Genomic DNA, 70,442 nt, shown 5'->3' with positions numbered 1-70,442 from the left:
CAAATGCTAATTTACTGGCAAGAGTGGAACTAGAACAGGGGTGGGCAAACTACGGCCCGTGGGCCGGATCTGGCCCATCAGGGCTTTGGATTTGGCCCATGGGATTGCCATTCCTATGGTGCCGTGTGCCCCGCACCGCTGCTGGAAGCGGCCGGCACCACATCTCTGTGTCCCCTGGGGGCTCTGTTCACTGCCCTCGCCTCCAGGTACTGTCCCCCGCAGCTCCCATTGGCCGGGAACAGGGAACCGCAGTGAATGGGAGCTTCGGGGGAGGTACCCGCATGTGAGGGAAGCGCGCAGCGGAGCCCTCTCTCCCCCATCCCCCCACCCGGGGCCGCAGGGGCGTGGTCCCGGCCACTTCTGGGAGCGGCGCGGGGCCAGGGCAGGCAGGGAGCCCGCCTTAGCCCCGCTGACACCCCGGAGCCACTCCATGTACGCAGCGTCAGGCCGGAGCCCATACTCCAAAACCCTCCTGCACCCCAAACCCCTGCTGCACCCCTCCCGCACCCTGTCTGCATCCCAACCCCCTGCTCTGAGCCCCCTTGTACACCCCACACCGCTCTTGCGCCCCAACCCCCTGCCTTGAGACCCTTCCTGCACACCGCACCCCCTCCCACACCCCTCAACCCAACCCCCAGCCCTAAATTCATGGCCCTGCATGCAATTTCCCCACCCAGATGTGGCCCTCGGACCAGAAAGTTTGCCCACCCCTGAACTAGAACCTAAGTGTTCTGATTCTCAGTTTCATACTATAGACTATAATGATTGCTGGACACCATTCTTGCTGTTAAGCGTTCAAGGCTGTTTGCGATGAGTCTGTTTCTGGGACAGCCTTTATACTCACCGAGCACATCCTGGGGCTGGCTGGAGTACTGCTTGTTAATCACTGTTTCCAGAGCATAGCTAAGGTCCATGCTGTGCCTGGTTATTTCCTCAGGAGTAGCACCATCAGGGTACATCTGCTTCGGCATCTCTGTGAACCGGATCTCAGTGCCAGCTTTCAGCTTCATTTTGGGCAGTCGGGCCAAGCCTTCTGCGTAGCTCTTACATTCTGTGTCATATCGGGGCAGGTTCTGTTCAGCTCTGTCTTTGGTGTGCTTCCCAGCCAGAACCGGCAGAACCTCTGAAAAGGCACAGATCTGTCCACTCTCTGGCTGCAGCTTCTTCATCACTGGTTCACTGATGAAGTTAGTGAGGGAGATCCATTTCTTGAGGGTCTCATATGGGTATGGCCCAAGAAACTTGTCCATCTCCTGGAGGTTTGACCTCATTATTTCAATCTCTTCTTCAGATGCTGGGGTGAGGTCCACTTCCTCATTCAATGAGTTCCAGTGCAGAATCTGCAAGTCTCGCTGCTGCAGGCTTAAGAAGAAGCCAGTACGGGGACCTGTCTCTTTGGTATTACACCTGTTGACAGAGCTATAGTGGAAGAAATGGATGCCTGGAGGGATCATCTTGACTCCCCGGAATCTGGGGCCCACATGCCAAGTGTTGTAATCAATGCCAAACTCTGTCCCCTCAGGCATGTTCAAAATGACAACTGTGGCACCCTCAAAAAAGAGTCTCTTGGCCAGGTCTGGATCTATCTGCATTTCTGCCATCTTGTCTGCTGGTCCTTCTGTTATGTCAGGCCTCTCCACCAGGAATCTAGGATAGGACAAGCACATTGAACTTGTATTACATAAATACACAGATGCTTCCATCCAGCATATTTTATTAAAACCTTGGCAAGTTAACATAGCCTGATGTTGTACTTCTGGACTGCACACTCCCTGAGGCAGGGCTGTTTTGATATCTCTGCCTTACATAGTAAAGAGAACAGTTAGTGCTTAATAAATAACAATACATAGGTGCCTAGGCATCCAGACATGCAGCCTTCTGACCCCAGCCCCTGAGCTCAGAGCAGCAATTCACTGCACTAGCCAAGGCGAGAGAAGGGAAAGCTATAGCAATACAATGATATTTAGCAGCTAGACAAAGTCAGTCCTAAAAACATACCAACGAAAGCACAATATCTACTCACAGCCCTTCCAGTGAGGATCATGAGAAACATCACAGATTATAGCCCCGCAATACACACCTCACAGTAGCGTGTCAGTAAATGAGAAAAGATTTTACAAGGTGTATTTATAAAAATACTCAGCAGATAACCCCCCTCAGGCTTCCCCATCCCGGTCTAATCTCCCAGACCCCGGTCTGCCCCCCTGGCCCCTGTGAACCCTCCTTTCCCAGGTACAAGCCCGCGGCACCCGTAACCCCTCCCGGGTACGGGCTTCCCCCTCCGGCACCCAGAACCCCTCCCGGGTACAAGTCCCCCCCCCCCCCCCCCGGCACCCGGAAACCCTCCCCCTCCCGGGTACAAGCTCTCCCCCCCCGGCACCCCTCCCGGGTACAAGCTCTCCCCCCCCCCCGGCACCCGGCACCCCTCCCGGGTACAAGCTCTCCCCCCACCCGGCACCCCTCCCGGGTACAAGCTCTCCCCCCACCCGGCACCCCTCCCGGGTACAAGCTCTCCCCCCCCCCGGCACCCGGCACCCCTCCCGGGTACAAGCTCTCCCCCCCCCCCCCGGCACCCGGCACCACTCCCGGGTACAAGCTCTTCCCCCCCCCCGGCACCCGGCACCCCTCCCGGGTACAAGCTCTCACCCCCCCGGCACCCGGCACCCCTCCCGGGTACAAGCTCTCCCCCCCGGCACCCGGAAACCCTTCCCCTCCCGGGTACAAGCTTCCCCCCCCCGGCACCCGTAACCCCTCCCGGGTACACCCCCCCCCCTGCCGGCACCACTCCCGGGTACAAACCTCCGTTGCTCAGTCAGGGGGTTAAATCCCCCCCACCCCGAGCGCTGGGGGCGTTTCAGCCCCCCTGCTCACCTGGGTCCCGCTCCCCGCCTCAGTCAGTGCGCGAGCGCCGGGCCCGGAAGCGCAGCTACTTCCGCCAGCCCAGCGGGTCCCACCGGGAAAACGGCCCGGGCAAGCCCCATTGCCCCCGCAGAAAGGGTCCTGGCCCCCTCCAGCCCTGAGAGACAGGGAACACCCCCAGGATGGCATTAGCGAGGCGACAGAGTGAGGAAGTCCTCACGTGTCAGAGATCCTGACTCCATCAGCCATGTTCTTAGCTCAGGTGTAGGGTAACTAGCTCATGACCTGGCCGCTGGCCTCATATGTTTCCACAGCAATGAAATCCACATCTGGTCCAGGGCCACTGGCCTGGGCTGGAGCTGGAGCCTGGGCCCCTCCCCGCTCACAGAGGCTTCTACCTGAAGGAGAGAATGAACCTCTGGCGGCCGTGCTCCTTGTGAGAGTGGTCCCTGGGGAGGGATGGGGGAAATAAATTTCCACAGCGCTTAGTACCCAGTGGTCTGAGGAGATCCGGGCCAAGCTCTGAGGAAGTGGGAAAGGTGGTTTGCAAATATGGGGAAAGTGGAATCTGGCATCCTGGGAACCCATCAAAAGGCCTGGTTAGCACCCCTAGGTGTCTAGATGGAGCAGGCATTGATGCAGAGGCAGGAGAAGGAGAAGGCCTCTGTAATCCCTACTCCTCTTTCTCTGCAGGTTCTGCTAAGGAGCCAGGGCAGAGTAACAGTGGGTCTGCTGTGGGCAGAAGTGCTTTCTGGATAGGGCTGGAGTGTACAACCCAGAGGACTTTAGAGTTGTCCTAGAGATCTTCAAAGCAATGGAGCTTGGAGTCAGTTTGCTCCAAAACTAGCAAAGACCCTTCAAAGAGCTGGTCTTGTAAAGTCTATTGCAGCCACCCCAACAGGTACCACTGAGGGAAAAATTTCCAACAACTGTGCACGGGGCGCATCCCATGCACACCAACGGTGGAATCAACATGTACACTCACTTGAAGAACTACCTTGAACAAAGACCGTAGCTTGTAAAGTTAGATCTGAGCCATTAAAAAGAAAATTTTAACTTTTGTTTGCTTGTTAGCCTCGTACTGGTCTGGGTTGGACTCCAAAACCTCACATCCCCACAGCAGTAAAAATACAACCTGACCATGGAACAGCTCCAAAATAATGTTTCAACATAAATAGTGTTAATAATTGCATGTCTTTGACTTGACTAGTAGAAATCCGCTTGTGGTTTTCCATCATGCCCTCCATCCTACTCCAGGGAAGAAATGAAGACAAAATTTGCCCTTCTCTTACAAAGAAACCCTTCAGGGACAGGATTTGCCTTCCAGCCCACTCCTAATTCCCAAATGGATGGCAATTTTACCCACCTTGCTCTAAGTTTCGATCTACCTACTACACCCATCCAACCTCTTGGTCCCAGCTTGTCCCCATCTCCAGGCTTGGATTCAGTTGGTACGCAACGGTTCGGTGTACTGGCACCTCTCTCAAACTGCTACCTCATTCTCCAGAATCTCAGCTTTCAGAAAACTATTTTATTCCTCATGTAAGAAAGGAGGTTCACAGATCTACACAATTTACTGTATTGTCTCATTTTGGTGCCACAAATGGCTGGTATTTGTTATTATAACCCCCATAGGCCCCCCTTCCAACCCAATCAAGTAGGAGCCTGACCCAAGAAGCCAACAAAGCCCATGGACATATTCAAGCCCCACCAAGGGGGAACCATCAGCCCAATGGAGCTCAGAGAGCACACACCTTCATATTTTGAACATCGTAGAATGTACTGTGAGCAGGATCTCATTCTGGTGACTTGTGTGGATGGAGCTTATTTTGTGGGTGAAACTTGGAAGAAAATTAGGAAACCCCCCCCCCATTTAACCTCTGCATTAAATAGACCCCTGAATTGTCCCCATTCTGCCCAGTCCTGTATCAAGGCTAACTAGGGAAGGTCCAATCTCTTTCCTGCTCTCACTCAATGCTGCCTCCAGGCATACTTTCAACCTGTAAAGCACCTGGGTCTAAAGCTCCTCCTCTAATTCTCTACTGTCCAGATCAGAGAAAAGTCAGTTTCAGGCCACAAGCTGGTTGAGCATCAAACACATTTATTTCACTTTTATTGAATACAAGAACAGTGAGCACACACGCATACACCACCAAGCACTGAAAAAGAATATGATTGAAAGGGGTGAGGGGGAGAAGAGGAACAGGGGAAGAGGAAAGGGGAGTTAGTGAAGGAACGACAGAGCATTGCAGTTGGTTGGTAAGGTGCTTTTCAAATAAAAATCCTGTTTATTATTATTATCACTCATGCAATTGCAGGCCAGTTTTGAAATGAACTTGCAGATTTAGGGACAAACAGGCACTCGTGTCTCCCACCCACTTCAACGGAAAGGCCCCCAGAAAAAAGAAAAATAGTTAAAAGAAAAATCTGAAATGTCAGCGACAGTGACGAAGAAGGTGGGAGGAAGCCAAGGCCTTAGAGTGATGCACGGCTTCAACACCATCACAAACAATATAGATATATAAAAAATATATTAAAAAAAAGCTTGTGTCTATTGCTCACCTGGCAAGGTGTGGATTATATATATATATATATATATATATATATATATATATATATATATATATATATATATATATATATATATATATATATAAAAAAAACCACATCTTGCCAGGTGAGCAAAAGACTGATGCTCCTCCCCCCATTGTCACTCACTGTGAGGAATCCAGAGAAATAGGTCCACTGTTTTTTAGCTCTGAACATGCAGGGGCTGTTTCTAATCTCACTTCCACCGATTTTGCAGCAGTGCAACTCCACTGTTTTTAATGGAGTGACTCCAGATTTTACACTAGCATGAGCGAGATCAGAATCAGGCTCCTGGAGTTTCAAAGTAGCCTCTAATTCAATTTCAGTAGCATCAAGTTTCTACCAGCTTTTTTTTTGTTTGTTTGAAATTCAAAATGTGTCAAACAGCCAGTGTGATGCATGGGGGAATGTACCCCCTCTGATAGCAGAACAGACAGGCTTAATGCCTTGCACAGCTCTTGGGAACAGGTCCTCTGAGTTGGGCTTCTCTTCCTGAAAGCACGTGTGTTTTTTACAGCTGACTTGGGTGTTTTTAAAAAAAAGTCTTTGTGTAATTGCTGTCACTCCTTTTGGTTTTGGTGAGTGTTGTCCCTAAAGCAGCAGCAGGTTATGGGTGGCTGTGAACTTTCAGGTAGAATCCAGGGAGAACACCACACATTTGGATTCATCAGAAGCCTGAAATGACCCTCACTGGCACTAGCACATGAATCAGTGCTATTGTCAGGGAGCCAGTGCTCACCCCTTTAATGCTTACAGGAGAAACCCATGTGCCAAAAGGAGAACAGACTTCATGGAGACACAGTATCTTAGAATATCAGGGTTGGAAGGGACCTCAGGAGGTCATCTAGTCTCACCCCCTGCTCAAAGCAGGATCAATCCCCAGACAGATTTTTGCCCCAGATCCCTAAATGGCCCCCTCAAGAATTGAGCTCACAACCCTGGGTTTAGCAGGCCAATGCGCAAACCACTGAGCTATCCCTCCCCCCCAGAAGCCAACTGCAAAGACCAAGGCCCACCAGAGACTCAGGAATCCCTGCTATGGTAGGAAATTGATCATATGGGGTATGCCCACCTGATTCTAAATATTCAAGTTGTCCATTTTCAGTAGGATTCCCAGATCCTATCATGGGGACTAGTTAGATGTGCTTCCTCTCCAGGCATTAAGTGTGGGGTGGTGGTGGTGGGGAAATAAAGACAAAGATAGTGCAATGTTTGTGGACCCTTCTGTAGTTTCAGGAGCTCGTGACAATTCCATTTGGAAATCAGTTCATTTCCTTTTCTTTTTTTGGTTCTAAGTTTGCCCTAACTGCCTGTCTCACACAGTGCCTCAGGTCCCAGACTGGGCCCAAAATCTCCACTCCATAGGCAGCAGCAGAGGAAAACTTTATCTAAGTGCCAAGTTCTGACCAGTCATGGGGAAAGCAGCCTCTCTGCCTTCCCGCTGCCTCATCAGCATCTGCCCTCTAAGTTCTGGATGACTGGGCAATGCTATACAGCCCTGTAAACCTGCTATTCCCTGCAGGTTTGTCACATGGTATCTTCCTCATCAACTGTCGACGGACAGGAGTCAACCCTAAGCCAGAGTATCGGTAGACAGTACCATGGGGGAGCTGCCATTCGCCTGTTCCTGCCAGGGCAGCTGTCGCACAGCCTACAGCCACCCTGGCAAAATGCAAACATACAGTTTGCTGTGGAGAGGTACTTGCTCTCAAGCTGGGGCTGAGGTTCAGATATGAAGCTAGAAACAAGTGTTTAGACCAGTGGGTTAGGGGGGATCACTGTATGCATCCCTAACTCAGCCCAGGTGCCTGGTTTTCAAGAACCTGCTGACAAGTGTGATATGATACCTCTACTGCTGGTAGGGCTCCAGACCTGAGGAGTCAAAGACTCCTAGAGGCGGGAAGCATGGGAATCAAACAGTCTAACCTCGAGTCTCCAAACAACCTCAACATCTTTGGATTGGGGGCATGGGAAGACATTTCTGTCTGGCACATTTTGGTAATGGTAAATGGATGCAGTCCATTCCTTCTTTCCCAGTTCCCCACCCCTCCATGTTGCTGAGCCCTCCCTTATCACCAACCAACCAATTACAAACACCATACACTGTGTCACTACACCAACCCCTCCTGCCGCAGTGCATCAACTCAGTGGCAAACGTCCCATCCCACCCCCCCAAAGAGCAGCAGCTAATGAAATGTTCCCTGTTCTCCTCTTGTGGGATATCAGTGTGAGCTAAGATTCTCATAGTATATCAACCACAGTCAACCAAACAATTATAATTTAAAAATGTCATCAGCAAACTTACCAGCACTGTTTAATTATTTTAATATTGTTTCCCACCCCCCACTCCACACCCCCAGTTATATATAATATACATAACTTAAAAGCACATTCATATGAAACCCCTACAGACTGCATTTTTATAAATGAGAAACCATATACATATAGGTTTTGTTTTGTTTTAAATGAGATCTGTTCTTATTACCTTCAGCAGAACAAGAGACCGGACAAGGGGACAGAGGAAAGAGAAGGAAGGACAAGTGGGGGGGTAAGAACAGAACCAAAAAATGATGTAACAGAACTAGCATGGAATGGGGAAGAGGGATGATCACCACACATCCTGAAGCAGAAAATAATTACAAAGTAATCAAACAATTCAATGGTTCTCTCTCTTCTTTCCTTAGGTGGGGAATAGTTTTGCATCTGCTTGTGGGTTGTTGGAGTTTTTTTGTTTGCTGCTTTGTTGCAAAGCACGTTTCCTTTCCATTCAGTGTGCAACAAATGAACCCATGAGTTGTGTGTCCTTTAAATGTAACATGCAAAATGGCGGTTTATTGTATGTTAATAATATTATTGTTATTATCATGATTTTTTGTTTGTTTTTCTGATGAATCCAGTCAATTCTTCAATTTGTTTGCAAAGGCTAAAGTAGGCGGTTGGTTTTGTGTGTTATTGTTGATGTTGCTGTTTGCAATTCACCTCCAGCATATAGCAGCAGTGCAAGGATGCATTTTGTTTCCTGTGTATATATATATATAATATATATATATATATATATTATATATTTGCTATTCCTTTTTTAAAAAATTTGTCTCTCGCCATTAACGTTGCAGCCAGGACGTCTAGGTCTCATTGAGGAATCCATCAGGAAGGCCCCTTCTTCATTGTTCTCCGAGTTGGGTTTGAATAGAGATGCCAACTTCTGTGAACACGGCGGTCAAGATTCCTGCACAGGGCAGACGGAAATGATTGATCATGGAGCATTTCCTTTCTCATTTGGTTAATATTATTTATTGGTTTATAAAGAGCTTTTTTCTTGTATTAAGGCACCAGACAATCAAGCTGCAAACACAAGGGGATATATTCTACTCTCATGACGCTGGTGCAGTGCAACTGATTTAAATGTGGTTGCCCTGTTGTAAGGGTCCAATCCTGCGAGGTCTCATTGAAGTCATTGGTAGAGTCCCCATTACTTGAAGTCATTACATAAAGACTGGATATCTTTCTAAAAGATGTACAAATTACCGGGTGATTCTCTGGTATTGTCTGTTATGCAGGATCAAATAATCATAGTCTCCTAGTTTTCAGCCTTATAATCTATTAAAGTAATTGGAATTGATGGCAAACAGCACCTTGCAGGATTGGGCCATGACTAAGGCTACGTTTTAGTCACGGGTATTTTTAGTAAAAGTCATGGACAGGACATGGGCAGTAAACAAAAATTCATGGCCCGTGACCTATCCATGAGTTGTACTATATACCCCTGACTAAATCGGGGGGGAGGGGCATGACCGGGGGGCACCGCGGGTGCTCCAGGGGAAAAGGGCACCCCAGGGGGCACCGCCAGTGCAGCCCAGGACCCTCGCTGGTGCTGGGGGAGGGGAGGTTGGCGGGGCTGGCAGGCTCCCTACCTGGCTCTGCGCCTCCCTGGAAGCGGCAACATCCCTCAGCTCCTAGGCAGAGGCGTGGCTAGACATCTCTGCATGCTGCCTCCACCCCAAGCGCCGGCTCCGCAGCTCCCATTGGCCGGGAACCACGGCCAATGGGAGCTGCGGGGGTTGTGCCTGCAGGCGGAGGCAGGGCTTAGAGTCCCCTAGCCATGCCACGCTTCCACCTAGGAGCGGAGGGATGTCGCCGTTTCCAGGGTACCCCCGAGGTAAACGCCGCCCAGAGCCTTCACTCCCTCCCGCGCCCCAACCCCCCCCCCCCCCACCCAAACTCCTGCTGCTGCTGGGGAAGGGGGGCGCAGTGGCCTGAGACTGCCTCAGCAGCAGGCAGTGCAACTGGCCCAGGGGCTGCCTGAGCTGCTCAGGTGGCCCCCAGGCCAGGCGCATCGGCCGCTGCAGAAGTCACGGAGGTCATGGAAAGTCACTGTGACTTCCATGTCCTCCATGACAAACTCGTAGCCTTAGCCATGACTGAGGAGATTTTAGCCCCATATTTTACTGCAGTGACCAAGCTTTCACAGTCTTCCTTTATTTTAGACTCCCTTTTGCCTTTCTTTGTTGTCGATATAATGGTGATGCATCCCCTTGCTATTTTTTTCCCTTGTTTGAGGTTCCTGTGCTGCCTTATTAGCTCATTGTTGCCTTTTCCTTACTATTTCTATTGTGATGAAAGCTTACGAGCTGCTTAGGTGCAAAAACAAACAAAACCCAAACATTTTAAACCTGACAGATCTTGGTTCCAGCTATCTCTGGTATCTGTGCCAATGTCTCTGGACATCTGGCCAAATTCATCTCAGATACATGTCCTCTGAAGCTGACAGGGTCACATCAGGGTTGCATTTGGCCCATTGCGTCTATTTACAATAGAGTCTGTCTGTTTCATTTATGAGCTCAGGATGCCTGTTTAACGGATGACTAACACATGAAATGGGATACTACGAACATCCATTTTTCAAAATTCCAACCTCCAGCCCTGAAATTTAAAGCAAGATTATTTAGATCAATCAGAAATAGAAAGAAAAACAAAAAGCAGAGCCATGTTTTCAGGAGGGCTCCAGAAATGCCTGGAGTTTGTGAGAGTGCACCGGCCTGCGCATGCAAAATACATGCTTTAGCACTGGCATATGGACATTTAGAAGGAGGCAACTTGGGGAACTGGGCAGGTTTTAAAAAAAGCAATTAAAAAAAATTATTCCTGATGAACGTAGTGCTGGTGAGTGGTAGCAGGCTGGCAGAACCTGAAGACTAAAGTCCTCACTTTACCCACAGAACGGGCACTTGCAATACAGCGCTCAGTCAGTCCATGCTGAGCCCGATAACAAGGAGGACAATGGTAGTGGTGGGTTTGGTGATGTGGTCACAGGTCTTCTCACAGCAATCAGATGGTAAAAGCTCTCTGGGCCATTCCCAGGCCTCTGGACAGGACAGTCCAGTCTCCTGGAGCATACACAGATATCCCTCTCCAGTTGCAAATGTGGGTTCTTAGAATATGCAAATGGGCTCGGTCACAAACATGGCCATTTTTGGAAGCCCTTTGCAAACCTATCCCATAGTGTTTAAGACGGAAGATGAGTGAAACACCACACACCGGGGAAACGATTAAGAGAACTGACAAAGGGTTCTTAGGAAGGAAATCTGAGGGTACTTGGAAGTAAGGAGGGGCTGTGCAAGAAGAAATGGGATAAACCCTGGGCCCCGAGATAAGGCCTTTGGAACAGTCATTGTGACAACCCTAGATAAAGAACACTGAACACATGGTGCTGCTCACAGAACTGCTTTGCAAGTAGCCAGGATAATTGGGCAGCAAAGCAGTCCCCGTAGCCCGTCTCAGAGGCTGCTCTAGGAGCAGCCTTTTAAAAAGTTGTTCGTGGCTCTGATCTACACTATTTCCTACTGTAACTACAATATGAGAGAGGCTCTGCCTGTATCATCACTTACGCATCATAGCTGTGAGGGGTTCCCTGCCTGTATTGTTGTCAATGAATTACATCTGTGAAGGACTTCCTGCTTGTACCATTTATCAATTCTAGCATATTGCACCTATGGAGGATGCCCTGCCTGCACTGTAACCTATATATATTGTACCCATGAGAGAGGCTCTACCTTGTAACTTCTATACATACCTGAGGTTTCTTGTCCCTTTCCTCTGGAGATGGTTCTGTTTCTCTATATACCACAGCTTTGGTTACCAGCATGTCAGGGTGCTGTAGTTTTGCCTCTTTGATTGCCAAAGCTAATGCCTGTAAACCAGAACAATGTCAGAGTATTTACCACAATGTCAGTTACATCTTTTGTTAATAGCCAAGATTAGCATTACTTCTGGAGCAAGCCACAAGCATGTCAGAAAATGGGCCCAGGGCATTTGAAACTACTCATGGCTAAGGTTGGGCACGTAAGGAACTGGGTTTGGATTGAATTCTCAAGAAGCTTAACCATCCCTGCGAACCCAAAGACAGAGATTCAAAGCTGAATCTGTGGGTAATGACCTGCCAGCACATCTTGCCTACTAGCTGACCAAGGATTTGTAAAACCCTAGGATGTCCTATTCATCATTCTTTGCTGGACTTATTTTCTGTAGAATCATAGTGATAGAAGGGACCAAGGGTCATCTAGTCTAACTCTCTGCCAAGATGCAGGATTTGTCGTGTCTAAATCATCCAAGACAGATGGTGATCCAGCCTCCTTTTGAAAACCTCCAGTGAAAGAGTTTCCACAACCTCCCTAGACAGTCTGTTCCACTGTCCCACTGTTCTTACAGTTAGGAAGGTTTTCCTGAAATTTAATCTAAGTCTACTACGCTGTAGTTTGAACCCATTGCATCTTGTCCTGCTCTCTGTGGTAAGAAAAAACAACTTTTCTCCATCTTTTTTATGGCAGCCTTTCAAGTATTTGAAGACCGATACCATGTCCCCCCTTAATCTCTTTTCCAAACTAAACATACCCAGTTCCTTCAGCCTTTGCTCATATAGCTGCATTCCATCCCTTTGATCATCTTTGTTGCTCACCTCTGGATCCTTCCCAGTTTCTCTACATCCTTTTTATACACTGATGACCAAAACTGGACACAGTACTCCAGCCGAGGCCTAATCAGCACTGAGCAAAGTGGTACCATCACCTCCCCTGACTTGCATGCTATGCCTCAGTTAATACAACCTACAACTGCATCCCATTGCTGACTCACGTTGAGGTTGTGATCCACCACAACTCCCAGATCCTTCTCAGCAGTGCTGCTGCCAAGCCAGTTATCCCCCATTCTGTATTTGTGCGTTTGGTTTTTCTTCCCTAAGTGTAGCACCTTACACTTGTCTTTGTTGGATTCATTTTGTTGTCTATAGCTCAGTTCTCCAATTTATCAAGATCCCTCTGAATTTTAGCTCAATCCTCTAAAGTGTTGACAACCCCTTTAGCTTTGTGTCATCTGCAAATTTCATCAGGATGTTCTCTATTCCTACATCCAGGTCATTCATAAAGATGTTAAACCAAACCAGACCCAGAAGAGATCCCTGTGGAACCCCACTTGAGATTTCCCTCCAATCTGACATGTTTCCATTAATAGTTACTCTTTGTTTGCAGTTGTTTAACTAATTATGTATCCACTTAATGGTAGTTCTGCCAAGCCTGCATTTCTCCAGAATGTCATGTGGGACTGTGTCAAAAGCCTTGCTGAAGTCCAGGTATATTATGTCCACCGCATTCCCCTTATCCACCAAACCAGTTACCCTGTTAAAGAAGGAAATCAAACTGGTTTGGCATGATTTGTTCTTGGTAAATCCATGCCGGCTGCTAGTAATCACCACTTCATCCTCCAGGTATTCGCAAATTGAATGTTTTATACATTACTCTAGTAGCTTCCAAGGTATTGAGGTCAGGCTGACTGGTCTATAGTTTCCCAGCTCCTCCTTTCCCTTTCCATGGGCACTATGTTAGCTATTCTCCAGTCTTCCAGGACCTCTCCTATCATCCATGAGTTTGCAAATATTATTGCCAGATTTCTTCAGCTAGAGATGCAGAACATCTGAGTCTTCATCACTGAACTCTTAGCAGAGGAACTTCAGCAATTCTTTGTGTTAAGCTAATATTTTAGATTCTGCTCCTTTTAAGAGAACTTTGTTTTTACATTTAGTTTTTTCTGTACTTTGTATTGTTGAGATTTTCTTAATGGTATTATAAAATAAAGTAAGGAAGCGTGTCCTGGACCAGTGCCTGGAACCCGGCTCTTCTGTCCAAGAGACTTGTGTCACCCTCTGCTACTCATTCACAAAGAGAGAGCGCTTCAACACGACGAATACATTCACTGGAAGCACTTGGAGTGTGATGGGCTACAGCGAAACTCCATAGAGAAGAAGATGGAAGGTCCAGGTTTGCTCTAGAGAGTGTTGCAATGCGCAAATGACAACTCCAGCTATAAGAACACTCTGCTTGTAAAAGAAAAAGAAAAGAAATCAAACCTATTTGACTCTAAGAGTGTCTACAGTGCAGCCGCAGGTATGCTTTATAGCTTGTGTAGACATACCCCTGCTCGCTGTACTCTAGCTAGCTTGCTAAACATAGCAGTGAGGATGCTGAGACGCGGGCTTCAGACTGGGCTGCACAAGCCCAACGGATCCCCCTGGGTACGTACTTGCTTGTACAGCCAGCACTGAAGCCTCTGCGGTCACATCCTCACTGCTATATTCAGTGATCTGGCTAGAGTACAGCTAGGGCACGTACCATTCGCACCCGCGGCTGCAGTGTGGACGTATCCTTCGAGGATTCCACAGTCTGGCTCCTTGTCTGAATTTAATCCTTGTTTTGGATTTCTTTTTTATTGTGCTTGGCTTACGCGTTCAATCCACTCCCTCCTTTGGTGGTTAGAGTGTAATCTCAATTACAGCTATGCCACCCCAGCGGCCAGCCTGTGTTCACTGTCCAAACAGCTAGCTACACCTGAGAAGAGCAAGCATGTGCTGTTTCCTCGTTACTTAAAGCAACACTGGTGGGAGACTCTAGACTGGAAGATGCTACTGGCCAGCATAAATCAAACGACCATGTTGTTTTGATTGTAGGCCCAAATGGGGTAGCACCTTTCACGTCACTTGCTCAGGGCACAGATAGGCTTTGCTGTGAGTGCAGAGCTTGCTGTACCCCTATATCACCTCCACCCCAGTTGATCCCCTCCTCCACACCCTGGTGTGAATGATCCATTCAGGGAAGCAAGCACTTCCCAGTGATAGCTGGGCTGTGGACGGACTTGCTTTCCCAGCAGAGTAGGAAACGAGTGCAGGAAAGAGTCACCATTGAAGGTCCCCTAACAGTACTGAATGGCCTCCCACAGGTTTCCCTCCTACCTGGTCTTGATCCACATCTTCATCTCCCGTAATAATGATCCGCTTCTCTATTCTGGTCTCTGCAAACCCTCCTTTCACAGTCTGAAATGGAAAAGGGGGCAGGATGAGTCCACAGACTGGATGATTCTCACGCACTAGACAGGTGGCTGCCTTGAAGGCTGCTCAAGCTTCAGCTAGTGGAGAACAGAGCAGTCTGATTGCTTGGTGGGTAGGGCCAAAGGGAACATATTGCGCCAGTGCTCCACAGACTGCACTGGCTTCCTGTTTACTTGGGGATGCAGTTCAAGGCATTGAAGTTGATCCTTAAAGCCTTCCATGGTTTGCGTCCTACGTTAGCTGCTGAATTTGAGATCCCACCTTCCCTGTGTGTCACTCCAAGAGCTGAGGTCAGCTGATGTGTTTTTGCCCCAGTATCGGGCACCTGTGTGGGTGGTTTTCCCTGGAGGGCTCTTGGGTTTGGAAATAGCTCTCTTCATTGGTTTGGCATTAGGTGTGGTAGGTGAGATTTTCAAAAGTGCTCAGCACCGACCTAACTCTGCTCCCAATTAAATCAGGGGGAGCTGGGGCAATGCCGAGCAATTTAGAAATCCAACCCAACTCAGAACATTTCTCTCTGCCTCACTGGTAAAATCCCCCCCTTTCCTAGTAGATCGGATTTGTCCCTGGTGTGTATAAATATATGACATGCACACTGCGAACTGCCTTCCTTCCTGAAATGTAGGACACAGTCACAAATGGCAGAAACACATTGGCCCAAATTCACCCCGATGCTACTGGCCCCAATGAAGTGGAACCCACTTATACCAATGCTGAAAGTGCCCCATTTACTTTAAATGGTAAAGGACTCTTGCATGTTCAGTTGCTATGTAAATGGCGTCAGTCATGGGCCACTATGGGATGATGCGTTTGCTGTTTCCAATTCGTGTACATTACAATTTGGTGTACAAGTCCTTCCTCTCCCAACGGAAGCTGTTTTCTTAAGGAACCCACAGCCTGCCCACAAGGTATTATGTTTTGATGATGTCCCACTCCTGACTTTGTACCTTTGTCATTCTTACCTTGGTAACGTGGGTAGTGGTGGAGGTGGAGAGGGTTTCTGCAGTGGCACCAAATATGCTGGTGAGAACTTCCTTCCCAGCAGAGCTGCTGGTGATCTACAGAACACGCAAGGAACATCCGTCAACAGGACCAACGGCAATGGAGCCCTTGTCAGTAATGCCACTTCCCCTAATGCTATCAGTGTGGGGCTTGGGAGGATGCCAGAAAGCTTACAACTTCACGGTTCTCAGGAGAGATCATTCAAACCTCCCTATTCTTTCTTCATTCCTTTTCTCTCTTTCACTGTCTTCCAGGCCTGCTCCTAGGTTGGCTCTGTGCTGTGCTGTGGAGGTTGGGAGTTAGGGCTTGGATCACCCACCACCATGGCCTTTGTGCTTCTCATAGTCCTTCCACAAGGAGAGAGTGCAACCAAAGGGAGAGCTGTGCTAGCAGGGGCTGGCTGAGTCCAGCCCTGCCCTCCCTGTATGAGACTGGGAGCCAGCCCATGATGGGAGAGGAAGATAAAAAAAAGGAATGAAGAGAGAGAAGTGGGGCTCAGAGAGACAAGGCTATTACTCAGCCTGTCAGCCCATGAATTGCTGCTTGGCTGCCCTGCAGAGGGGTGAAGAGTTTGCCAGGCAAGAGAGAGGCTTACAACCGGTCTGAGTGTTTTTGTGGGGACAGGCTGTCATCTCCGGAGCAACCACAACAGCTGATGGAGCAGCAGAGAGGGCCCCTCCCAATGGGGAACACAATTCCATTCTATTGCATTTCTTTGGGGTCCTTTGTTTTATATCCAACTCCAAACACAGAAGAGTTAAGGACAGATGCAATTTTCCTCTGAGTGTATGGGCTGGATGCGTGTACCCCCTTCTCTGCTGCAGGCACCCCAAGTGTCTGTGCTTCTTTGGGATGTAGGCTCTGGTAAGTGACTGACCTGGAACAGGGGGCAGCATCGGGCCGGGCTTTACCCCGCCTAGTAGTAATCAAAGGGGGAAAGCAGTAAAACAGAAAGTGCTGCTCTAAGGGCCTGATCCTGCAAGGTGCTGAGTGCGCCCCGCAAATTGCTGACCATGGACATCGATGGAAGCCGAGCATCACCCCACAGGATTGAGCCCGAGAAGAGGGATCTGCAGCTGGTGCATGACATTGACCTCTTGCGGCTCCAAAGCCTTAGTGATATTGGACCAACCCCTGCATGCCGCTGCTCAAGCAGAGCTCCCCTGGAGTCAATGAGACCTTTGCCTGAGCGAGGAGTGAGCCTAGGGAGCTCTCCGGTCCCAATCTGTGTTCAATGTGTGTGCTTGTTCTGGACAGTAGAGAGTCACCAGGTGGAAGATTCCAGGCCCTGCCTTGCCCTGCATTCCTTAGGCAAGTGGGATGGCCAGCCTGTCCTCCCCTCCCGCTCCACAGAAATCTCTCAGCAAGGAGATGGTGCACTCCGGCCCCATGCTGGAGGAGGGTGTCTGCGCCCAGGAAAAGATAATGCAGCAGGTGCGTGAGCTACCAACTGAGGACAGCCTAAACCCTGAGCCAAGGGCCAACTCCAAGGGGTGGCATTTCACAGCCAGACAGCATCCCTGCAGCACCCCCAGGGCCTCTGTCCAGCACAGAAACCTGGGAAGTGGAAGCACCTTCTCAACTCACCGGAGATATGGAGCGAAGTTCGGTAGCGGGGCTCATTCCCTTCCCAGGCTTGGTACTGTGATCCTGGAGGAACAACATTACATTGGAGCTTTGGCATGGACACACGCAGGACAAACAGCTGGGAGGGGAGCATCAGAAACACGGGAGGTCTGTAGGCCTCTCCCTTCGTTTGCTGGCATCTTCAAATGGCCAGGGACAGAGTGCCCTTCCGTCCCTGTCCCCAATGGAACAGCGCCCCCTGCCAAGCCCCCCACCCAGCTCAGGGCCGCTCCCTCTCACTCAGCACCCAGGAATCAATCAATGAGGGAGGACGCAATTAGACACCGCCACCTGGGGACCCCAGGAGAAGATGGCCTGGCTCCGCAGAGGCACATGCTTACTGAGGTCACTGATATGCTTTCTGTGGTGACGATGTGGGACGTGGCTGTTGTCTCTTTTCCGCCCGTGGTGCCTCTGTCGACCTGCCAAGGGAAGGGGAGACCTGGTGAGTCCGCGCGGATACAGCCGGGGAGTTAGCCAGCTGGAAAGGAGCGCTTGGTCTGCTTTGTCTGCACTTGCTGACAGAACGTTAGTGCCCTGGAGCAGTGACGCACTGGGGGTAGGGAAGCCGTAGACAGGTCTTGAAGCTGCAGATGGGCAGTAACTAGCCTGGTGCGATGTGTTTAATGAACAGGAATGCAAACCACAGGTCTCTGTTATTTGCTCCCCACCAAGGCAGCCTCCTGTGGGAGGGGCACAGCAGTCAGAGAGCAATGCGCAGCAATGCTGCACACCAATTTAGGAGAGGACGTGAATCCCGTATTCAAGTGACGCGTGCGGAGGGGGGTGCGTGTGAGAGAGAAGTGCTGTGAGAAAAGTGTGAGAGAAAAGTTCTTTAAGAGCCAGGAGTGGGGTGGGGCCTTGATTTGACGTCTCTAGATAAGAAGAGGGTTCGTCAGTCTTTGCTCCGTCTAGTCTGTGGTCTCTGCTGAGGAAGGCCTACCATTTTAAAGGATTAAAAAGAAACCCCACAAAACTGACCAGCACATTTTAAAAACCTCACCTGATCTAATGGTATGTCTATACTACCACGGCTAAGCTATGGCGCTGTAGCTGGGCCCATAGCATTGTAGTGTAGACGCTACATCACCAGAAGAGGTTTTTCCATTAATGTAGTGAATCCACCTCTCCGAAAGGTGGTAGCAAGGTCTAGCCATGTCTGTACCAGTGGTTAGGTTGACCTAACTACGTCCCACAGGGCATGACATTTTTCACAACCCTGAGCAATGTCGCTAGGGTTTTAGGTGTAGATCAGGCCCCAGAAATGAATCCTATATGTGTGGCCAGGGGTCTCCAACCCCCGAGGGGTGAGAGGAAGAACCTGTTTGGTTTGCTTTTATTTCCCCTGCAGTCTGGGGATTTTGTTAACTCCAGAATGAGGCTCCACAGAAAGCATGGTGGTGCCAAGCTGCTGGCTCTCGCACTTTTTGAATGGCAGTGCCGTGCTGCGGAGTAAAACTCAGCAAGTGCAAAGGAGCAAGTCACCTGTGTTGTTTCCGCCGTGGTGACTCTGTGGTGCACGGAGACCTCTGGTTCCGCCTTCTTCGTGCCAGTCACCGAGCTGACAGTCACAGCCTCTGTTTTCAGAACGGATGACTGCAGAGGGAACACAGCAAGTCAGCAACAGATTGCGTGAAACTGCGTTGGTTCCTGGGGTTCGGTTAAAAATGCAATAGCATCTTAGTGTGTATTGAATTGCACCTCTTTCCCTAAGCTGCACATGTTAGTACCCGCCTCCTGCAGTCCATGGACCAAGTAACACTGCTGGGAAGAGCTGTGGGTGCTAGGAGGCCCGGGCTGCATTTGCAAGGTCACTGTCTTGGGTAACTGTAGGCCTCTTTACACTGAGAAAAAAACAGCACAGACCAGCGTCGCCCATAATGCACACAGACACTGTGCAGGCTTCCCCACACAATTAGCCAGTGCACCCCAATCCCGAGCTGATGCTCATTCAGCAGGCCTTCTCCTGAGCAGGCTGCAAAGCGTCTCCTGGTTTGTGACAAACAGCCACTCGAGATTGGAATGAGACCCACCAAACTCATTGCACTGGTGGCCTAGGGAAGCTTTGTAATGATGGATTAGGTTCACCCATGTGGGTGCGTGGAGCCAGCCTGACCCTCAGGGAGGCAGGGCAGAGGAGGACTAACTCTGAGGGGCAGAAACATGTGACCAGCACCTGCCCATCCAGCTGGAACCCTGCTGGTGAAGGTTGCTCAGGGGATGTGCTGATCCAGCACTCACCCAGTTGCCCTGGCCATGCCCCTGAGCTCATTTTATGGGCTGTGCTGGTCTCTGCAGGCCATCCTGGCAGAGGGGAGGGTGCAGTCACTTCCCCACCTCTGCCAGCTGTATCCCGGTGCGGTACTGGGGTGAATTCGAGGCCCAGGTCTCTGGGATGTATTCTCTGAGCACAGGCTTCAGCTCAAACACCCTGAGGATGCCTGTGGGGATGTTGGTTTAATTTCTTGGCCTTGACCCTGCTTGAGTTTGGTCCTAACATTTGGCTCTGCAGGGACCTGGTGTGAATTTCCTCATGGGGAAGGGCTTGAGGGGGGCGCCACATGTCAGTTACACCAAATTGGAGCCTGGGCCCCGGTGGTGAAAAACAGCGACTCTATCAGGGTGCTATTCTAGGGGGACAAGGGCATTGGCCGAGGGGGCAGACCTCCCCTGATTTGAAAGGCAGGGAGTTTGGTTCTCTGGATAGCAGTGCCAATCTGCACAGAGTAAAATGTCCAACCTGCAGAAGACAGGAGGGACTTGGGAACACTGAAGGCCGGAAGACACAATCCATGGTAAGGAATTGAGGACTTGGACCCAGTTTCAGAATTGCAGAGAGCACAATGCTTCATTCACTGTGGTTCCGGCTCTGCCCTGTTCTCTTTGGCATTTGGACACCTTTAGTTTCTCCAGCAACTCCATGTGCAGTTTGTTTAGTGTGATCATATTATAACTACTCCCCTCACAGGAATCATCACAGACCTTTTTGCCATGTCCCACCAGCCCTTATGTAAGGTGCTTATCCCCCTTTATGACCACAGTACATGTTACTTCAACACGCATGCTATTTGTTAAATTCATGCAACACACAGGAACAGAGATTTGGGTTAAGAGAAACACACCACTCACCCGTGCATGCTGCTACAGTACAGGCATGGGGTAGCCAGCCAAACACAGTGAGTTAAGAGGACGACGGCTTTTTCAGCTAGATGCATGGACACACTTACACAATATAATCATGCACCTGGAGGAGTCGAAAACAGCATGCAAAACAGAGACAACATTCATTTGGGGAAAACAAACACTCCAGAGGATCTCTGGGTTGTCTGAAAGCTGGCATGCTCTTCCAAACAGATGCAAGGGGCATGCTGGTCAAGCAATGCCAGATGCCAAGACAGATAACACTGTGAGATGACGACACTGAAACACAAGTCTTGTGGCATGGCTCCCCATAGTACCTCAAAGTGGGACACTTCTGGGATATGGTGGGAGCCCTGCTCCCCTTCCTTGGCATCTTCTTCTTGGCCAGGAGCTGCTTTGTCAGTATCCTGGGAGGAAATCGCACCTTCAGCTTCCCTCTCACTCATGTCTTTATCGAGCTCAGGCAGACTTCTAGAGAAGTCTTCAAAGGCTGTGCTGTGGAAGTCGCCGATCATAGTGAAGTCTACCTCGGCTTCCAGGCTGGAGGTCGAGCTGACCGTGATGCTCGAGCACTTTCGCTCGATGGCCAGATGGTTGTCCTTCAGAAAGACTGAATCCCTCTCCTGGTCTTGCTCCTCATCCCCAGTGTCGCTCTCAGGAGCCCTGTGCCGAGGTGGCTTCGCTTTCTCCTCTGCGCCCTCCCTCGCTCCCGCTCTCTGAATGAGACACAATGGCGAAGAGAGGCTAAGACTGTAAATTCCAAAGGGCAGGCTAGGGCCAGCTAAGCCAACAGGAGAGAGGGAGGAGGCGGCTGGGAAAATGTCACAGAGGGGGATTCAAACACAACTCAAGCATGAAAACTGAAACTTTTGACAGCAGCAACTTTGCAGGGGAAATTTATTTGGTCTGATTTGCAGAGAGGAATTAGAAAAGAAATAATAATAATAATAATAATAATAATAATAAAGAAAAACAGTTCCAAAGAAATTCTCAGGCATGTCGTTGAACCTGATGGAAGCAGACGTGTGCAAAACAACAGGTATGTTAAGAGACATTTATAAACAGCTCAGACTGCAATTATGTGTCAGTAAGTTTGGCACCAAAACAAACAAGGAAGGGAAAGGGGGAGAGGATAGGATTTTGAATGAAAGAAAAGAAAAAAGCTCCATCAGCTGCATGTATTCAAGGAGAAGTGAAGGAGCTTGTCAATTTCACTGAGATCACCCTATAAGAGTTTTACACTCACTGTGTTGGGGCATCACTCTAGGTTTTTATGTGTTCATTTTAATCAGATGTATGGGAGGAATGGTCAGTGTTCACCCATGGAGGCCCCGTGAATGGGACAGGGCAGGGCATCACCCTGCAGGGGATCCTGCTGGAAGCTGAACAGAGCGCTTGTGTGAGAACGAGCCTGGACTCTGTAATGCTTCCCAAAAGCTTGCTGAACAACCGGAGCGGACCCAGTCAAGTTTAAACAGCTGCGTTTTTAATCAGTGTAATTGACAACGGGATCAGAGCAAAGAGATAGCCTTCCTCTGCTGACTCCTCTCGAACGACGTACATACCTCTCAACTGTCCCAGCACAGGGTAAATTTCACCCCACCTTGCTTGCCACCTGGTTACTGCTCAGGAATCAGAAATCGGGAATTATTCATTATTTTTGTTTTAAGATTTGCTTTTTGCTCAAGGAACGGTTTCACTCCTCTATAAAGGCTGAACCAAAGCCCACTGATGTCAATGGAAAGCCTTCCAGTGACCTCGACGTGCTCAGGATCAGGCCGTCACAAAGTCAGAGATATCCCCCACTTTGGTCGGACCGTTCCAACTCGGCTGCCTTTTGTCCAGATGACTGGTGGGTTGAGAGGTATGAGACATAGGGGTCTCCAACAAACTCGAGAGGAGCATATACATATACACACACACACACGTATATATATATATATATAGCAGCTCTGCAATAGGGGAAGGAGTCAAAAGCATACAGTCCTCAGCTGGTTAAGGTGAGCTTTCATACTACAGTAAGAAGCAGTTAGTAAAACAGCACTGAGACCTGGGAGACCACTGGAATAGCAGTCCTTAAACCCTCTTCTTTCGGGGCGGCTTTTACTGATGGGTCAGATAAATCCTTTTCTTCCCAAATTGGTTCCTGAGATTTGCTCTGGATTAGAGAAACGGGTTAGTCTTTAGCAATGAACTCCAAAAGGAACTGAGCCAGTGCCTTACAAGAGCAGCAGAAAGCTATTTCACCCTCCAGGCACCAGCTTGCCAAAGGGGGTGGGGAGGAGGTGAGAGGGACTCACAAGCCAAGCAAGAGGGGACAACAAATTAAGAAGTGCAAGGAACAAGCTGGAAGCGTGGGAATTTTGCTGCTAGGTGTGCATGTGTGTGTGTGGGAATATAAAAGCTCTCTGATCCGCACCCCCACGCCCCCTTCTTGCTCCTGGGCATGAAGCTCGTGTGCCCAGTTGGCATTCTCCAGGTAGCCAAACCGTCAGGAGTTCACAAAACAAAAGCTGATGGACCGACTGGCCAGCGGGTCTGCATTCAGCTTAGGAGCCAGGCCACATACACATACATAAAGGACAGGGAATGCAAAGCGGCCGTTCTCAGTCAATGGATGTGTGAGGTGCCATTGAACATGATCATAAATAAAAGAGCCACGCAACATGCTTATGAACTTTCCATTGGGACAGTTCATGGGAGGAGTTACCACAGCTTCTGTTAGGGTGATTTCACAGCCGGAATCGGGGGAAGCAAGCCCGGTGCCTTCTCCTCTGTGCTCTGAATCGGTGGAAACACCTTCCTTCAAAGACGGAGGCTGGGAAGACTCTCTTGTGGCTGCCCGTTGCGCAGTGGTTAGGCATCCAACACCAGACACTTCCCCAACATGCCTTGCTCTGTCATCTGAGGCGACCGAGGGTGTGGGAGACATGGCTAGACCCGTGGCCCGTGGTGGCTCTATCTGCACCTCTGTTGGTTTAGATGGTCTCTTGGCTTCACTCTCTCGGGGCCGCTCTTGGGCTGCTCTTTTTCGCTCATCAGAGACTGGGCCGCAAGCGCCACCTTGTTCAAACAGCTTAATTTTAGAAGCCACAGAGGTTTTTTCATACATCTCGCAGTCATGCCCCAGTGAGCCCTGCCAGCCAGTGGTGAGGGAGGGTGAAGCCAGCTCCACAGGTGCCTTCTCAGGCTCCTGAGACGTGACTTCCACCCCACCTGCAATGGACTTCAAAGGCCCAGACTCTGGCTTTTGTTTCCTATTGGGAGGTTTCTCGCCTTCAGCCGTGGCAACAACAGGCCCAGACTCTGGCTTTTGTTTCCTATTGGTAGGTTTCCTGCCTTCAGCCATGGCAACAACAGGCCCAGACTCTGGCTTTTGTTTCCTATTGGGAGGTTTCCTGCCTTCAGCCGTGGCAACAACAGGCCATGACAATTCCTTGTCCCCATGAGGTGATTCTCTTACAGGAGAGCCTGTAGAGACGGCTTCAGTTTCTTCTCCCGGAGGAGGTTTATCCTGCAGTTGCTTGCCCGTGGCAGGGCCTTTGTCCTGGGGCAGCTCATCTGCCTTGAAGCTTATGTCCTGGGGAGGCTCACCCACCTTGAAGCTTATGTCCTGGGGAGGCTCACCCACCTTGGAGCCTGTGTCCTGGGGTGGCTCGCCCACGGTGGGGCCTGTGCTCTGGGGCGGCTCGCCCGCCTTGGGGCCTGTGTCATGGGGCGGCTTGCTCATGGTGGGGCCTGTGTCCCGGGGCGGCTCGCCCTCGGCGGGGCCTGTGTCCCGGGGCGGCTCGCCTGCCTTGAGGCCTGTGTCCCGGGGCGGCTCGCCTGCCTTGAGGCCTGTGTCCCGGGGCGGCTCGCCTGCCTTGAGGCCTGTGTCCCGGGGCGGCTCGCCTGCCTTGGGGCCTGTGTCCTGGGGCGGCTCGCCTGCCTTGGGGCCTGTGTCCTGGGGCGGCTCGCCTGCCTTGGGGCCTGTGTCCTGGGGCGGCTCGCCTGCCTTGGGGCCTGTGTCCTGGGGCGGCTCGCCCTCGGCAGGGCCTGTGTCCTGGGGTGGCTCGCCTGCCTTGGGGCCTGCATCCTGGGATAGCTCACCTGCCTTGGGGCCTGTGTCCTGGGGCGACTCACCCTCAGCGGGGCCTGTGTCCTGGGGCGGCTCGCCCATGGTGGGGCCTGTGTCCTGGGGCGGCTCGCCCACAGTGGGGCCTGTGTCCTGGGGCGGCTCGCCCACGGTGGGGCCTGTGTCCTGGGGTGGCTCGCCCACGGTGGGGCCTGTGTCCTGGGGTGGCTCGCCCACGGTGGGCTGGCTTAGTTTCTCTTCCTCTGGACTTTCTGTTGTGCTGGGAGGATGCTGCCATGGGGGGCTCATGGGGGTTGGTTTAATCTCTATGGCTTCCATCTGAAGAACCATTTTTGACATTTCTTTTTCTCCCAGGTCAGTTGTTTCTCTTCCAGTCCCTGACACGTTGGAAGTTGCTTCCCCTTTCCATATGTCCTGTTTTTCTGACCCTTTCAGGCCTTCTGCCAGGATGGAGCTTTGTGCTGCATTGTACCTCTTGCCCCCCTGTTGAGAGAGCTCAGTCTCTCCACCTTCACTGGGGAGGGGACCAAGCTTTAATTCTGCCATCGGTTCTTGTGGGTCCTTGTCCCTCGATTCCTTTGTTGCAGAGCGTGACTCGGATTCAGTTCCACCTTTCGATTCACTGCCTATTGACCCAGCAGACTCCTCTTCCTCTGGTGCATATGCCCCCTTCTCTGCAGTACAATGTCCTAGGGGGCGTGTCTTTTTGCTAAGCTCTAGAACCTTCTCAGCTTGGTCTGATTCTATAACTGGTTCATCCAGCTCTGACTTTCCTTGGCCACCTGCTGAGGAAGTGGGTTGGAACTTGTCCTTTCCCCTTATAGCTGTTGGGTCAGATGCTGGTTCAAGCTCAGGGCTCTTCCATTTTTCATCTGAAAGGTCTGTTTTGGGCTCCAGGCCCTCTTTTTCAGCAGAACAAGGCTTTTCTTCCTCTTCAAGTCTGAGATGGATTTTACTCTCCTTTTTGTCTCCTTCTGTAGCTCCTAAGTAGAAGATCCTCTCTGCAGCAGAAGACATTGTCTCGTCATCACTAGACTCCACATTAGCTTTAACACCCTCAGAGGTTGGGCTAGGTATTATGGACTCTTCCTTATCTGAAGCTGGTGAGACAGACCCAGGCTCTTGCACGATAGCCTTGCTTTCTTTCTTTGGAGGTTCTGGCCCAGAAGGCTCAGACCTTAGTCTTTCATCTGCTTGGGAATCTTCAGGTTGTTGATTTTGCTCGGCTTGGCCTTCCAAAGAGCCAGCTAGTTGCTCAAGTTCATTAGTTATCACCTCTTCTTTTCCCTCCTTGGACTTCTGCTCTTTGCCATTCTCAGATGGCTGGCTTTCTGCCTCCAAAAGGGGGTCTTCTCTGATTTCGCTCTCAGACACTTCATCCTCCCACACAGACTCAAAATCCTCTGGACTAGCAATCATTTTGTCTCTTGCATGGGTATCCAGTTTCACACTTGCTGGTTCCTCTTGTGCTACTGCTTTTTGGGCTTTCCCTACTGCAATGTCCACTTTTGATAAGCTCACACTTATTTGCTCCTCTGAAGTACCTGCCCGTACGTCTTCTTTCTTGGTTCCAATAGCTTTCTCTAGAGCAAGCTCTTCCAGCCTAGAAGTTTCTCGCTCTACAAATACCCAATGCTCTGAACCCTGTATTGCAATTTGAGCAAGAAGAGTTAGCATCAAACATACTTTACCTAAATAGCTGATCACTGTTTAGTTAAGTAACAGAAGGCTGTATTGACTAAACCATTATTACTCATGCAACAACTGATTCAGATGTGTGTATAAAGGAGCTGGCAAGTAACCAACTGATAGCAGGTATTGAAATCTAGGGGCCTGATCCTGTGTAATTGGTGCTGAAGTCAATGGAAGAGAAGGTGCTTAGCTTTTCACTGAGTTGGACCCCTAGCCCTTTTCGAATGCTCAGGACCAAATTCTACTCTCGGCTACAGCTGATCAATTTTTTTTTTTACAAAATTCGCAATTTCACTGGGGCGGGGGGGGGAAATGGGTCTAACTTATCCGCTAATATATTAGTGAAACTATCACCATGTTTTTCGAACAGTTGTAGAACAGAACTAGTTGAAAGATGCTGAAATTTAGAATTTTTCACTGACATTTTGAATGAAAAACAGGATTAAATTTTCTAGAAATTGTTCATGAAAATTTGGCCCCATTTTTCAAGCAGCTGACCTACGCCCACACACTCTGACTGCAATGAAGCCATGTCATATTGACACAGGGGGTAAGCAAGGAGAGAATCTGACCCATACTCAACTCTATTAGCAATCTACAGCTCAGACTGGTTCCAAAGCCAATCAAAGCTTCATAGAACCTCACAGGAGATTTTCAAAGGAGAATTCTTTATGTATAGTGAGAATGTTTTTAACAATTCTAGAAATCTCTGATTTTGCCACAGCTGTTTGCTAGAAAGCATCACATCTGTTCAAGAGCATTTGTGTCTCTGCTAATTCATCTGTCTATAGAGCCCCTTCTCCTTTGAGATAGAGCCCACCACCCAGTTAGCACAGGTCTGCGACCCCGAGTCAGTTCCCAAATTGGTGGTCCCATGATATCACCACTTCCTAGACATCCTTGACGCCCATGGAGAGTTTGGCATTGGCACACCGAGTCACATGAGCATGGACTGCAGTTAGATCTTCCCCTAATTTCCCAGCTCTCCAGACAAACCTGATCAGAGGCAACAATTTATCTGAGTTTCCAGCAATTCAGAACGGGGCCCATCACAAAATACAATCTAGAAAAACAAGGATTCAGGTCACAACAGCTGTTATAGCCACAAACACTGCAGTAAGGACCAAGAAAAGCAGTACAACAAGCTACAGTATACTGCAAAAAGGCAGCATCCTGCAGCCGGAACGTGGAAAGATATTTGCTATTCAACACCGTGCATCTAGGCTGCAGAGATCTGTTGCTACACAGTGGAGTGGGCTGCCAGATCATTATTAATATCATTAGTATACAGGCACCACGTTTTACACTTTTCATGTCACAGGACAGCTAAAAACTTTACAAGCTGTATACACACAGCATTGCTGGAGTTTAGCCATTGCTGGGGTGGAAGGTGGGAAATCATAGAATCGTAGAACTGGAAGTAGGGTGACCAGATGTCCCAATTTTATAGGGACAGTCCCGATTTTTGGAGCTTTTTCTTACATAGGCACCTATTACCCCCCACCCCCTGTGCAGATTTTTCATACTTGCTGTCTGGTCACCCTAACTGGAAGGGACCTTGAGAGGTCATCTAGTCCAGTGCCCTGCACTCATGGCAGGACTAAATATTATCTAGACCATCCCTGACAGGTGTTTGTCTAACCTGCTCTTAAAAATAACCCACTGGAATGCAACAGCAAGAGGATGGGAATTTTCTTCAACAGGAAAGTCAAGCTAACGGTCTACTCCAGGGGTAGGCAACCTATGGCACGCGTTCCGAAGGCAGCACGCGAGCTGATTTTCAGTGGCACTCACACTGCCCGGGTCCTGGCCACTGGTCCGGGAGCTCTGCATTTTAACTTAATTTTAAATGAAGCTTCTTAAACATTTTAAAAACCTTATTTACTTTACATACAACAATAGTTTAATTATATATTATAGACTTCTAGAAAGAGACCTTCTAAAAACGTTCAAATGTATGACTGGCACGCGAAACCTTAAATCAGAGTGAATAAATGAAGACTCGGCACACCACTTCTGAAAGGTTGCCGACCCCTGGTCTACTCCAACGTCACGGGATTTGTACCATTCGCACAGAGCAGCCAGGACTTCAGGGTGTGTTTATTTAAAGCTCTCACTTGGTATGTAGTCGCTAATGACACTGCTTTGCTGGAGCACATCAGAACAGAGAGTGGATTGAGTTGCAACTGAATCAAAACTGCAGCATCTTCATGCAGCAACAGGTTTGTTATGCTCAGCGTAGTATGCTGCAGGGAGCCCGTGCTGGGATATGGATTGTACTGCAGTAGATTCCCAGCACAGTGTAGCGTGGGGCAGAGAGACGGCATACCCTAGTGTGGCCTGCTGTAGAAGACGGTGTCTCCTGAAGCGGACCATGCTGATTTTCTGCAGCGCAAAACAGCAGATTTCAGCACCAAAGGATTTGCAGTTGGCTACACTGCTCCTCTTCCAATAGAGAAAAGAGTGAGTTGGAAAGAGACCTGAGCTAAAATGAGCAGGAACTTCTGTATCCACCAAGGGCCTGGGTACCGGCGGGCATGGATGGGGGCGGGGGAGTTAGCACTGTGTGTTCGTGTTGAACTGTGTACAGCTGAGTCACGTTGTGTCATTCAGAGCAGAAGGTGGAAACCTAAGTCCCAAATACTAACTGCAGAGAGAGTGAAAGAGAGAGTGGAAGAAAGAGAGAAGAAAACTGGCAAAGGGGAGAGAAAAAAAAAGGCAGGAGAAAGGAAGAAAATGCTATAGAATGAAAAAGCTGCCATGGGGTGGGGCGTGGGGGAGGAGAGATAAGAGAGGACTGTTAAAATCAGGGATAATTGAAATGACCAGTGAAAACCCTCAATCCAATGTCCCAGCCCTCTCCCCCAACCTATAAATATAAATGGCAGCACCCCCCCCCCAAAAAAGGCCATGGGGATTTGGGCAGACAGAGTGAGCTCATTTCTCCCCCTTCATTTGCAACAGTTGGGGCAGTTACACCCCTAGTGAGCTGCCCCCGGAAGTGGGAAATGGTTTGTGCACTAGCACTCTCCCTCGGGTGTTCTGTCAGAGGAGGCCAGCTTTAAACAGTGGCCGGCCCTCACTAGGAGAACTGCCTACCTGGAGGATGCCCTGACTCAGCGTGTCTCCTGGGCACACCCTCCTGTGCCCTGGCTGGTGTTGGGACTTTCAGGAAGCTCCTCCTGCTGGCAGTCCAAGGCAGAGAAGTCAGGCTCGATTGGACCACGTAGCAGGAGGCAGCTGGGGCCAGACGTGGACTAGCTAGAAGGTCACTCAACTGGCTCATTAGGAGAGAAGCGCATGATGTTAGAGGAGACACCAGCAGCCAGGGGAGAGAGAACTGGAGCTGGCAAGTCCAAAGTGGCTTTAACAACGGATCTTCTTTCAGTGGCAGGTGCTGACACTCTTGGCATGAGTGGTGGAAGGATTTTGCAGCTGTGCTTTGGTCACCATGAATTTCTCAATGAAGACAGATCTGGCCAGAAAGGAGGTAAAACAACAACCCCAGGGGAGAGCCCTGGGTCCCATGAGCCAACCTGTGTGAAGACGATCAATGACTCCTCTCTGGCTACACATAAGGTTGTCAGATACCTCTGTGCCCCCCTTGTGTGGTGACTGAGAGGGTGGCATGAGAAGTGGAGGGATCTGGTCAGACCAGGTTGCACGACCTCACCAAATCAGTGCACAAAAGGACCCGCTTGTTCTTTTCCCCTCAGTCCTCTCGAGCGTGTCTGCCATCTGCCTAGGCCCAACTGGACTGAGAGAAAAAAACTAGGTTGACCGGAGCTCTGGAAAACTGAGGGGAGAACAAGTCGCTCGTTCTCATTCCTGAGGCAACCTGCGGTGTTGCTCTGCTGGCCCACTGGCATCCCCATTTAGCTGGAGATGGAGCCTTGCCAGTCAGACCACGTTTAGTTGCCTGGCTGTTGCCTCAGACCCCAGCACCACAGAGGAAGTGGCATCTGGGCCCCGAAGTGTTCCTTACAAACAGCATGAACCCCAAGAATCACATCCTGTAAAAGGGGACTGGGGATGGGGGGGGGGAATTGTGGGAGGAAGAGAATCTAGTTTCAACTGGCCTTAAAAACGAAGGCTCCAAATGATTTCCCCGCATACAAGGTGGACTTGGACATTTGACTCCATGGAGGGAAGGAGAGGGGGGCAGTATGCAGCGCCATGCGGGGGCAAGCGGGGGCCTCCATCCATTTCTTAAACACACTCCAAACTAAAGAACTCAGTGTTATCCATTAAGAGCCCGGGTTGCACAAGGACAAAGCTACAGCAGCCATACATCAAACCCTCAACTCACAGCCATAAACACTTGGAATTAAACAGAAAACAAAACCTGAAATCAATCCAGCTCTGCGCTGGAGTGTTTTGAATCACCAAATGCCTCCAACAAGCAGAGGGAAAGATGCCAGTGCTAAATGCACTCCGTGCTTTTATGGGCCCCCCCCAGTGGTGTTGGGTTTTTTATTTTTTTCAAAATAAACTCTATGACGGAGGCTTTTTGTCCAAGCTCCATTTCCATCCTAGGAGTGCACAAAGCTAGCAAGAGCGGACACATTTAATAAAAAATCATCCCACAACATCGGGATGCAGAGGGACCCACCACAGATGGGGGGAAGCTGCTGTGCAGCCTGTATCATACCGAGCCTACCAGCCTCTCCTGGGGTGATCAGACCATTTCACTGCAAACCTGCTTGAACGATAACGATTCTGGGCCTGATTCCCCGTGGTGCGACGCCACTGTTATGCTGGTAACGCCGCTGAAATCAAAGGTGCCAAACTGGAGTAAGGCAGTGGCGGATCAGGTCCTTTTGCTAATAAAAACCACTGGCCCGCTGCGTTCCAACAGCTATCTATTAGCTAGCTATTGTTCGAACAGCCACCAAATCCAGACGTGAGGCCCACGTTTTCAAAGGACTGTGCTTGCCTCTTTGCCAGTGCATCCTTTTGGCAGATGCAAGCCCTTGCACTTGCACGGATGGAGCTACCTGCTTTGCACCAATTCAGCATGTACAGTTAGCAGGGTCTTTGGAAGGTATTGCCCCTGTCGTTTACTGGACAGCTATTGCCAGGATTTTAAGGAGCTGTTTCCAGTGAGCAGTTGTGATGAGTCCTATACACAGACCTCTGCCTTGGTGTGCTGTTCTGAGTGAGAAGGGATGGGGGAAACTCTTGGCTTAAATGCTTTTGCTGGATACAGACACAATTATGTACACGTTTGGGGAGCAGGGTGGGGGAAAATCCAGAGCATTGTTCGGATAATCAGATGCAGAACTAACTGGAGTGAGGCATCCGACTGTCCTATCAAAGAGCCCCCAGGGCTCCTGACAGCACCAGAAACTCAGCTCCTTTCCTCTCCAAAACAGGGCTGTTTAATTGCAGCATCTTCCATCCTGCCCTTCTGGGCACCTCTGCAACTGCACTTTGTTACATCAGACTCTGCTTTAGGCTCTGTCCTCACTATGGCTCGAACTGCGCTAGAAACAATCCAATTTAGAAAGAGCTGGCAAGCATTGGGCTCCCAACATATTCTTCCAACACAGTTGTTCACAGAGGATAGGACGTTTTACCAGCCGTGCTGCCCATGAGGGGGCTAACCTAGGGTGCACTTTCTCAGCAGGGCGATTGGTAACCACGCTGGGGGTGGATGCAAAGCAGGCTGCAACTGTGCTAGGTTGTAGTAGGGTTTGGAAACAATCCCCAAAGCAGTTACAAGCTACCAGGTCCGCCAGGAGTTAACTGAGTTGAGGGATAGCGTCCCAAGGCTCACCATCGCACAGCCATATCTTAACAGGGTGCAAAGGCCCCATACGCCCCTCTCCCTCTCCTGGCTCCAAACTCTGACAGCCTCACATCTTCCCCCCTCATTGAGGTAGGTTAATCAGAACATGTCTCTCAGGTCCCCTTGGGATCTGTCTAGGTGGCAGAAATCACCACGTTCAAGCACGGATCTGCCCCGACCAAGCTAGAATCTGATTCACTCTCCCCTGTGTGGACAGAGCAAACTCACATTAGGGGAACCATGTTGTAGCCTAGTTTTCTTCCGCCTAGTGGAAAGTTCCACGGTAATATTCCCCTCACGCACACCCCACCTCACCATACCAAGAAATCGATACCACATGAGAAACATAAAGAGCAATGACACCGACAGACTCATTTCCCTCCCAGAAGGGCAAACACCTGAGAGTGAGGGCATACTGGATACCACAGGGGCGGTCACTCCACTGCGTGTGTGTGTGGGGGGGTGGGGGCTCTTTTATGAGGGTTTAGTATGGGTATAAACCAAATTTTCAGAAGCATCCATTGATTTGGGGGTGCCTGACTTGAAAGGCCAATGGCTTGATTGTGCGCCGGGCTGAGAGGCAGCAGCTCCATTTAAGGTGAAGAGGCAGGAGCTCTGCTCCTCTGGAATTCAGGCCCCAACATGGGGTAGTAGCAGTGCTCTACCTCGCAGGGGTGTTGTGAGGGTAACTACGTTAAAGATGGTGAGGTGCTCACGCACTGTGCTGATGGGGGCCATCTAACTACCTAAGACAGACAGTAATTGCTCCGAGTTGTACTCTGTTCTATACCACGCCCATCACCATGGTATCTGAGCTCCTAAAATGTGAGGCACTCCAAATTAATGGACTCTTGGAGAATGATGGGCATGGCCCCATATGTTCCTATAGCGCCCTTCATCCAGAAGGGTCCCGCTGTGCTTCACAAATGGTGGGCCAAACCCTAGGGTCCTTGCTCAGATTTTACTCAGGCAAACCCCCTTTTCTGGAACGGAAGCTTTGCCTGAGTGAGGACTGCGAAAAAACAGAGTCTGCAGGTGTCAGCCCAATATACATCACTTCCCTCATCACCCAACTGGACCCATCTCCAGGGAGCAGGGCAGCATCTGGTTAAAAGCACATAGCAACAACACTACCCAACCATTTAGGATAGGAGGTGAAGAAAGTCACCACAACCAAATGCAGGGGAGCTTTAAGTGGGTAGAATGTCCCATAATTACCCAAAATGGACTTTGGCCAGCACACCAGGGTTAGCACCTCCTCTATTGAGAAAAACACTCAGGGATCATCAGGGAATAGCGGTCTGCACCTCAGATTTACATCTCTGAGGAGACAGAGCAGCTCCAGCACAGCACCTAGCTCTATTCTGGGTCACTGACTTAAAGAGAACCATCTCCTGACTGAATTACAAGCACTACCTCCTGCTGCACCTTGGTTTTCCTTGGAGGGCTCGGCTCCCACCCAAGAACTGACTAGACCCAACCCTGCTTAGATTACCAGCTTCAACACCATAGCTCTAGGTGGTATGATGGAAGAAGTGCTCAGCCTCGATGCTTGGTTTCTCTCACCAACACTGCAGCCAAGCCAGTATTCTCTAAGACAACGTAAAGAGGCTGCCAGGTCAGTATTGATTACTAACCCTGCTCCAGAGATCAGTGCAGGACTTGTCTATGCCTCCACACACACCCCCTTATCACTGGGTTACGATGGGAGAACCAGCTCAGAATATGCCTCATTAGCAGCTGACTGGCTGCCCACGCGTGGCTGGTGCATTGGCAGGAAATCTTCCCAGGGGCCCTGAGGTGGATTACACAAGGGGCTACAAACAGAGACAGCCTGGCAATGGCTGTCCAGTAAACAAACAGAGACAAAGAGGGGGTGGGGGAAAGAGAGAGAAATGGAAAGGCTGATGATAACCTCAGGAGAAGAGGCAAGGCTTTTCTGGGTGAAAGACTCCATGGATAAGGCAGCTCCGTGCTCAGCTGAAAACTCCTCTAGGGAATCCTCTTCAATCCTCTGTTTCAGCAAGGGAAGCCCGAGCACCCACAGCCGGAGGAGGGGGGGGGGGGGAAGAGAGAGAAAGAGAGAGAGAGAGAACGAGAACGAATGAATAAATGAACGAATAAATGAATGAATGAGGGTCATGAATATTCCAGCTCCCCAGCTGGGGCTTCATGCTTTATCCATTTGTTTAAAAATCTCATCCCCGCCCACCGCCAGTGACTGCAGACCAGTGGCCCACTGCCAGTGACTGCAGACCTGCTGAGCTGTGCACTCCTTTCTGCTGACCTCAGCTCCCCCGCGGCCTGCTCACCAGCATGAGCCCGGGCACAGAGCGATCTAGCCCAGCAACCACCAGGCAGTGTCAAGGCTGAGCGCCAGAGGGGCTGATCTGCAGGTAGTTACTCCCCCAGCAGTCACAAGCACCCCCACCCAGAACCCTCTCCCCGACAGGTACAATGGACCAGGGTGCCTGCCCCTCTGAAGGCCAGAAGCCTGAGGCTAGGCAGCCCTCCTCACTCCTCCGATCCAGCTGAGAAGGGGATGGGGTTTCCCTTAAAGAGCTGCAGGAAACTGCTGGGAGAAGGGGGCTGTAGGAGAAGCCAGGCTTCTGCGGTACCCCCCAAGGAAGGGATATACCAGGTAGAAGCTGTGGGTAGAAGGCCCCACTTGGAAGTTTTGCTTTCTGTTAGTGGTGATTTGGAGGCAAGGGCTAACGACTGGGTATGGCTGATAGTTCCCCAGGCTATTGCCCCCATCTTCTCAGCCACCCTCATTGCTGAGCCACCCCTACTAGGTACCAAAACCTGCCCCCACACACCCCAGTGCCAGCATCAGCCGGAGATCAGCACTCGGTTCGAGGAGCCCACGTCAGAGGGATCTCAGGCCATAAAACCTCCTTAGCCTGGGTTAAACGCCTGTGTCCCTTACCCCACTGCTGCTCTACAGCCTCAATCAGCTGAGAGACAGCAATGGGCCTGCCTCACGGTCCTGGCAACTGCAGTATGAGGCTTGCCCAGGCTACTTGCTCAGAGAACCCTTCCCCGTCTCCAGGTCAAAGGGCTGGGGACCACCCGCACCATTATGGCTACGAGCAGTACTGATACAGCTCCACAGGTGTGCACGGCACTGTACAGACAAAGCACAAATCTGGCAGCCAATCCAAGATAAAGCTGGCCCTGCAGCTGGGGCAGGGAGGGGGGACAGAGAGAGGACCTTGTCATTTAGATGCTGCTCAGGTCTTCTGTCCTCAGCCAGGAATTGAGGGAGTCAATGCTCGAAGCTAACGGCAGGTGGCGCCCTTTACCAGCAAAGCCCAGACGCCTGCTGCAGCTTTTCACCCGTGTCTTAATTGAAACAGCCAGTCTCCCGCTCTCAAACCACCTCAAGCTGCTTCTCCACAGGTCAATGTCCAAGCCATTGCCTAGCAGAGCACAGTGCTCGCTGATTTCACCTGCCCTTCCTCATTTCTGGGTCACAGCCCCAGTGGGGGTTAGCTCAACATGCCGCGGTATCTGCTGCCCCGTTCCCCTTACGCCGCAAAGGGCTGCGCACAAGATCCCAGCACTACAGAGCCATCAGCCGAGCTACCCTGCAGACAGAACGGAGCATCAGCTGGCAAGCACAGTGCCTGTGAGGCCTACCACACCCTTCTCCCAGCACTTTTGGAGCAGTGAGGGCTGGAAACCCTCAACATCAGCCAGAAGCAGCCAGCCTCTCCCCCGCCTACCCCAGCGAGCCCAGAGCCCAGTGGACCCGCTTCTCAGCTCCACGTCACGCATGGAGGACATATGCAGAATCTAGCACAGAGGTGCGCGCTGGCACCAGAGACAGCTCAGCCGGCATTATGCGCTCACTTCCCTCCATACTGCAAGCACGGGGAGATCGGCCATGGAGAGTCCTCAGGCCTGACTCCTCCGTAGGCATCCCCGAAGCAAGCAGAGAAGCCATCACGATAGGAAGGAAGAGGCAAGACACCCAATGGGGGTTCCAGATAGGAGCACTGGCTCCATCCACGGGGTGGGCTACACAACCTGCTCCCCTGGCTGGAGCAATGGAGCCATGTTGGCCAATCCCTGCATGAGATGGAGGTTGGGCTTAGTCCTCACTCAGATGCCTGGGTGTGGCACTTCCTGTGGTGTCAGGGGGTAAGCAATGCCAAAGGCTAGGGAAGAGGTCAAATCCGGAGGCCAACCCCGGGCTGCTGCCATATGCACACCCTTTACTCAGGTTCCACTCAACTCTTTCCTGGGTAGCGCAGAGCACAGGGCACCAACTATACTCGCCTCCCACCAAACCACAGACACAAATCAACAGAAAACCCCCTTCACAAGACAGGACAGAACGAACCTCACTGGCCTTCTCCGGGGTCCCCTTTGGTGTCTCATCCTCATTCTTGGGTGAGGAAGAGGCTGGTGATGAAGGCAGCCTCCTGTCCCGGTCCCTGTGAACCAGCTTGCTGTTGGGCTCCTTCAGTGTCCTCTTCAGCTCATTGATGCTGGCCTGGTGCTTTAGCAAAACGTCTTCTGGTTTGTCTAAAAACTTTGGGAGGGAGACGGGAAGGTAACTAGCGAGGCAGAGATCGGATCGCTGCGGGGAAGGGAGGGCCTGCTTCATGGTGAGCCTGAATTTGGGATCTCAAGAGCCAAATGTGCTGGGAATCACCCTGCAGACTAGGACAGCTCCAGGGAACAGCTGAAAGTGACCAGCAGAACTTACACGTACTTCCTGGTACTTATCAATGTGCCCCTTTCCCATCCTAAAGCCCAGCTCCCTGGGATCCAAATGTCAGGCCAGGGTGAGGCCGATCCTAGCCGATTCTCAGTAATAGTAGAACGGTGGGACTCAAAGGGGAGTCACCTCCATTCCAGTCATCTCTAGTCTCTACTAGGTTCCACTGGCCTCTGTTAATTTCTGCTGGAGGGTCATCATGCCCCAACACCCCTGAAGCCAGTAGGCCAGATCTGTTCCAATCGATTGTACAGAGTTGCCAGCTGGAACCAGTTGAAAATGTTCTACTGGACTTTCCATAAGGCTTCCCTGGAACTGGATTCTGGCGATTGGTCCAAACTTGGATATGGGCCTCCCCCGAGTGCTACGGTGTCTAGAGGTTTGGGTTTGGCCCATTATAAAGATAACAATTCAGGGATGTTCAGGTCCATGCAGTGATTCAGGCCCTATCTCTATAGCAGAGCCAATCCTTTCCATAACATGTGAGGATTGTGAGACCCCCTATTTCTGCACTAAGGATGGGCGAACCCATTCAAAAAGAAGAGCCAACCCCAATTTTTGCCCCGAATCAAACCTGTTTGGAGGTTCAAAAAGGTTCAGATAAACTTCTTCCCTGCCCTTATTTTGAGTTCCTGTAGCGGCCTGTCCATTTCTGGGTCCTGTGCAGGACTGCAGGAGCCAAGAGGCCTGAGAAAGGCCCTTCTCATGAGAAGTCCAGCTAACTTTGCAGACCCAAGAGGCTCAGAGAAGTTTAGGATAAGAATCCAAAATGTTATCTGCATCCTAGAACCAGCTGTTCTGAGGTTCGCCGATCACTAGCACAAGGTGTTACTGGGGTGCACATGACAAGTGATGGAGAATGGCACATGCAGAAAGGAATGAGGGATGAGACACACTATGGAGGGAACAGGACCGGGCACCTACAGGAGCTGGGAATATAAATCAACCAGCTGGGGCTGAACAGCAGATCGCTCACCGAAGGGGCTTGCCCTTGTGCTGGATGCAATGGCAGGGATTTTAGCTAGAGCATCTCTTTGGGAAAGACTCCCCGTCTTGATTTAAAGGCCACCAAATCCCCATGTAAATTGTGCCAAGGGTTAATTACCCTCACAGACCTCTAGCGAAGACTAGGCAATAGCAGCCTGGTTCTGAGCTGACAATGAACCATGCAATAACCCTCCCTAGCAAGACCCATCTTCCAAGAGCATTATGCACTAGCCCTCATGCTCCCTATTAACCGACAGGTGAAACAGACAGAGGAAGATCTTAAGTGACTTCCCCAAGGCCAGTGCTGGAGCTGGTCCTGGAACTCAGCAGGCCAGGCCACCTGGCCAAAGCTCTCGCTAGGAGAGGAACCCTAGGAACGGTTCAGTGGGCACGAGGGTTTGTATCTGAAATAACACCTAACTGTGGGGCAGCATCTCTCCATGCCGCCCCACGCCTCGCCAACGGAATTACCGAGCCTAGGTAGGAGCCGCCATGTGGAGTTCTGAGCCAGGCTGGCATGGAGATAACGCTGCGAACTGGAAGACATGGGGCTGGGGGATGTGAGTCTTGTTCTGCTCCGTTAGAGGGAGCCAGAACCCGCAGGAGAGGGTTGGACACAGAAGAGACACGAGGAGAAGACGTAGAGGAGTCAGTAAAGAGCGCAGTAGCCAGGACATCCCAATGGCATGGTGACCCATCTGTAGCGCCATGGGAGGGCTCTTGCTCACACACATGAGACGAGGAGAGCTGCCTTACTTAGTGGGATAGAAGATGCTGCTTGTGCTTCGGGGAAAGCTTCCGTGTGCTTGGCTACTACGTTTATCTGACAGTTCTCCGGAGCGGGAGGCTCCCCAGAGACGCTTGGGTGCATCTTGTATTCCAGTAAATAGGGTGACACATAGTATGTGGGGGAAGGGATGGGGTGCTTGTTGTTTTAAAGAAGATGGACAATACAATGCACCAATGGGCAGTAAGATGCTCCAGAGACAGAATACCTCCTGCTTGTGCCTGGGGGTGGTTTCCTGCTCCGGCTGGCAGCAAAGAGAGGGTGAAAGGAACCGGCACAGTCAGTCAAGGTAAGTTATCACATACATCACAGTTCAGTTTACCACAGGACCCTGGGCAATGCCAGGGGCAAAATCAGCAACATGAGCTTCCCCACAGCAGTGCCCTAGCACTTCCAGTCGGGACTCCTGCAGTATGAGCTTCCCCACCGCAGTGCCCTAGCACTTCCACTCGGGACTCCTGCAGTGTGAGCTTCCCCACAGCGGTGCCCTAGCAGTGCCAGCCGGGACTCCTGCAGTGTGAGCTTCCCCACAGCAGTGCCCTAGCAGTGCCAGATGGGACTCCTGCAATGTGAGCTTCCCCACAGCAGTGCCCTAGCAGTGCCAGCCGGAACTCCTGCAGTGTGAGCTTCCCCACAGCGGTGCCCTAGCAGTGCCAGTCGGGACTCCTGCAGTGTGAACTTCTCCACAGTGGTGCCCTAGCAGTGCCAGCCAGGACTCCTGCAGTGTGAGCTTCTCCACAGCGGTGCCCTAGCACTTCCAGCCAGGACTCCTGCAGTGTGAGCTTCCCCGCAGCGGTGCCCTAGCAGTGCCAGACAGGACTCCTGCAGTGTGAGCTTCTCCACAGCGGTGCCCTAGCACTTCCAGCCAGGACTCCTGCAGTGTGAGCTTCCCCACAGCGGTGCCCTAGCAGTGCCAGACAGGACCCCTGCAGCGTGAGCTTCCCCAAAGCAGTGCCCTTCTGATGCCACTAGATTTCTAGTCACAAACTGATGTGAAACTTCAGAAAACCCACCTCCCCGTTCGGGACGCCGAGGGCCTGGCCCCTGAGAAGTGGAGATAGAAAGGAGAGGCCACAGGCCTGGATGCCTCCCCTAAGACTCAACTGGCATCACTAGGATAGCGTATTCCAGTGTGTGTGTGTCTGTGACAGCAGGTGTATTTGTAGGTGAGTATCTGGTGTCAATGGCCATCTGTGGGGATGTCTGTGTGTGCAGTGGGAGTGTCTTTGAGTGCAGTGCGAGTGTCTTTGAGTGTCTGCGCGTGCAGGGGGAGTGTCTGCATGTGCCTGTGTGTGCAGTGCAAGTGCCGGCATGTGCAGTGAGCATGCCTGGGTATGCAATGTGAGTGTCTGCGTGTGTGGTGAGAGTGCCTGCGTGTGCAGTGAGAGTATTTGCGTGTGCCGGCATGTGCGGTGAGCGTGCCGGCGTGTGCGGTGAGCGTGCCGGCGTGTGCGGTGAGCGTGCCGGCGTGTGCCGGCATCTGCAGTGTGTGTGCCTGCGTGTGCAGTGTGTGTGCCTGCGTGTGCCCGCGTATGCAGCATGAGTGCCTGTGTGTCCAGTGCGAGTGTCTGTGTGGGGAGGGGAGGAGGACTGGGAGAGCGGACAGTGCCCTGTTCCTTGGTCAGGGCTACATGCCGCTCCCGCATGGGCCAGGCGGGGAGCTCAGAGTGTAGCTGCCGTTCCCTGACCCAGACAGTCCTCTGCTCAGACAGTGGCTAACTCCGAAATGCTCTGCCTCTCCCCAAAGGCAGCTGCAAGGTGCGCCGCGCTCTCCAGCTACATCCCAATAGGAGCTGCTCCCTGGCCCAGCTTGAGCAGTGCAGCCATGAGGCCAGCAGAACTGCTATGGAGATACCTAGGGATGGGTCTCCTTCCCTGCTGCCACCAAGGAGTCAAGCAGTGCCGGCCCTGGCAGATTCCCTGTGAGACCCCCTGGGAATCCCGCTGGGAAAGCCCTCCCTGGCCAGCTGTATGGGAGACATCTCATGGGTGAGCCCAAGGTGGATTAACAAAGGCATGAGGCTCCCCGTGCCACTGGGCAAGGAAAGGAGGAGAGTCTCCCTCTCTGACAAAGACGGGCAAGCTCGTACCTTGGAGTGCAGAGGATCGGGAGCAGGTATCTCAGGCCAGTGCCAGCACCAGAGCCTTGCAGGGAGGTCTTGGCATCTCCCAGCAGGGAAGGGCACCGCTGTGTGGCAGACACAGATTGTGGGAGGCAGCTCCTCCCCTCTAGCATCCTGGGCTCCTTCTCTCTCCAGGTGCAGGCTGGGGGTTGCCCTGGCCAATCCATATAGAGGGCACCTCTCCAAGCCAGCTCCCGACACCCTCATGGTCTCCGCCCAGCGGGCCCTGTACCTTCAGCTCCTTGATTTTCGTCGGGGTCGTCACTTCCTCAACCTCATCCTCTGCCTCGGAGCGTCGCCACCCGCCGTACTCGCTGTCCTCGTCCCGCCTCTCGGATTCCACCCCTCCGTCGTGGTTCTCGCTGACGGAGACCGGGCGCGAGAACTCTACAGGGTGCAGAGGGGAATGCACCGATCCCAGGGGTTAGAGGTGGAAGAGGACGAGACGGGCCCAGCAAGCCCCACCCCTCCCCCAGTCACAGCCAGCGCAGGCCTGGTCCTTACAGATATTCTCCTAGGGTTACGACCAGTCTCGCCTTAAACGTCCCAGGCAAGGCTTCCACCCTTCCCTTGGGAGACAAATTCCACAGCCCTCCATGGCAGGGATACTGCCCTGATGTCCAGCCTACATTTCCCCTCCCATTCCTCTCCCTCCTTGAGGTATAGACTCTTCACTGGTGCCCATTCTCACACCTCTCCGCAGGCCTTGCCTAGACCGTAATGGGGCTAGCTTAACCCATCAAGTGAGGTCTGCAAGCGAGGGGAGCGCGCTCAGCTGAAAAAAGCACCTTTCCCCCTAGTCGAGGCAAGGCTGTAGGGCCCGCTTTTGAAAGCTATTTTGGCACTGCTCCGCTCGATGCCGCCACGTCTAGCTGACTTCGCCTAGGTCTCACTGAAAGTCAGCCAAACTGAGGCACCTGAATGAGTTAGGCGTAGCAACACCGAGCAGAGCAATGCCTAAATACTATTAAAAATCTGAGCCCGAGCGGAGTCAGGCAAATTGGATGTGGGTCTGCTACACTTGCACCTCATGTCGTCACTTACACCCCTGTGAAATGAGTACAAAGTGGGTGCTCCCAAATCAGAGCAGGAGGGTTTTACATCCACGCTGCACTGGAGTAACTGACCAAGGGGCAGGGCAGAGGTGAATCCGGCCCATTTATCTCATTTATTCTTCCCTCTGAGTCCAGTCCCTCCAGCTCCCCGATCATCCTGCTTGTTCTTCCCTGATCTCTTTCCAGTGAGTCAGTATCTTGCCGGTAGCAGCGTGCCCAGCCTGGATGCAATCACTCAGGTGTGGTCAACCCAGAGCCTGCTCCATGTTGCGATGCCTCTCCACACACTGCCTAAAAGCGCATCAGCTTTTGCAAGCTCAGGTCTGTGCCTATCATCCCTGGAAGAAGCGATGTCCACTGGAAACAGCTCCGTGGATAAATCCCTGGTCAGCAGGTTCCCCTGCAAAGAGGGCTTTCCCCACTGCTTGTTGGCAGGTCACCTTCTGCAGGCTGGGAGGGGAACCTTTCCAAGACCCACAGGGGCCATTCCCCAAGCATGCAATACCCCCCGCCAGCTGAACACTGGGAGGGGTGCTCAGGAATCAGACTAGTCTAAGGGCACGTCTTCACTACCCGCCGGATCGGCGGGTAGCAATCGGTCTATCAGGGATCGACTTATCGCGTCTAGTGAAGACGCGATAAAATCGATCCCTGATGGCTCTGCCGTCGACTCCGGAAATCCACCGTGGCAAGAGGCGGCAGCGGAGTCGACGGCGGCGCGGCAGCGGTCGACTTGCCGCCGTCCTCACAGCCAGGTAAGTCGACCTAAAATACGCCACTTCAGCTACGCTATTCACGTAGCTGAAGTTGCGTATCTTAGGTCGACCCCCCGCTGTACTGTAGACCTAGCCTGAGAAGGAAAAGGCCTTTTTCAGACCTTGAGTCCATTCTCCAGCCATGAGCTTTAGCTAAGGAATTCCTGGTGCCCTCTGTTGACAGGTACTAAACAGCCTCTGGGACTTGCCTGGCTGGGGACATGGGCTGGAATAATAGGGGGGAGGGGGTTGGCGTGCACAGGCAGAGCTGGGGGAGGGGCAGCGGCTCAGAATTGGAGAGAACTGGCAGAGCTGGGGGAGGGAGCGTGGGTCAGGACTGGGAGAACTGGCAGAGCTGGGGGAGGGGCCGTGGGTCAGGACTGGGAAGAACTGGCAGAGCTGAGGGAGGGAGCGTGAGTCAGAACTGGGAAGAACTGGCAGCGCTGGGGGAGGGAGCGTGAGTCAGGACTGGGAAGAACTGGCAGCGCTGGGGGAGGGAGCGTGAGTCAGGACTGGGAAGAACTGGCAGCGCTGGGGGAGGGAGCGTGGGTCAGGACTGGGAGAACTGGCAGAGCTGGGGGAGGGGCCGTGGGTCAGGACTGGGAGAACTGGCAGAGCTGGGGGAGGGGCCGTGGGTCAGGACTGGGAGAACTGGCAGAGCTGGGGGAGGGGCCGTGGGTCAGGACTGGGAGAACTGTCAGAGCTGGGGGAGGGGCCGTGGGTCAGGACTGGGAGAACTGGCAGAGCTGGGGGAGGGAGCGTGGGTCAGGACTGGGAGAACTGGCAGAGCTGGGGGAGGGAGCGTGGGTCAGGACTGGGAGAACTGGCAGAGCTGGGGCAGGGTGTGTGTGTGTGTGCGTTAGGACTGGGAGAACTGGCAGAGCTGGGGGAGGGCGTATGTGTGTCAGGACTGGGAGAACTGGCAGAGCTGGGGGAGGGGCCGTGGGTCAGGACTGGGAGAACTGGCAGCTCGGTGGGGGTTACATTTGCATGCTGTGCCTGGCCAGTACCAATCTCCCAGCTTCCTGAGAGTTAACCCCCTGACGCCCAAGAGTCGAGGACAGCAGCCGTAAGAAGCTGTGAGCTTGCAGTGCCAGAGCCCAGCCGCCCCTCGCCCACACGGCCCCTTAGTGTCTAAGCCTGTCCTCCCGGCTCCCATCAGTGAACCAATCTCCCTCCCCCTCCCCAATTTGGGGCGTACCTCCATCGAGGCTGCGAGACATGGTGTACCGTTTGCTGGAGGAGCGCTCGAAGAAGGGCGCGGGCCGGTCGATCAGGGCACTGGCCTGGCGGGTCTGGGCCTGCGTCCGCCCGCTGTAGCGGAACTTAGAGCCCATCACCAGGAAGCCCTTTGGGGGCGGCTCTGGGGACACCAGCCTGCAGGTGGAGGGGGGAGGAAAGCAGAGTGTCACTGGCAGGCCAGCTCCATTCACACACGGGGCAGGGACCGATCAACATAGAGACTGGCGGTCAGTGGGGGGCACAACCAGGAAAAGGCCAAGAGGCATCGCCAAACATTGTCATTGTGGGGAGGTTGTTCACTCTGAATACTAATGATGGTCATTTCATTGTTCCACTGCAGATCATTTCAGCAGAAACATCCAGCTACCCTGGAGGCATGGATGGAAACTAAGGTTGTGGGTGGAGCTCAAATAAAGAGCCACTTTTCCCCCAACACCTGGGCTCTTAACCCTGCTTCCAGGAACTGCGCTATCCTGTTAGCAGAACTCTCCAGCCCTCTCCCTCCTCGCTGGTCTCTTTGCCTCCATCTCACTGGCTGTTCCCATCCACTCTACGTCTCCTGAATGGTGAAGGTGCAAATTGCCTCACCCCACATCTCAGTGACTTCAGGATCACAGACTCATAGACTTTAAGGTCAGAAGGGACCATTATGATCTTCTAGTCTGACCTCCTGCACAACGCAGGCCACAGAATCTCACCCACCCACTCCTGTAACAAACCCCTGACCTATGTCTGAGCTATTGAAGTCCTCAACTTGTGGTTTAAAGACTTCAAGGTGCAGAGAATCCGCCAGATGTAGAAGGTGAGGGACTGGATGGCGGGGGGAGTGAGAGCCGAAAAGGCATGTGCCTAAGTCAGATGATAACGCGGGAGGCAGGTGCGTATAAATGAGGGGTACTACTCTGCGTATGGGTGGGGGCAGCGGTGGGTAGGGGAGATATAGGGACTACAGTCGAGGGACATCTTTTCGGTGACACAAACATTTTGCGAATTGGTGTCGCTTTCGTTAGGTCCTTCCCGTCGAAACAAAAACAAAGAAAAATTCTGGAAAAAAAATCAAAACATTTCCATATTTTTCTTGCAAGCAACTTTTCGTTTAGAAATTTCCTTTCATATTATTTAGGAAATTTTTTTTTAAATGTTAAAAAATCCTCAAAACTGGACCAAACATTCCACTGCAGGGGGAGCAGAATGGTTCCTTCGCCTCAAACTGATTTTTTTTTTTTTCCAATTAGCCAAAAATTTTGGAAAAATTCATTTTCGGTTTGACCCCAAACTAATCTTTTTCCTCCCAGAACTGCCAGTGAACGGAACTGTTTCTACTAGAAGCAATCCAGAGCAGTGCGGAGACCATGTGCTGTGTGTGGGCAGGTTTTGGTGTTTTTTTGGGTCCATCTAAATAAGCAAAGCTCTAAAGCTGCTGTGCTGGCCTCTTGAGGGCTGGCACGGGGAATGTAGCAGGGCGAAGGATGGTGCCGTGTGTCTTGATGTATTAAACGCTGGCTTGTCAGCTCTGAAAGCGTGTCAGATGGAGATAAAAGCAGAGATCTGTGCAGCATGAGACCTGAGAAATCCAGCACTGGGATCTCAAGGCGGGGGCTCTCTTCCCCAATCCACGTGCCATCCTGCAAGCGAACTCCTCCCTGCACTGTCTGTGCAAGTATCAGGGGTCAAGAGTGGCCATGAATTCTGGGAGCCCAACTTGAGACCCCTGGGGCCAGGTTTGACCAGGCCTTGGGGTTCCTGTGGGTGCGCTTTCTCTGCCAACACCTGATTTGCTGGCACAATCAGGCACGGGCATGCCCAAGTGACATTGATTGGGGCCCACAATTTTTGTACTCACAACCTCAGGCGCAAACGCAGTGAAGAGCTGTAAATCTGGCCCCTGGAGCCTGGCTATTAGAGGTGCCGAGCGTCACTGACCCCAGCTTGATCTGCAGCTGCTCTGAAAATCAGGCCCCAAGGGTCTCAAGTTGGGCCTTCAAAATTGGTGGCCTGTTGAAAATCAAGACCTCAGTCTTCAGTGCAGCCACCTGCAGGGATCCTGCAGTTACTAGTCTGGAGCTAGAAGGCTTGTGGGGGGCAGAGGGTGAGGAATCCTGGCCCCGCTGAAGCCAATGGCAAAACTCCTGCAATGAGGCCTGGACCTTATGCGCAATGATTGCAAAGAACAGTCTGTAGGATGCGTTGTCTCTGTTTAGAATTCGAGCTCTGGAAACCATGCGGAGCACCAGCCAGGCACAGGCTGGCATGTACAAAATCAGAAGACTCCAGAGTGAGCGAAAGCATTGCCATGGCAGAGCAGAGCAAACAGCAAATACCTGGCCTGGAGGCAGCCATCCCAACCAGCAGAGGATACAACTTACTGCCACGGAGAAACTGAGCCCATCGGCAGATTCTTTTATATATTAGATCTGGGAAAACTCTCCATTAACGCAAGGGAAAGATGGCCTTGTGGGCGGGGCACCAGACTGCAATTCAGGACATCAGGGTTCTATTCCTGCTGCTGTTACAGACTCAGTGCGTGACCTTGGTCAAGTCACTTAACCTCCGTGTGTGCCCTGGTTTCCCCGTCTATGAACTAGAGATGCTGATGCTTCCCAACTGCATAGAGTTGCTGTGGTGATAGAATATAGGTAGCTAAACAAGACCACCACACATCAGGCAATGCAGAAGGTCAGGTCCCCACAGAGTTGGAATGGAGATACTCATCTCCAGGCGGCTTTTCTCTCTCCAAAACCCTTAGTGATGGCAGCGTTACGGTCACAGTGTGGTCCTCACGACAGTCTGCTTGGATTCCCCTTGTATGAAGCAGGGCGATTGGGACCCCGCTCTGCAGGGCACAGGGCTCTCCCTGATTGGGTTCAGCTGGAATATGCCACGGTTTGGTTGGGCAAAGCCCAGCCAGAGTGCAGTTTGTGTAGTGGGGCAGCTCCCAGGGATATCAGGTAGGGAAGGCCATGGAAGCAGGCCAGGGAGAGAGTGTTGGGAGGCCCAGAGACAACCCCTCCCCACATGGGGCAGAGAGGAGAGAGGTATCAATAGGGCAAAGGCAGCTGAGGGGGAGCACTAAGGAGACAGACCCCTGCCCTCCCTCCATGTGGATCCCCCGGGGGCATTAATGAAGAACATCTCCCCCAGTGAAAAGCACAAGGAGGGCAGGGACAAGCAGCACACGCAGCCTCCTCTCTGCGAGCCCTGCCCTGTCCTTGGCGGTTCTTTACAGGGACCTTCCTCCTCACCTGAAGAAGGTGTGGTGCTCAATGCAGACCTTCCAGAGCCTCTTGGCAGAGCGGTGGTTGGGCAGCTTGAAGCCAATGGTGCTCTCGAACTGCTCGTACTGGAAGTACAGGAGACAGACTCATGTTATAGCCGGGATTCTTGCTCGGGAGCCGCCTCAGCCCGCGGCCCTGTGGGATGGCTCAGGATGGCGACAGTCTCCTAGCCAAGGTCCCAACAGGAGAATGACAGAGCAAGTGTCTCTATAAACCCTTCCCAGCATGCTCTGGGGCCCAGGCTACAGTGGCTATTCTGTCAGGACTCGGCTGGCGGCAGGGCAGGGTCAGGGCTCACCCGGCAGCGGGATAGCCTTGGTGGGTGATCACGTTTTCGTTGGTACTAACCGGCTTTTGGGTGGGAGGAGAATTCTCTCGCGTAAGGAAAAGAAATTTCAAAATGTTCCATTTTCTTTGGGGCGGGGGGATAATCCCACTTTTGCTCCCTTTTTCAGACCCTTCCCCCCTTTCTGCCCCATTGGAAATAACAGATGAGACAGTGGGTTTGGTTTGTTCCCCGCTGAAATGAATTTGGGGGCCTCCCGGTCCTGGTGCAATGCAACAACGATGGACCTTTCCAGCACACAAGCACCCTTGGGAGAGAACAGACTTCCTGACATCCACCCGGGAGGTAAGGATGGACTCTCCCCCATGCCCCCCCACTCCCAAGGGACGGGCTCTCGTAAGAGACACCCACCTCGCCGGGGCGGATTTTGATGTAGAAGTTGCTCCTCTTGTAGGAAATCTTGAGGATCTTGGGCCAGGCAAAGCGGTTTATCCTCAGCCTGTCCCTGTAGATCAGCAGGCCGTTGGCACAGACGCCCAGCATGATGTCGATACCTTCTGAGTCCTGATGGAAGCCAGAGGGGAGGGTTAAGGACAAGGTAGGAGGGTTAGTGTTTGGCCAGCAAATAGCCCTCCAGCTACCGCCTGGCAGTGGGGTCTAGCAGGGTGTTCAGAGCCAGCACCACGCCAGGGGCCATAGCCTGGCTGGTAATTTGTATCTCCAGCCAACTGTAAAATGCTGCAACTGCATTCCCTCCAGAGCAGGCAGTGCCACTGGGCTGCTCCCACACATCCCATGGTACCCAGGTCCCCTGCTGGAGATGCCAATGGGGAGAGGCTGGTAGGAGGGGGATGTTCCCACTCAGGATGGGGCAGGAGGTTTGGAGAAACACTGTGGCTGCCGTTCACAGCTGCGAGACACCGGTGCTCTTTTGTGGGGGTTTCCCGCCCTTAAAAGGGCAATTCCATCTTCTCATGGCTTTGAGCTCTGGGGCAGCCTCTGGGGTGGAGAGACAGGACCACGCCCCCAGCAGCTCAGCCAGCACAATGGGGCCCTATCTACAACGTACTGACCAGGTGAGGTTTTCTGAAGCACCTAAATCACTAAGGAGCCCAAGGCCTTGCCTATGCGAGGTGTCCACTGTCACTCTCAGGGTGGAGGTGGGATCCTGGCTCAGATGGCATCAAGCTGGCCACAATAGGCGCAGGTCTTGGGGGCAGCTCTAGGCTGGAGGTTGCGCTCCTTCGTCTTCTGGTATGCCTGCCACAGCTCCTTCCCCTTTGCCTGGCATTGGCCCTTGACCCTGCTGAGCCTTAGGTTCTCCATGGCCTTTGCAAGGGCAGAGTATGTATCTGTAGTCCTGTGGGAATGCCACAGCTGTGCTCTGCATTCCTCCCCCCACAGGCCGAAGAAACCTTTGGACCTGGCTCCTGGACCATACAGCAACTGGAGCCGGAGCCAGGCTTGTCCAGGTGAGCTTGCAGAGATGGCAGGGAAAGAGTCCTTTCTAAAACACGCTGGGGATTTTAAATGGGGGTCAGGCTTCCCTGCACTGTGAGCCTCCCGGCAAGCCGAGCAGTCACTGCTGCAGCACCAGGTGCATTGTAGGCTTGTTGCTGGAGGACTGTTTATACCAGCTCAGGCACTTCGGTGTCCACACACGCCTTGCGCTGGTAGAACTGTACTTGGTGGCGGGAGCGAACGTTGCCCGGGGAGCTGGTTTCACTTTGCCGGCAGGAGCAGAGAGTGTGGTCAGCAGGACTCGTGGCTGAGTGCGCACGGAGACAAGGCCATGCCCACAGAGGGACAGTGGTAACGCTGGCCAGCGGCTGTCTGTGTAGTCAGACAGCACAGGGTGAGCTTCCCACGCCGCTCCGCCCTGGACCTCCCGCCTGCTCTGCAGGGGTCCAAGAGGAGCTAGTTCTGTCAGCGAGGCCTTGGCACCTCTGCTGAGGTACCTAACGAGGGGGTGTAATTAGCCCCAGTTGTGATGTGGGCACTTGTCAACTGTGAACTGGGCTGAGACCCACCCACTCCATTTTATAGGCTGGTAACCACTATCAGCCATTACCAGCCTGGGCTGGATACAAACACGTTACCCTGGGTGAAAACGACCATGCTGCCCCTTGTCTGTTGTGTTCTTGTGAGCAAGGCAGACGCTTCCCCGCCTCGCTCTTGGACAGGCCTAGCAGCTTGACATGGGACTGGCCTGCCAGCTGCTGCCTGTAGCGTGCACTGCAATAAACAGCTAAGGGCATCCCCAAACTGGCCAGCTTGCTCTGCACAGAGCTGTGCTGCTGGCTCAGAGGATCAGGGCGGGCAGGGAGTGAGCGCAGGCCCTGGCGGATGGGTCACATTTCAGGACTGACAGCGTCTCCTAGATGCGCTTCAGTCCCGGATGACAGGGCAGAGAGGCCCCACGCGAGTGCACCAGGGACATGGATGTCCCGGCTTGGATGAGACGAACGGCAAACTTCTCAGTGTCGTCACCTCCTGAGAATGGAAAGCCACTGGGATCCTTGGCACCGGGGGCACAGGGACATCACGTTGTCCAGAGACATCCGCAAAGGACAGCGGGGGAGAGACGGAGAGAGGAAATGAGGGACAGAGGGAGGTTCCCATTGCAATCGGGAGTGGGACTGCCGCACACCTAGGCACACCCCACGCTAGCGCTGATCTAGCTAGATCAAAGCTAGCTCCAGTAACAAGAGCAGTGAAGTCCTGGCAGCACGGGCAGCAGCACGGGGTAGCTGCTCAGGTGTGTATGGAGATTCCTGGGCGGGCGGGGCTAGCTAGACCAGCGCTAGCTTGGGTCTGTCTGCATGTGCAGCAATCGCATCTCCTGACTGCAGCATAGATACACCCAGAGAGTGTGTGTGAGACGGGGGAGAAAAGGAGCGAGGCAGAGGAGTGAGGAGCTCTGAGGAGAAGCGCAGAGAGGGCTCCTGTGCTCTGATTCCGGGGGCTCAGTACCTTGGCGTGGTGCAGGTCGACGCCGTACATGGAGAGCTTCTTGGCATTCTCCAGGAAGTGGATCTCCGCTTCGCCCGGCGTCATGCCCCTGGGAAGGAGACGGGGAGCAAAGAGAGGCTGATTAGAACCACCCCACTGCTGGCAGCTGCACCCTGCGGGCGTGGGGAGGTTCGGGGGTCTGGTCAGGGGGAATTGCTCGGGAGATGAGCACCGGGATGCTATTAGCAGGGAACCCAGGCCAGCACCATGGCTCCCTCGCAACGCCTGGCGGGGCACAGCCGTTTGGATCCCTGCCCACAAGAAGGGAGGAATGGCCGAGCTGGAGGGGAGCCCAACCTGTAGGTCTTGTGCAGCTCCATGATGCGCTCCTCCAGCTCTCTGGTCTGGTTGGGTGCGAAGTGCAGCTCGCTGACGTAGTTGCCGACGTGCTCCTCAGCGTCGTAGTCTCCCAGCTCAGCCTGCACGGCGTAGGAGCCCAGCAGGGCGTGCGTGACAAAGGAGCACGGCAAGCGGCCCGTGATGATGTCAGCCCGCAGCTGCAGACACAGGTAGTATCTGGGGAGGAAAGGAGGAGCCGCTGGTGAGATGGGGTGAGGACAAAGGGAAACGCCTTGGTGAGCTCTCCGGGGGGCCAGGCAGATTCTAAATGGCCCAGGGGTCCGCCCATCACAGGGAGATGGTCACTGGGGTGGGGTACATGGACATGGGGCGCACAGCCAACAACAGTTAAAGCCGTCACTGTGCCCCCGTGACCAGGAGCAACCCCCCGCCCCACACTCAGGACGAGCACACACCCCCCCGCCCCCCCGTCTAATGCCCCTGCACTCAGGACGGACTCCCTCGCCCTCTGCCAGGGATGGACCCTCCGCCCCATGCCCAGGATGGACCCCATTGCCCATGGCCCCAGACCTGGGTCAGACCCTCCCACCCAGTCCCCCCCACAACACACCCAGAGGAACACAGTCAGACCCTGCGCATGCACACACACCTCCTGCACTCTGCCACACTACACACTGGGCCAGTCCCCTCCCTGACCCACCCAACACACACAGGTGGCCACGTCCTACACACAGGTGGCCGTTAACACACACACAGTCCCATCCATCGTGCCGCTGGCTCTCTGGACAGATGCTGTCTGTCAGGGAGGGGAGGAAGAGCCCTGGGGTGTGGCAGCGTATCGAGTGCCCCATGGCCCCTCACCTTGTGATGTCCTCTGTGAGCTGGGCAGGGTCGGGTGGGTAGAATTTAACAGTGAAGGCAAAGTTCCAGGGGCCACCTAGGGAGAGGAAGAGAGAGAGAATAAGGGGGAGCATGTTCCCCATGTGCCTAGGACACATCCTCCCCGAGGGCACCCGCCCTCCAGCCTGGGCTCAGTGTAGGGAGCCCATGCCTGTGTCCCACCCCTTCCCAACGCCCAGGGCCCCTGGGGCAGGCAGAAGGATGAGGCGATTCCCCTGGGGTCGCTACCCGAGTGCCCAGAGAGATTAACCCGCCGACCATGGGTTGCTCAGGGGATCTGCAGACTGTGCTTCCTGCAGACCCTACCACCGTCTGTCCAGCCGAGAGCATCACTGGCCCAGCCGAGACCTGCCCAGCCTCCACCATGCAGGGACGCCACCTCTTCCTGTCGCCACAGCAACAAGCCCCGCATTTCCCAGCAAGGTTCCCTGAGGTCCACCATTGGTGAGGGCCCCCCCACACCCCACAACGTCTCTGCAAGCCACTGCCCAGCCCAGCTAACCAGCCTGCTGGCCTGCTTTGCCGCCCCCCACTCTCAGCCAGTCCAGGATCTCCTGCTCCTCCTCCAGCTGACCAGCCCCCACCCTGCTCTGTCAGCCCGGGAACCCACTCCGGCCAGCCCGGGTTCTCCTGATTGCCCAGTGGGGCAGAACCGGAGCTCCCTCTGGGGGTCACGTCAATCCAGCCCCTCCCCACCCATTCTCCGAGGGAGCAGGGACTGTCACAAGGACGTCTGTTAGCAGCTGGGTGGATCCTAAGGCACCTGCGTTGGATGCTGGGCAGGGTCACTGCTGTGGCTAAGGATGGGGATCCCCACCAGCTACAGAGGCTCTGCAGCCCCCCACTGTGGGTAAATCTAATGACTTGTGGGCATTTGATGGTAGCTGGGAATCCCGCCGCCAAGGAGCCCCAGGGCCTGCACACCTCAGCAGCAGAAGGCAGCCACACGCCCTCAGTAGAGGGAGCAGACATCACCCCCTTCATTCACTGCACCCTCTCCCAAGCCAAGGGGCATCGCCCCGACACAGCCGCAAGAGACGCAGACACGAGGTCTGATTCCCCATCTCACAACAGCTTCACGTCAGGACCACCCAGTGACTTCAGGGGAGCGGCTCCTGACGGACAACGGTGTGAGTGAGAGGAGAACGCGGCCTGCAGAGCTCCACAGAGATGCCCAGCTGTGTGTTCACTGCAGAGCGAAGGAGCAGCAAAGCCATCCAGCCAGTTGCCATAAGAAAGGTCCTTCACAGGAAAGGTGGCACGTGTGGTCCATCGGCTACCGGAGCCCTGCTCTGGATGCCAGCCTGCCCCTTCTGCGAATGGTGCACACAGCACCAGCCATGCATTCCCCAGCTGTCCCTGATCAGATGCCAGTGGCCCGGTTATCAGAGGAGCTGAGCAGCATCTGCAGCTCACATCCGCCTCCAGGGGAACTCCAGGCGCTTGGCATCTCTGCGAATCAGGCTCTTATTCCACCTTTCCCCTTGCTTCTCTTGCCCCCCTTGGGCTGCACCAAGGGGACGGAGTTCCCACCGGGGCAAGCAGAATGGGGAGGTAACAACTCAGAGCAGTGGCAGCTGCTGAATTCCTTTGAAAGCCTGGCCAGCACTGGGGGCAGCTCTGAGGAGGGCACGGCCCAGGCCTACCACATGGGGGGATGGCACCCCCAGCACACACACTGGGCGACTTACTGCGGATCTGCTTTTTGATTTCCTTGGAAGGGTCCAGCCAGTTCTGAAACAACAAGAAATAGCACAACCAGGGGTCACGGCTGTGGTCTGGCGGGCGGGGTGGGGTGGGGCTGGGGAGGGGGGCATCAAACGGGCCCAGCAAAGGGCTGGGTGCCCCAGCCTTACCTTCTGGCTGTCAGAGTCGCAGAACGTCAGGCCGAAGTAATCCTTCTCCAGGAGGTTGAGGTGCTCACACACCATGTCGAAGAGCACCTGGCCCCGGGCATGTTTCTGCAGGAGACACAGCCGGGCAGGGGAGTTGGAGCCAGGATCCCCCTCCCCCTTTCCAAGGCCAGTCATGCTGCAGCTGCCCATCAGAACACAGGCAAAAGCAGGACCCAGGGGATGCAGGAAGTCTTTGCCCCTTGCTTTCCCCTCCCAGCGACCAAGCATAATCACAGCCCATGCTTGCCTGGGCTCGGCACTCTGGGAGTGCCCCTGTGGGCACAAGTGTCACCCCAAAGGGGACAGGGAAGGCTGGGGAGAAGGGGAAGGCAATGGCTCCATCGAGGGTGTGGCTGTAGGCATGCTCCCCCTGGCTCAGAAGGACAATGTGCCTTCCAGACTGTCCCCTGGGATACCCCGAGTCAGTATCCAACACCCTGCACCCCCTCTCCGCTCTTCCTGGGCTTTGGCTTTACTGGGGACTCAAACAATAACAGCACAAAACTCAGCCTGAGCTCCCTCCCTGCGCTCAGCTGCCCCTAGGGTTTCCCTCCAGGACATTCCTGTCCCAGCTCCCTAATCCCCTATCCCCAGAGAGCCAGCACCACCTCCTATATATTCATGGGACAGATTCATTCGATGAACTGATCCTGCAACAACCAGTTTCAGCAGCTTGGTGCAGAGTTTTAACACCGGCAAATAGGGCGGATGCACATCCGAAGAAGTGGGTATTCACCCACGAAAGCTCATGCTCCAATACGTCTGTTAGTCTATAAGGTGCCACAGGACTCTTTGCAGCACCACATTATAGGGCAGTGTACGTGTTTACTGCTCTAATGTGGGATGTAGCCAGGATCTGGGTGATGGAGACCTACCCAGCTGCTGGCACATCTCCCACTTTAAAGCAACACAGGTGCAGAGTAGCTGCTATACTAGATCTGAGCAGTGGCCCAGCCAGCCCAGGAGCCTGTCTTTGCCCAGCACCAGATACCTGAGAGGAATGTGCAGGAAACATCACAGTGGGCAATTCTGCAATAGCCTGCCTGCAGGGGTAGTTCCTTCCTGACCCAGACAGTTAGTGGCTGGTTAATGCCCTGAAGCAGGAAGGTTTATACCGCTTATATTCCTATATTTATCCTGTCTAATTAATAGTGGGTGTTCTCATTATCCAGTTAAATGTTCCATCCTCATCTGAATCCTACCAAGCATTTGGCCTCTTGCTATTTTATGGCAGTGAGTTCCACAGGCTAATTATGTGGCTAGAAGAATAATTTCTGTTGATCAGTTTTACATGAGTTACCCTCCAATTTCACTGAGTGGTTCTTTGTCCCTGCAATATGAGACTGGATAATTGGGGCACCTGATCTCCCTTCTCTAGACCATCCATTCTTTTATATACCTTTATCATATCCCCTCTTTTTTACCTTGATTCTAAATTCAAGTCCCAATCTTTTCAATCTCTCCTGAGAAAGAAATCTTTTTATGCCTCTAATGGGTTTAGTCTCCCATCTCTGGACCCCTTCTGTTTCTTCCTATATCTTTTTTGATATAGGAGTACTACAGAGCAGAATTTGTTCAGGAAAGGGTATTGGATTTATGTGTTTGATCCCTGCTTGTTTTTAAGGGATATAAGTATTGTCTAGAATGCACAACTAAGGCAAAAATATACATACGGGGGGAGAGGGGGAAGGGAGGGAGGGATGAAAAGGGGAGAGAAAGAAACCATAAATACAGCACAAGCCCCCTTTTAATAAAGCAATTTCTTTTTTCCCCAAAGGACTTTTCTCTGAGCAGAGGTTCCTCACTAGCCAAAATTACCATTTGCACAGCACAAAAGATTGCAACAATCTAGGACTTTAACTTGACTCTACTGTAAATGGAATCTCATAAGATCAGAGTTCACCACCGACAGCTTCTACTATAAACAAAACAGTAGCGGAAACAAAGGTCAATAAGCTACCAGGAGACTACTGTTTCCTAAGCTACATACAGGAGTAGTATTCTGATAAGGAAACAGCAAGATATGGCTTATGTATCCGGTATGATGCAGATATTTGTGGGCGCACGCTTGTGTCTGTTGTTGGGTAAATATTAATCAGAGTCACCCGGGAAGGGTGACGAAATCCATGTGCTGTGTCAGGGCTCGGAAAAGCTCCTCTCTCCTGCTTTAAGAGATCATTTCAGTTGCTATAATGATTCATTCTATTTATTGCTTTGTGACAATCAGTGTTTCTGCAGTAAATAAAAACGCAGTTATTAAAAATGACAGTTAAAGCATGGGGCTGCTGGAGGGTTGAGATCAATGGAGCAAAGCTGACTCGGATTCCTTCACCCACTCAGTCCCAGCCACAGGCTTTAATGTTCCCATTCATCTATGGAAAACTCAAGGCCGTGGTTCTGACATTAATTTATGCAATAGAGACTTCTGAGACCCATGACCTAAACACAGACTGATGTCTTCTCTGTCTGCTGAGCTTCTAGACCACCAGCACCAGGGCTCAAAATATTCAGTCACAGCCTTCCAGATGAGCGTGGGGCACGGAGGATACAATTTCTGCAGAACCTCAGTTTCTATATTGTTAAAAATACATTTCCAGCCCTCATGGCAGTGTTAGACAGTGTTTCTCAAACTGAGGTCGCCGCTTGTGTAGGGAAAGCCCCTGGCGGGCCGGGCCGGTTTGTTTACCTGCCCCGTCCGCAGGTCTGGCCAATCGCGGCTCCCACTGGCCGCGGTTCGCCGCTGCAGGCCAATGGGAGCTGCTGGAAGCGGCGGCCAGTAAGTCCCTCGGCCCGTGCCGCTTCCAGCAGCTCCCATTGGCCTGGAGCAACGAACCGCGGCCAGTGGGAGCCACGATTGGCCGGACCTGCGGACGGGGCAGGTAAACAAACCGGCCCGGCCTGCCAGGGGCTTTCCCTACACAAGCGGCGACCCCAGTTTGAGAAACACTGCTCTTAGACAACCTTCCAGACACAAACAGAGTGTAACTCAATTAAGTGCCATCTTCCTGAGTCTGCAGACAGGCAGCTCCAGTGCCTCTGCTGCTGCTCAGAGCCTTGTGGAGCAGCAGCTGAATGACATTAACAAGAAGGGTCAATTTCATGACTGCTGTCCCAAACAGGTGAGGAGCAAGGAGGGCAGCAAAAAAGCACTCAGTTTTATGCCACAATTTATGTTGCTTGGGACAGCTCCAAACAGCAGTAGACGCTGTTTTGATTTGATATAAAATGGAAAAAAAAATCATTGTACAGATTTGGCGATTTCCCCCCTCTCCTTTTTTTCTTATTATCCCCTTTTTCCACAGGAGGGGGAAATGCAGAGGGTGGGGGACAAAAATAAAAACATTTGAAAATTTGTCATTTCAGTTCAAATCAAAATGATGATTTTTTTTCCTAATTGACATTTTTCGTTTTGTTTCATAAACTTCAGTGACAAATTTTCATTTCTTTCAAAAGGGCCCGGAGCAGAGCAGGGGTTGACCACCCTCCGGCATCTAAGAAAGATGGCACCTATGGCTTTGTCCCAGGGGTGAAAGTAACTTAAAGGACTTACCGGTACACTGGAGTCCTGAGCAGGGGCGTGACCTCAACCGGAAGAGGCGTGGCCTCAACTGGAAGAGGTGGGGCCTTTCATGGTTTAAAGGCCCTGGGGCTCCAGCTGTGGCTGGCAGCCCCAGGGCCTTTAAATCACCCCGGAGCTACCAGTTGCAGAGGTGGCTGGGAGCCCTGGGGCTCAGGGGCAAATTAAAGGGCCCGGGGCTCCGGTCGCCACGGAGCTCTGGGCCCCCCCAGGGGAGCCCTGCTGCCATCCCGCAGCGGCTGGAGCCCTGGGCCCTTTAAATCACCGCCGGGGAAGCCAGTCCAGTCCGGCATGGCGTACCGGCTCTTGCCGGTACGCCATACCAGACCGTACCGGCTTACTTTCACCTCTGCTTCGTCCACACCCTCTTCCCTCCCATTGGCTAATCCCACCCTGCAGCAGTGATACTCAGTCCTCAATGGTTCAGGAGCCAAATCAGTGGTCAACATTACCCAAAAGAACCACAGTAGTGAGAATTCATTGCTTCATTTACTATTTTGACGTATCTATCTACGGTATTATCCTCACAGCAAAATGACTGACCAAGTATTCTCCAATTGGTTAATAACAGAGTAAACGCATCGTGACTGGTTAATAACTTAGACTGGCTAATAATGAAATCACACTGTTTTAATTTCATGTGCTGCAAAGAGCTACAGGGGACACGTTAAAGAGCCGCTTGCGGCTCGCAAGCCTCAGTCTGAGTATCACTGCTCTGCCTGCTGCAAGAACTCCTTAGCTCTCTAGCGAGGCCAGCCGCTATCCCAGTGACACAGGCTCACTCTCTCACTCATTCTCTCTCTCTCACACACACGCGCCTACGCTTCATTTTTGCCATGCTACACAAATAGCAGGCAGCCCCCGTGCAGAAATGCATGAGTCAGACTTGCAGTCTCGCTCCATTCTTGTGCATGCGTATGTGTGGACGTGCGCACTTGGGGATTCGTCTGTGTCTACGTGAATGTGTATTTCTGTTATTGACCCAGACAGCTCACAGCGCCCTTGGTGCGCTAAGAGGCAGAAATGGCTTCCGGCAAGGGAGAGCTCTTCTCTGAAGGTGGGAACTCAGAGGATGGGGGATGAGACATGGAGCTACGCCACTGGCTTGTTCCCAAACCCGTGTGCTCATATCTGTGCATGCAGGTGTGCAAATATGTCCCTTGGCATGCCTCTCTGTGCACTCATGTCTCTGAAAGTGTGGGTCTGTGTGTGTCTATCTATGCCTACGTACACACATCTCTCTGGTTGCACATGCACGTGTCTGCCCGTCTCTGAGTGTAGGAGTGTGAACGTGCACATGTGAAAACGTGTGTCTCTATGTGTGTCTGTAAATGGGGGTGGAGGGAACACTGTGATTAGACAAGGAGCCTGGGGAGGGAGGCTGGGACTAGGAGTCAGTGAGGAAGGGAAATGTGGGCGGGGAGGGTGTGTGACTGGAGGCAAGGGGGAAGGACAGAGACATATCCCATGAGGCACTGGGAAGAGGGAAACTGGAGCTGGCTGGGCAAGGAGATTGGGGCTGGAATGAGAATCCTGAGGTGTGGGGAATAAGACTGGCTAGGTGAGGAGAATGTGACCGGGACGAGGAGCCAGGGATAGAGAAGAGACAAGACTGAGACAGGGACAGGTTGGAGGGGATGGGGCGGATGGGTCAAGCTTGGGGAGGTAGGGGAATGGGCAAAAGAGTATGTGCCCACCAGAGCACGTTTCCCACCAGAGCCTGGAATGGAACCCAAGATTCCTGAGTCTCACCATTCCTCTGCTTTCAGCAAATACAAGAGAAACCCACTGGCAAAGTGTGTGTCTCATCCCCCTCTAATGCTGGCTCACGTACAGGATAACAACCTACCACTGCTATCACTTACTCAAGTGGCTGAGGTCTCTGAGATGGATCTAAAGGTTCTATCCCTGCTGATGGACCCATGTGGGAGTCAATTCGATACCACATGAAGGAATTTCTGTTTTTTCCAGTTTGCCTTTTGTAAAACCTAGGAAATCTACATCCAAAAAAACTATGTTCAAGGAACATTCTTAAGGTTGCAAAGTCAAGTGCTCAGAAGTTAGGAAATGGCAGAATTAAGGTGGCCTGTGACATTGTGAGCATGCACTGTGATAGCCCTCAGTTACACAATCATATATTTTGGCCCCAGCATCCCTGCTCCATTCCATGGACCTGAATCAAGGTTATTAGTGAAGGAGATTGTCTGTAGGACCCATTTCGTTTGCTGCAGAAGTTGGAAGGCATGTAGTGAACAAGATAGGAGATTGTAGGAAGTGAAAGGATGGTCTCATAATTAAGGCAGTTGAATGCTTCCCTGGAGAACTGGATTCTATTACTGCCTCTGCCACAGAGTTCCTGGGTGATGCTGGCCAAGTCACTTAAACCAAACTTTTCACGGGTGAGCACTAATTGCATGTTCTTCATTTTCTGGATGCCTGATTGAGAGCCTGCAGTCTGATCTGCAGCAGTGTTGAGCATTCACAGCTGTCACAAGTTGATGGGAGCTGTGCTCTGAACACATGAAGTGCTTTATAAGAGAAAGTTCCTTATCTTACAATAACCGGCTACTACGACAAAGAACACCTTAGTGAAGGCCCTGCGGGTGGGAGCAATGCTGAAAGGGAGCACTCTGTACTGAAAGTGGATGGAGCGGACTATGAATCTGAAAAAGCGTTGATGAGCAGGGTGAATGTCTGCGTGAAAGTAGATGTCCTTCATGTCAAGAGCTGTAAACCACAGGCCTTTTTCCAGGGGTAGAATTACAGATGCCAACGTGACCTTACAAAACTTGGAGTTTGTGCACAAAGCGGTTGAGGTGGCGGAGGGCGAGAATGGGTCTCCAACCGCCTTTCTTTTTGGGGACTAGGAAATAGGTTGAGTAAACACCCCTCCGTTGGCACTGAAGAGAACCCGCTCTCTCGCTCCTCGCTGTAAGAGATTCTGCTTCTTGTTTGCGAATGTTCTCATGAGAGCGGCCCCCAAGGGAGGGTGGGCGAGGGGTTTTTGGAGAGGGTAGGGATGCAAACTCTATCACACAGCCAGAATGGATAATGCAGAGCACCTATCCGTCCATTGTTATGGTACTCCAGGTGTTGATAAAGAGTGCTAGACAACCACCACAGGGTGTGTAGTAGTCAGGAGGTGTTGGACTCAGTGGTTTGCAGTTCTCAAGCTCCCATCAAAAGTAACATTTAGCCAAGGGCTGGGACCACACTGCAGAGGTGTGAGGAAGGGGATCTTTTGAGCTCTCTGCCTCTTGTGGGATGGCTTATAAGGTCTCTGGTGGAAGAACTGTTGAGCCATCCGTCTAGGCTTGTATTATCGCTGGTGGAATTTTCTCTTTGGGGCAGGTGTATATTCCCAGGGAGCGGATGGTGGCCCTGGAGTCCTTTAAAGTGCGTAAGGACTCATCCATCTTTGGATTGAACAGATGAATCTCATCAAAGGGCAGGTCCACACTGGGGTTGTGAATCTCCCAGGGAAACCCCAAAGCATGGAGCCTGCAGATCATGATGACAGTAGCCGTTGCCCTGCAAGTTGTATCAGCTGTTGTTAGGGCAGACATGTGGACCAACGGACTCTGCTTTCAAAACACTCCATCTCCAGGTGCATGAAGCGCATGCATCCCCACAGAGGAATACAGGTAGGGACCAGCTCTAGAAGAAGAATGCTAAATACTCTGAAAAATCAGATCTCAGGTGTCTCAAATTGGACACCCAAATTGAGTGGATACCTTTGACTTTAATCTCTTTATGCCTCAGTTTCCCATCCATAAAACGGGGATAATCCCCCCTCATCTTAAAGGGGAGTTGTGAAGATACATTCATTAATGTTTGTGAAGCACTCAGATACTGTAGTAATGAGCAGCATAAAAAAGCCCATGTGCAAACTTAATTCTGGCTTCCGAGCAGGGTTGGAATAGCAGCAGTCAGTGAGGTCTGTGGCCCCACACTGAAGAACGAGGAGAAAACAAAACATGGAAGAGCTGCTCACTAAGGCTACGTCTACACTTTGGGCTCATCAAACTAGCATGAGCCTAAACAGCAGTGTAGCCGCAGTAGCACAGGTAACAGCAGTGGAGGCATGGCTGCCGTGCTGAGTACATACCCACCAGTTTTAGGTAGGTTTATATGTGGCTAAGCCATAGATTCATAGATTCATAGATTCTAGGACTGGAAGGGACCTCGAGAGGTCATCGAGTCCAGTCCCCTGCCCGCATGGCAGGACCAAATACTGTCTAGACCATCCCTGATAGACATTTATCTAACCTACTCTTAAATATCTCCAGAGATGGAGATTCCACAACCTCCCTAGGCAATTTATTCCAGTGTTTAACCACCCTGACAGTTAGGAACTTTTTCCTAATGTCCAACCTAGACCTCCCTTGCTGCAGTTTAAGCCCATTGCTTCTTGTTCTATCCTTAGAGGCTAAGGTGAACAAGTTTTCTCCCTCCTCCTTATGACACCCTTTTAGATACCTGAAAACTGCTATCATGTTCCCTCTCAGTCTTCTCTTTTCCAAACTAAACAAACCCAATTCTTTCAGCCTTCCTTCATAGGTCATGTTCTCAAGACCTTTAATCATTCTTGTTGCTCTTCTCTGGACCCTTTCCAATGCCTTGACTGCTGCTACCGATGCTACTGCAGGTACTGTTATTTATTCTCCCGCTAGCTCGATGAGAGGTAGCGCAACTCCGTGTACATGCGCAGGGAATCACACCCCTGGCTTGTAGTGCAGATGGTACCTAAGTGAGCATCAGCCATTCTGTGCACTTGATGAGGCAGGGGTCCTGTGGATGTGATCACGTCATTAAAGACTGTATTAGAATTCATCTGCGTGAAGGAGACAAATTAAGGCTGCACAGGTAACCTTAATTCTGGCAATTCCTAACTTCTGAATGTTTGACTCTGCAACCTTACTAATGTTCCTTTACTGTAGCTGTGTGTGTGTGTGTGTGTGTGTGTGCGCACGCGCGCACATATAGGCATGTCTGTCTACCAATGTGAGTGACTGTGAGCACGTGTCTGCATTCACCTGCCTGTCACACATTTCTCTTTCCCTCTTTCTCTGCTTAGTCCAGTCCATTTCTATTTTATACCAATCCTGACAGCCACATGAGCGCCATTAATTTGTGCATCTGACATTGCAGTGTTGTGAGAGGAAGGAGGCCCCTTTACTGTGCCCTGCTGCAGCTCAGCAGTCACCTCCTTCCCAGACCACGAAGGCTGCCATGCTGCAGTGCAAGGCCTGGTCCTGTTACACAGCCTGAGGAGTGGCTCCAAGCCAGGGCCTGTCTAGACCTCTCGCCCTGAGAACTGCTGCCATGTCGGAGGTGCAGGGCCCTGCATTCAGCCAGCTGCTGGCCGAAAGCAGGGAGCAGCCTCCCCATCCCGCGCAGCCTCTGGTCTCCTCTCACACAGCTACGGGGCGGGGATGTCCACACCTGATTCCCGCTGGGCTGCCAGACCCATTTCTCTGGTCCAAAGCAGGTTGGCCTCCCGCTATAAAACCAAGGGAGTCACAGATTACAAAGCCAAGAAGACCTGCTGGGATCTGCTAGCTCAGGGGTGGCCAAACTTACTGATCCACCGAGGTGCATCCAACGATCTTCAGAAGTTTGAGAGCCGAGGCGTACCTGTCGGGATTCAGCCCCTTGGGAGGCACCTGCCAGGGCTTGGGGTTTCAGCCCTGCTCCTGCTGAAGCCCCGAGCCCCAGCAGGCACACCCTGTAGGGCTGAAGCCCTGAGACCCACCTCCCCGCTGGGAAGAAGCGCGTACCTCACCACCCTACTGCAAGGCAGAGGTCCTGAGCTGCCCCCCACCCAGTCTGGTAGGTGGAGAATGGAGGAGGGGCGTGGGGGCATCCAAGAGCCGCACTTTAACTGTAAAAGAGCCGCATGTGGCTCCCGAGGTTTAGCCTGATCTCCTGTGTGACGCAGGCCCTAGGACTTCCCTGAATTCAATCCTGTGTGAACTAGTGCATCTCTTTGAGAAAAATGTCCAATCTTCGTTTAAAACTTGCCAGTGACAGAGAATCCCTCACAGCCCCAGGTAAGCTGGTCCAGTGGTTGGTTACCTCACTGTTAAGAGTGAGAAAGGGCACCATGGCTAAGCAGAGCCAGGCAGGGAGGCGAGATGGGGTGACACAGACAGACACATGGGGTTAAGGTGACACACCCCAGTCACTCACCTCCACTTCACACTCATACTCAGAGGCGTCGAGTAGGGTCACCCTGCAGATGGCGCTCTTGAGCTTCTTGGCAATTTTCTGGGGGGATTTCTGGGTCTTGCTGGGCGTGGTTTTCTCAGACAGCCCGTCTGTTTCACTGTAGTCCTTCTCCTCCAAATCCATGCCCTGGAGGATGAGAAACATGTGTTACCCTCCTGCACCCGCGTGGGGGTCCGGCCGGTGTACCCTGCACTGCCACCAGGGGTTTGGGAGCTATCTCAGGATGAGGCATGCTGGGCTAGTGGGGAGCAGAAGGGGTGGGAGCCTCATTGTCCTCAAACTGGCTGATCCAAAGAGACCCCTCTGGCTTTGGCCTGCATTGAGGGGCAGGGGGGGGGGGGATCCCTGTGAGGAGAGAGGACGGTGGGAAAACCAGGCAAGGGTTGAAGGAATCCCTCCCTCCTGGCCCCTCAGTGAAATGGGAGCTGATGGGAGAGACCGCGAGCGACCCCTCCCTCCCTGCGCAGGAGGTGATGGCAGCACCATGGGAGTCCCTGCTTCCCTCACGGCAGGGCCGGCTTTAGGAAGTGCGGGGCCCAATTCGAACATTTTCGGCGGGGCCCCGGCAGGGATGACTAAAAAAAAAAACCCACGTAAAAAAACCCCTTTCATTTCTTCCATGTATTATTTACTTTCCATAACTATATAAATAATAACAAAATTATATATGACGTACATTGCTGGCTGGAGGCAGGACAGGGGCAGGGGCTGACTGGAGGTAGGGTCTGGCTGGAGGCAAGGCGGCGGGTGCGGGGCTGGCTGCAGGCAGGGGATGCAGCAGGGGCTGGCTGCGGGCAGGGGGTGCGGGGCTGGTGCGGGCAGGGGGTGCAGCAGGGGATGGCTGCGGGCAGGGCAGGGGCTACCCTGCTTCTACCGCCCCGGCCCTTTAAATAGCCGAGGGAGCCCTGGGGAAGCAGCAGGGCTCCCGCGGCTATTTAAAGGACCGGAGCGGCAGTGGCAGCTGGAGCCCCGGCCCTTTAAATAGCCTCCGGATCCACCCGCTACCCCAGGGCTCTGGGGGCTATTTAAAGGGCCCAGGGCTCCCGTTGCTTCTACCGCCCCGGCCCTTTAAATAGCCGCTGGAGCCCCGCCTCTTCCCCAGGGCTCCCTCGGCTATTTAAAGGGCAGGGGCGGTAGAAGCAGGGGACCCCGGTCCTTTAAATAGCCGAGGGAGCCCTGGGGAAGAGGCGGGGCTCCAGCGGCTATTTAAAGGGCCGGGGCGGTAGAAGCAACGGGAGCCCCGGACTTTTTAAATAGCCTGGGCGGCAAGGGCATGGGGCCCTCTTAGGCGCGGGGCCCGATTCAGGGGAATCGGCTGAATCAGCCTAAAGCCAGCCCTGCCTCATGGTGCTGGGCTGCGGCTCTCATTGGCACATTCCAGAGAAGAGGCATTTTCAAAGCCCAGCCTATTCACCACCAGAGCATGTGCATCTCCCACCCCCGTGCACGGCCCGGCCCTCTTTCACCAGACTGCCAGTCGCTGAACTCTCTGCAGTGTATCATCACCTAGCTCCAGGCCCGGGCCCTGTGCTGACTGGAGGGCTGTAAAGAGGCAGGCGCTGAGCACCATCCAGCTCTGCAGACCACCTGCCCTCGCAGGAGATCAGGGCCGCCCAGAGGATTCAGGGGGCCTAGGGCAAAGCGAGGGAGCTGCGACGCTTGTATTCACCCGGCGGCCGTCCGGGTCTTCGGTGGCATTTCGGCGGCGGGGGGGCCTTCAGTCGCTCTGCGTCTTCAGCAGCACTGAAGGGCCCCCCGCCGCCGAAATGCCACTGAAGACCCGGACCGCCGCCGAGCCAGGACTCGCCGGGCCCCTGTGGGGCCCGGGGCCAATTGCCCCACTTGCCCCCCCTTCTGGGCAGCCCTGCAGGAGATGGGTTAGCTGAAGCATGGCATGAGAGTGCCAGCAGGTGCCAGCCCAGCTTCGTCCTGCCTGTGCTCTGGGCCTGGGGGATTGGAAGCACAGCCTCTGAAGGATGAATCTGGCTGGCATCTCCTGAGATCAGGGGTTGAGGTCTGCCGTGGAGGGACCCTCAGTGCACAACCTGCTCCCTGGATTTTCCAAGAGATTTCCCGTGTCTCCCTGCATGCCACGGAGCATCAGAAATCAGGGCGGAGCTGCAAGCAGAAAAGGAAGGTGGAGACCTGGGCCAGCCGTTAGTCTCTCCCATACACCAGTGTTGATCAGAGTAACCCCATGGAGTTCAGCAGGGTCACTGTGCATTGACACGGGTGTAGCTGAGATCAGCCCACTGGCACTCGATACACAATCATGCCTGCCGGCAAATCAGTGCTTCCTGGGGCTTGGGCCACGGCTGCCGGACACTCCCCCAAAGTGATGCACTGAGAGGCCCACAGACCCCTCTGCTGAGAGGATAGGATCTGTCTGCCCCACAGCAGCTGAAAAGACACAACCCTCATGCTGCTGGGACTCTGGGTACCAAGCTCAGGCTCAGCGGCCCGGCACACCCAGAACTCCCTACAAGGGCAGCATGCAGGAACGGGTTCTCCGAGCAGCTGCACAGCAGGTGACCCTGGGAGGTGAATGGTGCAGTGGCATCGCGAGCTCCCATTTCTCCTCCCAAGATGGGGATTCAGGCCCCAATCAAGTCCTTGCTGCCCACATCACGAGACATGGGAGGGAGCCAGACCGGTGCTCTCTGCTGACCGGACTTCAAGCCCTGCTCTAGGGCAGGTTTCAAATGGAAGCAAGCTTGGTGGGTTTCTCAGCCTACTCTCTCCTTGTCCACGTGGGCCTGGGAGCTTTCCTCTCACCGCCCAGTCTGGGCAAGGCAGACTGATAGGGCAGGGGTGGGGGCGCTTTTATTACCACTGCCCATGCTGTGCCAGTGTTGCTAAGGGGGTCAGGCACCCTTCTCAGGCACAACTCTCACACCACCCCTTCCTCCCCTGTGTTTTCCTCCCTTGTGTTTTCCTCCCCTTCTTGGCCTTAAGCAGCTTCCAAGGGGCTTGGCCAACCAACCCAGGGCAAGCAGTGAGGGCCTCGCCATGTGGCCGCAGAAAGTGAGGACTCTCATGGAGATGGTAAGGGACCACATAAGCTCTGACTGCCCTTGCACCAGCTGCCTCTGCTCATCAGTGACCAACGGCTCTTCGCAATCACCCGCATTAGATGTTTTCTGAGCCGACAGTCAAACCCTTTTGCTGTTTATCTCTGTCATTCTAGCACAGAGAGGCTCTTGGTCACAAGTCTGGGGTAGGCTGGGGTGGGCCCAGGGTGACACCAGTGTGACTGAGAGCAGAACGTGGCCTGTGGCCAATCACAGGAGATAAGATTGTGGGGACTGATTCTCCTATGGGGTTAAATGGCTTTTTCTTGGCAGCTGGTGCCTAGCATGCACTGTGCATCCCCTCCACCTGCTGCAATTAGCAGCTATCCTGGGTTTGCTTCAATTATTTATCAGCTTGGAAATACTGTTGGCAATTTTCCCCTGGGCAGGATATGGACTGTCCCTTTCCACTGCAGCAGGAACGGCCCTACCTCCTCTGGCGACACAACTGCCCTGGCCAGGATAACTCTGATTCATCGGCCTGGTTAGATGTTGCCTCTGAGAAGCCAAGACTCCCCATCCTAGGTCACAGATTCCAAGTCTCCTTATCAGGTCATCACAGTTCCCCCTGGTCCTTTCCCCCAAGAAGCGACCCAGGGTATGTCTATACTGCAATGCAAAGTGGGACTGCAGCTTGGCAGAGATACCCCCACTAGCTTTACCCACACTAGCACAGCTCAGCCTAGCAGGGCAGATGCTGTGGCACAGGCTTCGGCAACACGAATAGGTCCCTAGGGTTCCGGGAGGGCTTGTATAGCGTTTCCGGGCATCGGTGGTGTGAAATCTCGCTCCTATCTCTTTGTGCATTGGCTGAGGCATGGGGCTTTCTTTGTGGTCCCTTTGGGAGTTATTTTCCAGAGGCAATGGAAAGGTGCACGGTCTGGGGACTAGAGAAGGGATGGCAGCTCAACCTGCTGAGTTACAGTTAGCGGAGCTCTCTGTTGGCAGGTTAACGAGCGCGGAAGGATGCTATACAGCACTTTTGGACGCGAGGCAAAGAGGAATCCTGCAGCCAAATGAAACTGCAAGATTATTTCAGTCTCTGACGAGCCAGACTCAATTCTTCCATCCTGTGTCTTTGTCTGGCAGACAAACAGGGTCAGAAAAGTGACCCTGGGAAATGACACCTGTGAGTTCCACGTTGATTCTCCATCACAGGCTTCCTCACTGAGTTGTCTCGCTCTGCGAGCAGGGACATGATGGTATTGCTGGCAGTTCAGCCACGTGTGATAGAAACAGAGCTCTGCCCCGTCTGCTTCAGTCACCAGCCTGGCACTGCTGATCCTGGCTTAGGGAGTTGGCTGGGAGCAGGGCTGGTGGTAGGAAAGGTGGGATCGCATGGCGCGCCCTCCTCCACAGCTGAACAGACTTCACCAAGGGGTCTGAGAAATTGTTCTCAGTAAACCTCTCCCAGAGAAGAATGGGCTTGTCTGAGGAGACACAGGGTCAGCTCCCATTTCTGGCGCCGCTCCGCTCCGGCAGCTCAGAGCAGCAAGAGGGAATCCCCCAAGGACAGGCAGTGAGATAGCTGCTCCACCCCACTCCCTCCTTTCCACGCTAGTAGAGAGGTGTCTGGGGCGGGGCTGGAGAACACAGGACTTCTACAGCAGCACAGGTTAGAGCAGCCCTTCGGCAGCTTTGAGCTCTGCCAGGGATTGCATCAGTTCATCGAGGCACGTGGCTACTTGCCTCCCTCAGCCCCTGACCCTTCGGCTGGGTACAGGGACGTTGGCAGCTGCTCAGCAGCACTCTGTTTCCTGCATTGTCATGTTCCTTTGGGCTCCTAGCACTGCTCCTCGCTGTCTGCCTGGGGCTCCCAAAGCCACGACCCAGCGCTGGGCAAGACCGGGCCCTGGGGGGGTCCCTCCTGTTCTGCCCAGGAGGTAGATAGCGATAGCTCTGCTACTCTAATGGGGAAGAGCAAGCTGAGTTTGTAAAGTGATGCTGATCGTGCAGAGCCCTGTAGCGCTAGCTCCTTGTGGGGTGGGCTGGGTGGGCCTAGGATGGGTCCCCCACCCACTCAACAGGCCCCAGCCACTCCAGCCTGGATCTATCCCGTTATAGAGCTTGGAGAGCCAAAGCAAAGGCAGCTGCTCTGGGCAGGGGCACAGACCGACTTGGCACACATCAGCTTCTGCACCACTCTCCAAACCCCTCTGCAGGGCAGATAAGCGAGAGGGTGTGTGGGCCATACACGCAGGGGAACCCAGCGCCATCAGCCTGCCCTGATGTGTGGGTGTCTCCTAGACATGCACTTCCTGGGGTGGGTCTGAGCCCCAGAACAATATGGCAGACAGCAGGCAGAGGCTGCTGAGTGGAGATCCTGGGGGCCAGCTCCAGGCAGCGTGGTATCTGTGTGTGCAATGGCTGGATGGATCCACTGGGCACTGCCCAATGGCAAATGGAGCAGCTGGCTTGTGTGAAGTTAATAATACCGCTGCTCACATCCTCAGTGTCATCCTGGTGGCTCAGGTGCGGAGGGACTTGGGGAGACAGAAAGCCCATCCATGCTCAGTGGGTCTATCGCACTCTGCAAGGGAACTGCCTTTATTGGCAAGAGAGAAGGGGCCAGATGTTGCCAGCCATGGAGACCAAAGGCCTCCACAGAACAGATGCAGTGTGGGCAGGCTTTTCCCTGCCTGCCCTGAGAGCTCCCTCTAGTGGGGAGCTCAGACTCCATCTCCATCCCCTCCCTCTGCTGAGAGTGGCCACCGACAGAGTGGGCACCTGCCCGCTGGGACCAGGCAGCATCCCACCCAATACCGAGCGCTCAGGCCCACGGGTCCGAGCACCTCACTGGCACTCCCCAGCCCGCCACCCACTCACCGGCTCCGCACTTCTGGAGTCGGCCTGGGCTCTGGGCTTCTCGTTGGCCTCAGCTTCCCGGTTGTTGGCCGTCGGGCCAGGGCCGGTGGTCACCGTGGTTGGGCTGGTTGCCGCTGCCTCCAGCTGCTGCTGTGGGGGCTCCTCCTGGGCATTCTTCACCTCTGAGTCTGGGCCCGTCTCTGTCGTCATGGTGACTAATTATTCTGCAGCTGCATAGGTAAGGAGGAGGAGGAGAGAGAGAGGGAATTAAATGCCATCCTGGCCTTTGAAGCAATCTCCCCAGAGTCTGTGGGGAGGCACACGCCCGGCAGCGTTCCAGGCGCTAATGATCGCTTGGTAACAGCCACACCAAGGGCTTCCAGACTCGATGACACTTTGCATGCTGACTGAGCCTGCTGTCCGGGCACCCCAACAGCAGCCCCGCAAGCCCCCATCCCAATGGGCCCTGCCAGGCTCAGCCTCTCCATGGAGCTGCGCCCCACGGTTGGGCAATCACAGCCATGCCCTTGATCGGTTACCAGCCCGCGGTGCGGCCAGACGATCACACTCACCAGCGCACTCCCTCCTTCCTTTAGCAGCTGATTCTGGAGGTCAGTTCTGCAAGGAAGGACGGGGACGGCGGGAGACCCTCAGCCAGCATGCAAAGTGCAAGGGTGGGGTACATCTGACCAGTACAGGGCCCTGCTGACTTGTTAGTCACTTGGAACAGGAAGAAGAACCTGAGCTGGAAGGGACTCTGGGACCAGCTCCTGGGCACAGGGAGAACCTGCGCTGGATTCCTGTACCCTCATGCAATGGGCTCTGGGACCAGCCCCTGGGCACGGGGAGAACCTGCGCTGGGTTGCTGTGCCCTCCCGCAATGGGCACTGGGACCAGCCCCTGGCTCGGGGAGAACCTGCGCTGGATTCCTGTGCCCTCCCGCAATAAACTCTGGGACCAGCCCTGGGCACGGGGAGAACCTGCACTGGGTTCCTGTGCCCTCCCGCAATGGGCACTGGGACCAGCCCCTGGCTCGGGGAGAACCTGCGCTGGATTCCTGTGCCCTCCCGCAATAAACTCTGGGACCAGCCCCGGGCACGGGGAGAACCTGCGCTGGATTCCTGTGCCCTCCCGCAATGGGCTCTGGGTGCAGCCCCTGGGCACGGGGAGAACCTGTGCTGGGTTCCTGTGCCCTCCTGCAATGGACTCTCCCTGGCCCTGTCCACAATCAGGTTTCCATGACATTTTCCCGCGTTGCTGTAGTGCC

At 53.0% G+C, this 70,442-nt stretch overlaps 2 protein-coding genes across 2 annotated transcripts in view; both read right to left on the bottom strand.

The window, feature by feature from the left end:
- Window positions 1–1,616, bottom strand: part of AAR2 (AAR2 splicing factor) — a 9,538-nt gene extending 7,922 nt beyond the window's left edge. The window contains exon 1 of the mRNA XM_065414519.1: window positions 845–1,616. Within this exon, the coding sequence (XP_065270591.1) occupies window positions 845–1,601 (757 nt within the window). The 5' untranslated portion in view covers window positions 1,602–1,616. The remainder of the gene's footprint in view (window positions 1–844) is intronic.
- Window positions 1,617–10,347: 8,731 nt separating this feature from the next.
- Window positions 10,348–69,385, bottom strand: EPB41L1 (erythrocyte membrane protein band 4.1 like 1). The gene is made up of 23 exons (XM_065414538.1): window positions 69,197–69,385; window positions 63,261–63,425; window positions 53,453–53,557; window positions 53,288–53,330; window positions 51,558–51,633; window positions 50,694–50,912; window positions 50,358–50,445; window positions 47,796–47,948; window positions 47,066–47,163; window positions 43,783–43,958; window positions 41,004–41,158; window positions 38,857–38,892; window positions 36,494–36,685; window positions 34,061–34,159; window positions 22,638–22,745; window positions 20,905–21,303; window positions 18,932–19,042; window positions 17,788–17,868; window positions 17,408–17,470; window positions 15,781–15,876; window positions 14,723–14,803; window positions 11,519–11,635; window positions 10,348–10,368 (listed from the first exon to the last, which is right to left on the bottom strand). The coding sequence occupies exons 1-23, from the start codon at window positions 69,383–69,385 to the stop codon at window positions 10,348–10,350; spliced, it is 2,871 nt and encodes a 956-aa protein (XP_065270610.1).
- Window positions 69,386–70,442: the final 1,057 nt, after the last annotated feature.

Source organism: Emys orbicularis, chromosome 12, assembly GCF_028017835.1.
Source record: "Emys orbicularis isolate rEmyOrb1 chromosome 12, rEmyOrb1.hap1, whole genome shotgun sequence".
In the NCBI taxonomy this organism is placed as follows: domain Eukaryota; kingdom Metazoa; phylum Chordata; order Testudines; family Emydidae; genus Emys; species Emys orbicularis.
Note: the sequence above shows the minus strand (reverse complement) of the source record. Positions and strands in the feature narration are given on the sequence as shown.

Bases quoted from the DNA above. Each gene is read 5' to 3' on its own strand.
- EPB41L1 (XM_065414538.1), bottom strand. From the start codon at position 69,385: ATGACGACAGAGACGGGCCCAGACTCAGAGGTGAAGAATGCCCAGGAG. The intron at 63,426-69,196 runs GTGAGTGGGTGG...CTCATCCTCCAG, and splicing joins ACTCCAGAAGTGCGGAGCCG to GGCATGGATTTGGAGGAGAA. The intron at 22,746-34,060 runs GTTATCATCAGC...TCTCTAATCCAG, and splicing joins GCCTTGCCTCTTCTCCTGAG to AGCAAATCTCAGGAACCAAT.